Here is a 72,089-nt window from a genome sequence, read left to right as displayed (position 1 = left end):
CAGAAGAAAAAAGGTCTACGCTCTTTTATCGAGGGTTACATGGGGAACTTAAGGATGTTCTAGCCCAAGTGGTCAATCCCCCCGAAGCATGTGCAGAATACATCAACTTTACTGTGCAGCTAGATCACAGATTGCAGAATCGAATAATGGATCGCACAAGAGCTGAAGGGAAGTCGTCTAAATGCGACCCCGGGACAATCAAACCAAAACCCATGAACAAACTGAACCAATGCAGATCGGTGGATTACAAAGCACTATCACCAAGGCTGAAAGGGAGAAAAGGAGGCAACAGAAGCTCTGCTCATACTGCAGGAGGGCAGGACATTTCCTCCGAGAATGCCCGGTGAAACCCCCCAGGAAATTAGTCGGAGCAACGGACAACAGTGATGAGGAAAAGTAACAAGATTCGGGAAACTCCAACGCCCGACAAGCGTAGGGGTCCACTTGTCGAGCGAAAAGAAGGAATCCGTACAGACCTCACATCTAGTCATCCAGGTACTTTTGGTCAACCACAAACAACCGTCGAAGATACATGCCTCGGAGGCATATATTGATAGCGGAGCAGTGGGAAATTACATCGATCAAGTTGTGGCTGCCCGAATGGGCCTTCCTCTCCTATATAAGTTGCAATCCGATAACGTCACTGCAGTGGAATGTTCCCACTTATCATCCATGCCAGTGACGCAGCATACTAAAAAAGTCATGCTTATGTGCCAGGGTGCTCATCGAGAAGACATCTCCTTCATCGGTGCTCCTCAGTTCCAGATGATATTAGGAATGCCTTGGCTGGAAACCCACAACCCTAGGATCGACTGGAGAAAACGAGTTCTGACCTTTCCTCAGGAGTGTGCTAACGCTTGCTACAACAAAGATGTGAACAACCCAAACCCCAAGACAAAAACTATTTTGGGACTCACTGGTTCGTTACCACCTAAATATCTGGATTACCAGGATGTTTTTCAGAAGGAGCAAGCAAACACTCTGCCTCCACACAGGCCTTACGATTGCCAAATTGATCTGGATCTGGTGCCCGGAGCCCAAATTCCATGCAGTCGAATTTACGTCCTAACAGAGCAGAAAAACCAGCATCTAAAAACTTACCTGGATCAGAATCTAGCTAACGGCTTTATCTGCCCGTCTAAGTCCCCTGCCTCTTAGGCTCTCTTTTTCATACCTAAAAAAGAGGGCGATTTAAGAACTTGTATTGACTATAGAGCGCTTAACCAGATCACGGTAAAAAATAGATGCCCACTGCCACTTATTCCGGAGCTTCTGGACCAGGTAAATAAAGCCCAAATTTACACAAAACTGGATCTACGAGGAGCCTATCACCTTGTGAGAGTTAAATCAGGGGATGAGTGGAAAATGGCATTCCGTACCAAGTATGGTCTTTTCAAATACCAGGTTATGCCTTTTGGGTTATGTAATGCCCCGGCGGCATTCCAATTTTGCACTTGTCTTACAGAGATGACATTCTCATTTATTCAGCTTCCAAGGAAGCCACGTCGGCCATGTAAGAGCAGTATTGGAGAAACCTTGACCTCATCGGCTGTTTGCTAAATTAGAAAAGTGTTTCTTCCATGTAGCAGAAGTTGAATTCTTGGGTTTTATGCTCACACCATGAGGCGTACACATGGACACATGCAAGGTGGATGCCATCCTTCAATGGCCATCGCTGACATCCACAAAGGGAGTACAAAGTGTGCTCGGATTCGCCAACTTTTATCGCTGGTTTATTCTTAGATTTTTGCAGATAGTTCACCCAATTACCTCCCTGCTGAGAAAAAACAAGAAGTTTCTTTGGTTTCCAGAAGCAGAGCAAGCCTCACAGGAGCTGAAACTTGCTTTCACCACAGCACCAGTTCTCCAACACCCTCAACCAGATCTGCCATACGTGGTCGAGACAGAGGCCTCCAACGTAGCCATGGGGGCGGTATTATCACAAAGAGACCCCGACACTGGACAAATACATCCCATATCAGTCTGGTCCCGTACGTTTTCTGCACCACAGTTGAACTATGCTATCACGGACAAAGAACTACTAGCGATTAAGGGACAAGACATGGAGACACTACCTACTGGGAGCAAGACATATAGTCACTGTCAACACGGATCACTGCAATCTGCAATACTTAAGGACCGCCAAGGGCCAGTCCTCTCATCAACTTCATTGGGCTCTCTTTTTTGCAGAATATGATTTTATCATCACTTATAGATTCAGAGTACGCAATGGGAAAGCAGACGCTTTGTCATGCTTGAGTGAGGACCAAGAAGCTTTTACCATGTCCGAACCGGTGGCCATCATTCCTGCAGAATGAATCCAGAACAAAATCTATGGCTATCCAGAGAGGACCAATATACCATTGAAAATGACCTGCCATATTTTCAAGGGAGGTTGTACATTCAGGACAAGAAGCTACAAGAACAAATAATAGCTAAATATCATGATTCACTAGTGGAAGGACATCCAGGGATTGCCAAGACTCAGGCTAAAATTCAAAAAGGCTATTGCTAGCCAACTTGGAGAAAAGACATTGCCCAATTGATTGCAACCTGTGGTGTCTGCGCACAACACAAATCTCAGAAGCTAAATCCAGCTGGATTACTGTGCCCATTGATGGTACCACCAGCACCGTGGCATACGTTGTCAATGGACTTTATCACAGATCTTCCTCCCTGCAATGGATATAACACCATCTTAGTTATTGGAGATTTGTTCTCCAAAATGGCCCATTTTATCCCACTAAAAGGACTCCCCACTGCTTCCAACCTCGCCATCGTGTTTTTGGAACAGATTGTCAAATTACATGGATTCCCATCAGTACTAATATCAGATCGTGGAACTGGAGGAGGTGCTGCAAAATAGCCAAAATTGATCTTCGGGTATCCACTAGTCACCATCCACAAACCGATGGCCAAATTGAACGGACCAATCAGACCTTGGAGCAACATCTAAGGTGTATGTTGCAACAAACTGAGGAATCCTGGAAAGACATACTGTGGTTGACCGAATTCGCCTACAACAATTCTATCTACACTAGCACCTGACAGACCCCATTCTACACGGTGCATGGTCGACATCCTCAAACATCCACTTTTGATTCCCTTGGCGAATTGGAAATGCCAGCAGTAAAAACTTTACATAGGACCATCACTCTGATTTTTAAAGAAGCAGCTGAACAGCTGACCAGAGCTAAAGAAAAACAGAAAAGGTTTGCAGACCGACACCGAAGGGAGGCCCCACATTATCAAGTCGGAGACAAGGTTTGGTTAGCATCCAAAAACATTCCCTTGAAAGGACCACAAGCCTTCCTTCCCAGGTACCTGGGCCCCTATTCCATCAAAACCATGATAAACCCAGCTGCCATGAAATTGGAATAGAATCCATCCAGGAAGGGCTGCAACCATGCCCCAACGTCCCCGCAGAGACTAGGTGAGCGTAACATGTCCTCACCTGTTTCATCCCTCCTTTTCTCACATATTATTATAAAGATGTACGCAATTAACCACCTGACATATCTCTCCCTTCTGACCCCTTTAACTCCAATTTGACATGTTTCAAAATATTTACACCTATTTACATGCTATGGTAAGTCTATGTAATATGAAAGCACTTTATGTTTCAGGACACAATCACATGTTTCACTCCCAACGAGTCACAATTAGCTCTAGTCTTTTCACCACATGCTTTGGAAACTGTGAATTTGTGCCAATGAATATGAAAAGTGTATGCTTCTGAGTCATGAAACACTAGCTAACAATCTTTATGAAATGTTTTAATTTTTTTCTTCTTCCTCCTGTATTAATTTTCATAACCACTATTATTATATCATTACACATTTTTTATTTGTGGACTACTGATTTTCTGGGGACCCCCTCATATGATTTACCAACCTATTAATTCAGAAACATGTTTGATGAAGAGTTTGTAACACAAAACACATATAGGTGGAAGTATGTGTTATTAAAAAAAAAAGCATGTTTAACGAAATGATAATGTATTGAAAGAACAGATTTTTTGACAGTATGGTAGAGTGCAGTTTAACTATAATCTAGTACACACGGCATACTATATACATCTCATTAATTCAAGCAAAACTAGGTTGCTCTATCCCAAGACATTCAGTTGGAGTGTTATAGAAATGGGCAAAATAAATCAAATCTCAAATAAATCTGAATAGAAATAAAAATATCCAAACATGTCTGAAACTAAGTTAAACAAACATATCTGTAACTAAACAGATGAAGGAGTTAAAAGGAAAAACCCGGAATGGTAGCTTCTGTGGGGATGATATATTTCAGTATCTTCTTTTGCCACTGCCCTGGATCTCAGAAGAAAGCCATTTCCTGAATCCACCCTGACCACCCTGGTTGACATACAGAAGAAGGCATGCTATCCACCAGAGATGGTTTCCGATAATGTAAACGGCTTGCGGCATAAAACACTAAATCATAAGGTATGGATTAAAGTAAGATTTTAAGGTGAAGAGTCCATGAATCTTCCAGCATAGAGACAGCTTCACACTGACTCGTGGAACAGTTGTCTCTTGTCTACATTCTGTCACTGCCCACTTAAATATTGAATGCTGGCTAATGATAAGAGAGGTGTTATGTATTCAGCATCCATGATGAAACAGATAATAAAAGCAATAGCTCAGCCATGTTGGCATCATAGTAAAGATTCAAGAAAATGATAGACATCTTAGAATATGCAAAACTTCTCATTCTCCATTTATCTGAGCATATCTTAAAGGTGTACACAACTGCCACTTCTTTATTATCTGAAACTCCATCATGCCTGTGTGTGGGATTACAGATAAGGCAGCCCAGAGGTATACTCCAGCTCAAGCTCTGTATGGCCCCTGACACTCTTGGAAGAAGAACTGGTCTGGACATTTATATTGCTTATTGTCCCCAAAAACCTTTTAAATCCTAGTACACTTGATAATGCAGCATGAGCATATGTTTGCAAATGAAGTCAAGCTCTTACTCTTTAGACCTAGCTCAAGCAAGGATATACATCTGCATGTTATGATATGTTTTGTTATTGTGACTTATGCTGTGCAACACTGACATTTTCGAGGGCTTCAGGCGATCTGGCAGATTTGAAAAGGAAGGAGAGGTTGGGAGCGTTAGTTAGTGGGATCAAGAGGGAAAGCACAAGAGAGCTTTGTTGTGATATTGGTAGCTTCCATCCGTGAAACCCGGTTAATGTGTACTGGGTTTGATTTTGATTAGTAATGTTTTGGATGTGTTTTGATGTCTGAGTATGTTAGGTGTGGTCTGTGTGTTTGTGGTTTAGTTTACTTTTCTGTAATATGTTGGGTTTAGTTGGGTGTTGTGGAGTGTGTGCAGTTTGTGGTGGTTTCAGGTTTCCTCTTCAACAGTGTTTCCTGTTTAGCTGTTGAGTGAAAGAGCCATGATTTTAGAACATTTCTGAATTTTAGGTGTTCTGTTGTATATATTTCTCAGGGTGTGAGTTCCAAAGTCGAGATGCAGGACAATGATGATACACCAAATGTTAACTTTGTGAGAGAAAAATACAAAAACTGAACCAAAATTAAATTTTGTGGTACAAAAAGAACAACTTATTATTTAGATCCACAAATAATTAAAATATTATTTCTCAGTCGCTTTTCTGTCAGACATATATGTCAGTATTTCACTGCTCATTCAAAACAATAGGTTACTCTATCTTAAAGCTGCATAGGAGGTGGGAGCGAGAGAGCAGAGGGGGAGGACAAGCAGTGTGAACGATTAACCAGGAAACTTTAACACTTAGACAACTTCATGGCTTCAATATTGTATGCAAAAGAGCAGTTTGTGATTAAAGGCTGATCTATCTAAAATACTGCCTGAGTGACAATACACTGTGTGAGAGCAACAGATCAAAATGTATTAAGAATAATCATTCAATTGCTTTTCATTTAATACTTTGATTGCAGTTTACACAAATCATCAAAACCTTTTAGATAAAATACTAGAGCATCCAATTTAAGTTAACCAAACATAAAATAAATATTTTGTTACAATGCAATGAATTAATTGTGTGGTCAAATCATCAATATGCATCAGAAAGCAGAAATCCTAAGATATGCTTCAAAGAAAAAAGTCACCAAAAATAGAGAAATCAATTAAAAACCATATGTCATGCATTGTTCCTCTTGATTTAGCAAACGGGAGATTGTAAGTAGCATAATTTACTATATTCGCACCACTTGAATCGGACTGGGAATTGCACGAGATAATGTTGAGTTAGTGAAGACCTAAAACACTGTACATATCCAGCAATGTTCTGCAAACACCAATACATCAAACCTACTCCAACCCATATCATACTATATAATAAAAGGACAGAAGTATGTTTGTCCGAAGCCATCATGTGCAATATAGGCTGCCTGAACGCACATAATGTTCATCTAGAGAGAGCTGTTACCTAAGGATATACAGTGGTGCAATGTGCATAGCTTTGCCTGTTGTCACCGGTAGAGGGAGGCTTAGGATCTACAGTGGTCCTACTGTGTTAATGAAAACCTGCACTTTGGCCTGTGTACGTGGGCCTGTACACTAGTCTCAGATATTCCCATTAGAACCTGTCACAACCATTTACCTTGTAAACATATTAACCTGAGCCAATTGACATCCTTTAACATGGTAGATTGTACAGTCCTACTTGCATCCCTAACCACTCAAAACATCACTGACACAACACTCTCCTTCAATCTGATATGTGACTTGTGGTGTTAATCTTGGTGTTCCTCAAGGTATTTTTTTGCCCTTGCATGTGTATGACTTACCATTCTCCTTGTAACCTTCATCAGCTCCAATGCCACATTGCCCACATTTGTGTTTTGGAAATGATAAGGACCCAGTACAGCATCTCTTTCCTCCCGATGAAGACTCTCACACATATACACTGTGACAGCTTCATTTAGAAAGGGGGTCTAAAACCTGTGCCACACCAGATGTTTTGGATTACATTTCCCATCATTCTTCACCATTGACTGTACTGGTTAGGGGTAGTGGTAGTTGATTTTACTAAACATCTGGAGATCCAAAGGTAGCAGACTGCTGAGCATGAAAATCCAGAAGTAAAATATATGCTTGCCTCAACACACCCTGAACAGTGGATATTCTCTGGGTAGCTTTATTTTTCTTTCTGTTCAGCTCATCTGAAGAAGACTACCCATATCAGAAGCATTCCTGCCCTTACTTCAAAGTAGGTTAAGGAACCTGTAATGGTAGGTCACATCCTGTCTGTATGGGTGGAGCCTGATTGACTAGGGGCAATACATTTTGAAACTTCATTATGGGCAGTTCCTACTTTCCAATTTTACAGCTCAGTTTTACTGCTACAAAGGCAACACTGACTCTCTCCTCACTAATGAGAGAGCTCACATCCAAGCCTGCATCTCTGCAGCATCTAACAACTCGGCCAAACTCTTTATAATCTGCAAGGAGCTGGACATTCCAGCTGCGGTCTCTACATCTCCTGTCCCCTACAAGGCCCTCTGTACATTCCAGGCTTCTCATCTCTGAAACCCAGGACATCCTGTCCACCCTCTCATCCTCTCCTGCTTCTCCCTCCACTTTCTCCTCTTCCTCTGACGCCCTGAGGCCACCCACCTCCCTTCTCTGCCTTTCCTCTCTTCACCCCTGACAAGGTTTCTAGACAAGTCCAATCTATAAAAGCCTTGTCAAAACAGGTTCTTCCCTGTTTTTCCAAAACCATCAAGGGCCACATTGATACCCTTGCTCCAACCTTGGCTGACTTCTACAACTACTCCTTCACCACTGGAACCCTCCCTCCCCCCTTGAATCACTCTCTTGTGCACCCTCTACTCAAGAAACCCACAGCTGACCACTCCTGTCCGGCTATCACCTGATATCCATCACTCCTTTCCGGGGCAAACTCCTGGAAAAGCTGGCCATCTCCCAGCTTACTCTCAACACTGAATCTGTTGGTTGTTTCAATGACCATCAGTCTGGCTTCAGAGAAGCCAGAAGCACGGAAACTGCTCTGCTGAACATCTGTGAAGACCTGCTCTCTAACTTTGATGCTAATCTCCCCTCTGTCCTCATCTTAATTGATCTCTCTTCTGCCTGATATGGTCAACCATGCCATCCTGCTCAACCGCCTCCGTGATAGCCTGGGTAACACTGATCAGGCTCTGGGCTGGCTGACTTCTTTCGTCTTGGACCTACCCACCCAGGTCCAACTTGACTCTTTCCTCTCCTCTATCTCTCTCTCTCCACCTGTGGTGTTCCCCAGGGTTCTAACCTTTCTCCCTGGTTGTTCAACCAATACCTGGCATCTCTTGCCTACTGCATTGCTGTTCTCTGCCCCAACTTTCAGTTCTATGCGGATGACACTCAGCTCGCTTTCAGGCTCTCCTCTGCTGCCTCCTCTCCTTCTCTCATCCCTGATTGTCTGTCTGCAATCCAGGAGTGGTGTGCTGTCAATGATCTATGCCTGAATGCCAGTAAAACGGAGATCCTCCTCAGCAGCACACCTGTACCTTCTTTTTTTGCCACTCTCTGGCTGGCCTACCTTGATCCTCTTTCTGTTCCCACTTGTAAGGCTAAGAACATCGGGGGCATGTTTGATTCCACACTCACCTTCTCTCCTCACATCTCTGACGTCTCTAAGAAGTCAAACTACCAACTGCACCTCCTCAGATTTATTCTTCCTTTCCTCTCCTTTCCCCAGAAGCACTCTGTTTCCAGAGCTCAGTTTCTCTCAAGGCTTGACTACTGCAACAGCCTCTTTTTAAAACTGCCTGCTGCTACTCTCCATCCTCTACAACTCATCCAGAACAGGACTGCTAGAATCATCCTTGGTCTGAAACCCAGAGATTGTATCTCTCCAGCCCTGAAATCTATCAATTTTCTCACAGTGGCTGCAAGGACCAAGTTAAAGACCCTTTGCATTGTCCACAAGGCCTTCTGGGGGCTGGGACCGCAATACCTCTAACTCTCTCTTTGGAAATATCTTCCTACTCAAACTCTTCGCTCCTCCACCTCCTACTCCCTGAGGTTCAGGCGCTTCTCAAAGCAATTAATTGGGGTCAGATCTCTTTCTGCGGCTGGCGTCTCGCTCTGGAACAGCCTGTTTGCTTCACTGAAACTTGAGCAGAACCATCTCTGGTTCCAGAAGCAACGCAAGACTTTCCTTTTTGCTTCTGCCTTCTCCCTTCCTCTCCCTGCCTGATCTCCTGTGTGCTAATGCACTGGTCACCTGGCTAACCTCTGAACATCGGGCCGAGGTCCCTGACCGGCCAGTTGCACACCTGAACTGCCACCTGGTAACCCTTTCACTTCGGTCTGTATCAGTGGTCGAAGGGTACGGAACGAAGTAGTGGAACTATGTTCCCTACTGCACAATACAAATCCCAAAACACAGGTGCCTGCTGTTTAAGGGAACGCCCACTGCAGTGCACTGAAAGTGCAAGCTTCAACTGCTTCCTACACTTTTATTTTAAAACGAAACCATTCCGGAACGGTTTCTTTTTAAAATAAAAGTAGAGGAATGGTAAAACTTTATTAAAAGAAGTATAGGAGCTCCGCTCCAGACCTCTCCCGCCCACTTCGACCACTGGTCTGTATCTGCAACCCTACAGTCCCTTTACCTGCACTTATCAGACACTTGTTGTCTGCACTTAACCCTTGCACTGCCACCTGCTGGCCACACTACATGTTGTTTGATCATGTGTCCTGCACTTGCTTCTCCTCCCCTTCCCATGGCACTTTTCTCCTTCCCTCTCCCCTTCACTTGCACAATCTCAATGTCACTAGGCCTAGTAAGATCGTTGTCTTGTCCTCCTTTTGATTCCCCTCCCTTGCCTCGTTGCACCTTAAAAAACGTGTATATAGACGCGTTATAAATGTCATATCATATCATTAATGAAGGGAAATTATGTGTGCCGCAGTACACATAACATCATTACTGCACCAAAGAAGTCAAGAAGGGTTATCAGTGCCTTGAAGTTCTGTACCTCTTCAGTGGGAGAATAAGTGATTTGTGGGAGCATGGTTTATATCAGCGTGGTCTGTTTGGATTCCCGCCTATAAAAGCAACCTTTGTCCTGCGGCTGTGAGGGAGATTGACTGTGGATTTAACAACATTATTACAAAAAATCGGTGAGCGGGGGGACTTCCAGGGCCTTGGGATGCTGTGACTCTTTCGGTGAAGAATCAGTTGTGTTTTGGGGTTTGGCCAATCATGGTGCTGGCCTGATTGGATACCCACTTTTGAGTACTAAGGCATTATCTTGGTGTTATGGGGGAAACTGATCATGTCCCAATATGAACTTTTTATTTTTTTTATTTTTTTTTTTATTAAGTTTTCAAAAACCAAACAACACATTACAACTGTTTCAACACGCAAAAGCATCATTAGACAATCACATTTCCTTTAGAACTCCCCAACTCCCCCCTCCCCCCGTGAACTCGAGCCTATTCTCGTATATATTATGTTGGAGCATTATCGGGTGGCCCAATACTTAAGTGGCCATCATCCGGGTTTTCTGTTTCATTGTTACCCTGGTAGGGATCAGCCATAGAGGTTATCAATTGCCGCCAGGCCAGCAGGGGCCCTACTTCCTTCTCTCCCCCCCTGGTGACTGCTTCAAACCAAGCTACAGATTCAGCTTCCGCCCACTTCAAGAGGTCCGCCCACCATAGTTCCACCCTAGGTCTATGGGCCTCCTTCCAGCCCATTGCGATCCTGCGCTTGGCCAAAACATAAGCCAGGTCCTTCATCTTGCTCATGTGTTTAGACTGCCTGGGTCTGGGGGAGAGCCCTAGCATGCATGACCAGGCCGATTCCACGTCTAGCACCACACCCCCACCAGCCAGCTTTGTTTTAACCTCATCCCAGAACCTGAGCACCTCCGGGCAAGCCCAAAACATATGTAGCAGCCCTGCATCCACCTCCCCACACCTGGGGCATTGCTGCGCGGCTAGACCTCCAAACCTTGCAATCTTCCCGGGAGTCAGATAAGCCCTGTGGGTAACGTACAGCTGAAGCTGCTGGAATCTCGCGTTCCGGGACACCTTTTTATGGTACCTCTGAGCCCATTCCCATTGCCCGTCTGTCATAGGTCCTCCCACCTACTCTTCCCAATCCTGTCTTAGTTGGAGCAACTCCTCCCCCGCCCTCACCCGCAAGAGTTCATATATCCTTGAGATTTCGTGCCCGCCCTCCGACACATCGTACATGGTCTCCAGGGAGGCGTCAGGCTCCCCCGCTAGCGCTGTCTCAGGCCATCTTTCTCTAGTCTTTTTCATTAGCCTAGCGTAAGTTATGTATTGGCCTCCGTGCACCCCCGTCTCCTCCTGCAACCTCTGGAAGTCCAACGCCTCGCCATCCTGCCATATATCTCCGAGGCTGGCCAGGCCTACCTGTTCCCAATATCTCCGGACCGATTCGAGTAGTTGAGGGTCGCTCCCGCACAGGGCCACCAATGGGGCCTGCTGGGAGTACGGCTCCAGATCCCCCATCATCCTCCAAGTCCTCTGCCAAACTTCCCAGCCCAGCCTCAGCAGCCGCCCTCTGCCCACCATTCTATCTCTACGCAACCACACCACTTCCTTCAGAAAGTATGGGGCCGCATCACCGCGCAGGAGGAGCGCCTCTGCCGAGTTTTCCGTTGAGAGCCACCTTGCCACATACAGCAGCTGCCCCGCCAGGTAGTAGAGTTCAAAATTTGGCAAGCCTATGCCCCCCTTGTCATACGGGTTCTGAAGCTTCCACAGGGCCACCCTGTTCCTGGAATTACCCCATAAAAAACCCCTGCACACGCTATGAAGTTTCACAAATAGACTTCTGGGTATCAGAAACGGGACATTCATGAAAAAGTGTAAAAGTCTAGGCAAGACCACCATCTTAAGCAAGGCCGCTCTCCCCATCATGGTCAGGGGCAGCCTGGCCCAAAACACCATGCTGTTCTTAATCCCCTCTATCGCTCGTTCTGTATTGTGTTTGTGTTCCACCTCTATTTTGTGGTATATGTTCACTCCCAAATACCTGAACGTCTCTGTCTGCCATGGAATTGGCAGGATGGGCAGCCTCTGCGGCGGGACATTCTTGTATCTGCCCAGAGGGAACAGACAAGATTTTTTGGGATTCACCGATATACCAGAAAGGGCAGCGTATCTATTCATTACCTCTAACACATACTGCAGATTTTCTTCCGGGTAACGCAAGTAAAGAAGCATGTCATCCGCATATAGAGATATCAGGTGCCTACCACTAACTGTGCTTATGCCCACCTCCCCGTATTGGTGACGCAGGTATATTGCTAGCGGCTCTAAAGCTAGTACATATAGCATGGGCGACCAGGGGCACCCCTGTCTGGTCCCCCTGCTAAGTTGCCAGGTGTCTGAGATTATGGACCCCGTTTTGACTCTCGCCATCGGGGTGCTGTAAAGCAACTGGACCCACCTGAGGTATCCGGGTCCCATTCCAAATCCCTTCAGGACCGCCTTCAACCAGGGCCATCTCACCGAGTCGAAAGCTTTGACTGCGTCCAATGACACTATGGCTAACTCGCCCATATCTCCCTCAGTTTGGTCGATGATGTGGTGCAACCTCCTGTGGTTATCAGTAATGTTCCTGCCCGGAACGTATCCCGTCTGGTCAGGGTGTATCAGCTTCCCAATCACCCTCTTCAACCTGTTAGCCAGCACCGCAGTAAGTATTTTACTGTCCTGGTTGAGCATGGACAGCGGCCTGTAAGACCCGCACTCCGCGGCCGGCTTACCCGGCTTCAGGAGTGGGATGATCACGGCCTCGCGGAGGGACAACGGGAGTTCCCCCTGCTCATAGGCCTCGTTGAACGTGGCAAGCAGTGGCTGGAGCAGCTCCCGCCTATATGTTTTGTAAAACTCACTAGGCAACCCTTCTGAACCGGGTGCCTTGCATGTGGGCAAGTTCTGAATCACCACCTCCAGCTCGTCCAAGGTAACTGGTGCGTCTAATTCTGCGCGTTCTAGATCATCCAGGGTGGGCAACTCTATGTCCTCCAATGTGTCCAGTATCTCCTGACACATATCCTCCCCTGTGTCTTCGTACAAGTATCCATAAAACTTAAAGAACTCCTTATTCACCTCATCCTGGGTGTTGCGCATGCAACCCTCCTCATCCTTAACCTCACTGATCACCGAACGGGGGGTCTCACTCTTACACAGCCAGGCCAGCAACCTGCCCGGCTTGTCACCTCCTGCATGTATCCTCTCCGTATATTTCCTATGATTGAGTCTACACAGCCTATCCCAGAGTGCACTGCAGGTCATCTGTAGCTCTTTTATCTTAGTTCTCTTGTCGTGAGCGGTGTTCTCACGACGCGTGAGATCCTCTAGCTCCCTTTCCGCTGCTCGGAGTTCCTTTTCTAAACCCCCCTGGAGCCCTTTAGCCTTGGAGATGGCTACCCCACGCACCACCACCTTGAACGCTTCCCACAGAGTGCCCACAGAACGTACACTTCCCATGTTTATATCAAAATATTCATCGATGGCATCCCGCAGACCCTCCCGGAACCCCTCGTCCTGCAGCGCCTCAGTCTTAAGCCTCCATGTTGGGATCTGCTGTCTTGGGGGCTGGTGTCTCCACTCTATCACCAAGGGTGAGTGGTCGGATAATACTCGGGCTTTATATTCCGCCCCCACCATGTCTCCCACAATCTCGGCCGTCACAAATATGTAATCTAGCCTAGTATGCAAGTCATATGGTGCTGCGTAGTGTGAATATTGCCTATCCTCAGGGTGCAACCTTCTCCACGCATCCTCAAGGCCTAGGTCTTTCAATAATGTTCCCAGCACTCTAGCTGCCGGCGCCTTTTTTCCTGTCCTGTCCATTGACCTATCCACCCTGGGATTCAGGGTGCAATTAAAGTCTCCCCCCCACACCACCGTGCCCCCTGTCAGGGGGCCAAGTTTATTGTAGAGGGTCCTAAAGTAAGCTGCTGTGTCATTATTGGGGGCGTACACATTTACGATATGGACTTCCCTGTTTTCCAGGAGGCCCGTTACTACCACCATCCTACCCTCCGAGTCTACCGTAGAGCCAAGTACCCGGAACGGCACATGCGGTGCCACCCAGGTGATGACCCCTCTAGCATACGCCGAATACGCAGCACCCACAACAGCGCCCTTCCATTTCTTCTTAATCACCTCCAGCTTCTCCCTCGTGAGGTGGGTCTCTTGCAACAGGGCTATGTCTATGTGCATTCTCTTTAGATACAGCATCACCTTATTCCGTTTCAGGTAGCTGTTGAGGCCCCGTACATTCCAGGTCACAACTCTGAGATTACCCGACGCCATCTGTTCGAACTACTCCCATCCCAACCCTCCCCTCAATGCTCCCGTTGCTTGTTTGTTTACCGGCTCTTTTTCTACAATTTACAAACAAAACCCCCAAACACCACCGCACACAACCCAACCCCTCCCCCCACCCCACTCTCCCCATCCCACTAACTGCCCAGCTCCATCCCTGGATCTCAGGCATCCCCACGTTTGGCTCTCTCTTGGCAACCCCAGTTGAGAGCCCAGCGGGGTGTCACCTCACTAACAGTGACCTAACTAAACTTTAAATGGGGGTAAAAAGATCGGCCCCGGGAGGCTCCTACCTCGCAATCTCCGTGCACACAGCTCGTTCCCCACCAGCCAGAGCGTACCTGCTGTCCGGCTGCATCAATGACTATAATCAAGTCCCACATACCACAGTACCATCAGTTCCTCCACTTTACTTATCATGTCCAGCCCCGTCCTCTTTCTGAACGTTTGGCTCTTCGGGGCAGCTTTGCATGTCTAGCCACCCCATGGCGTCTTCTGGAGTATCAAAGAACAGTGTCTTGCTTTTGTGAAAAACCTTTAGCCTGGCCGGATAGAGCAGCATATATCTGTGACCAGCTTCTCGCAACCTCCTCTTGACCGTTCCAAAGTTCATGCGGCTTCGCTGCACCTGCAGGGTGTAGTCTGGGTAAGCAGTTATACTCGCCGCCCCACGTTGTATTGTTCCCCCTTTACGGAAGTGTTCAAGGATTCTCTCGCGATCCCGGTAATTGAGAATCTTGGCGATCATTGGCCTGGGCGGGTTACCTGGCGGTGGCCTCCTTGTCAGGGCCCTGTGCGCCCTTTCCACAGCAAATCCTTGAGAGAGGGTTCCTCCGGCGATTTCCTGCAGTAGCATGTTTTCCACGTACTCCGTCGGGTTGTGACCCTCAACCCCTTCTGGCAATCCAATGATGCGAATGTTATTCCTCCGAGCGCGCCCTTCCGCCTCCTCTGCTCTGCTTTCCAAATTGCCTACTCGTTGTGTCAGGGCATGTAGCTCCCGTTTGTGTGTAGCACAGTCCGCAACTGTTGGGGCCATCTCTTTCTCCAAGGTCTCTGTGCGTTCCGCCAAAGTTCTAACGTCCTGCCTAAGTAGGTTCACGTCCTCCTGTACTGCCCCAACTTGGAGCTCCATCGCCGTTTTCAGTTCCGTCACCGCCAACTGAAGCTTGGACTCCCAAGCTGCCTTCAAGTCCGCAATCGCCTCGAGGACCTCCCGGTTCGTGCTCACAGCTGCCAATTCTCCTGCTGCGGTCTTGTCTTTGCTCCTGGCGCCCTCGGGGCCAGTCGGCGTTCTGGTATATTCATCCAGCGTGGGTTGCTTAGCCTTCGCTCTCAAGGGCTTGCTGGACATCTCAATGGTCGGTGTCTTCCGTGGAGTCTGGCCCTCCTCAGTCCACACCGCAGTACACTTCCGTGGTCTACTTAGGTCGTGGCCGTCGCTGCCTTCTGTTAACCCACCTGGGGCGAGTATCCCTCAGCACCCACAATGCCAGTCTTCTTTTCTGGTGGGAGCCGGCGTTGCACCGACTGGTCAGCAGGACCTATCCCTCCTGGTGGTGCTATATAGCAGTCTGCACCTCCAAGCCTTTAGTGCACTACTCATCCGCGATCACACAAATGGGTTGTTTAGCTCTAGGAGCTATGCTGGCTCCTGCTGCGCTTAAACCAGTCCGTGCCGCCTGTAGGAATACAGTTAATTGGTGTCTGCAGGCGCCCGGGCGCCACATTCATTGAGCAGCCCTTCCGCTGCACGCAACAATGTGCCAGCCTGTCCTCTTCAACTTCGTTCATCAGCTGTTTATGTCAGGAGCTGGAGCGTCTCACGCAGACCGCACCGAGTGCACCAGTGCCCTGTGGAGCGCCGCGCAACACGAGCACCTCTTCCGATGCGCTCCCCAAGCGTATTGTCCGTGGTGTCGAGCGAACGCTCTCACAGTGATGCGGCGCGCCCCGCGGCGGGTGCGCAGCTTAATGAGCAGCCGCCTCCGCACGCTCCGGTCCGCTTTGTCAGCTCCGGAGCCCTCTGCTCAGATCTGAATGAGAGCCTCCATTCCGCTAGGCGTCGGTCCCTTTGTTAGCCGCCATTTTGGGTCCCGATGGAAATGCAGCCCCAATCCGGAAAGCAAATTATTCCCTCTTGGAGCGCTCCGAGTCCTTTGTAATTTTCAACAAGTACAGGGCTCGCATTCCGACATCCTCGCCTCCATTCGTGAATGCAGTGGGTTGTTTTTCTGCGTGCAGTCGCCAGATCTATGTCCACGCCCTCCAAGTTTGTAGTATTTACTTAGTTCGCCCGTACTGCCTTTTTGTTGAGGGGCCCCCTTCGCAGGTGCGCATACGTCCCAGCTCTCTGCGTGCAGTGGATTGCAGGCTTCGTGATCTCCTGCTAAGTACCGCTAAGTGGTGGGGCGAGCACGGGTGTTGTGGGTGTCTCTATTGTTGCACCAACGGCCGAACGCAACAATGTGTCCTCTCTGCCTTCTTTAGTTTCAGCCGGCTACAGCCGTGTGATCGAGATGTCTCCTAGCCCTCTGCGTCTTCAGAAGTCATTCCGCTTCTGTTGCGTGCAACAGTATCTCCTCGGTGTCAGGGCTAAGGGATTTCGCCTCGTGTCACTCTCTCCACCTCCTGCACCCAGCTCACATCTGTATGCAAGGATTTTGCCGTGCTGGCTTATGGTGCGCACAACAATGCGAGAACGCCACAGTCTGCCTTTCCACTCCAGTCACGCTTCGGGTTTCATGCACTCAGGGTGTTACACCGAATGTTCCTCACTGAATCCTTTGTTCTGTGCCGCCATTTTGGATCGCCGTTCGCCTCGGGGCACTGTAACGTTTGCAATACTCACACCACAGCGTCCATGTGTCCTATGGGCATGTAACTTCGTCCTGGGGCGCGCCAGTTCTTCATAAAATACTTCCTGTTCTTACAGCTGTTATGGGCTCTTGCCAGCGCACGCATTATACGGATCAATTTCGGATCGAAGGAGCTCCTCCGGGAAACGCGTCTCCTCACATGGCCAGTTAGCCACGCCCCCCAATCCCAATATGAACTTAACATCATATTACAAATAAGAGTGGAGCGGGCGGACCTGCCATGGTCTTCGGAACTCTGTAACTCTTCACAGGTAGAATTGGCCGTACCTGCAGGTTGTGGAAGTGACTTGATTGGCTGACCACTTTTCAAAAGCAAACCCTCTTCTTGGTAGTGTGAGAGAGATAGATGTTGTGCCACTCTGGATTTAACATCATTACTATAAGCAAGGGGTGCCAACTAAGGCCTTTGAACCCTGTAACGTTTTAATCAGTGTTGTCTGGGTGCATGGCTTATCACACGAGCAAGCTGATTAGCTGTCTGTGTTTCAAAGGCAAATGATTATCCTAGTGTTGATGGAGACAGGTGCTGCTCCACTGTGAATTTAACATCATTACTATAAGCAATTGGGTCTCTGGAGGGCTGTCAAGAGCTTTGAAACCCTGTCATTCTTCTGGGAGAGAAATTGTGGTGCCTGGGAGTGAGGCCTACCACAGGAGGAGAATGATGAGCGGCCCATTTCTAAATAACATCATTGTTATGGTTTGTGAGGGAAACTGACACTGTGCCACTGTGAAGGTCACACCATTCTTACAACAACACAGTGACCAGGTGATCTGTCAGAGGCCAGGGAACTGCATACTTCTTCATGGGTCGAAATGGGCAGTGGCTGTGGGTGCACCCTATTGAAGCAGCCGAATGATTGACGGCTTTTGAAAAACAAGCACTTGTCCTGGCTCTGCCAGGGAGATGAACACTCTGAATGTAACATCACTACTACAACCAAGTGGTGGCCTAAGTGCCCGTTGGATCTCAACACAAACACAATGCAGAGAGGGATGATGTGGGTGAGTTTATTGCAGAAAAGGACCCCACTGTGAACATTTACCTGACCCACCTCCAGCCCGCACTCATTGGCTCCTAGAGCCTCCAGCTTCCCACATTCTCACAATGCTGATAATTAACACGTGACCCACAATCCAACACACTTCCCCCTTGCACAGCAACCTATAATAATGTCTTGAGGGGCTGGACAAGAATGCCTCTCAGAGCGGGTAGGGTACTAGATGGACAAGGACAACGTACATTGTTCAATAGTAACATTATAAAGCTGTAACCTCTTAAGCATTAACAACTGAATGACATCTTGAAGTCTGCAGGGGGTAGGGAAGTGCACCACGAGGAAGGATAGACGAGGGACTTAAGCAGCTACATTGTTCATTTATACAATCGTAAAACTGCAAACAACTGACTCATAGCTGAATATGTGCCACCGAATGATAGCTTACAATCTGCAGAGTGCAGGGGGTGCAGGGTGAGGTAGGGTAGAAAGGGGACATAGAGGAATATGTTGCTCAGTATTGTAATCATAATATCGTAGCTCATACATGTAAAAACAACTGATTTATAGCTTAATATCTGACATAATTTGGAAACCTGGCAGGTGCCTTCCTGAACCTGGGTCTAGCAGTTTACATCAAATCCTTCCCATTTGACCTTGTCATTTTTCCACGACCTGAAAGTAACATCTACTCCTCTGGTAAATTAACAGTCACTGGAACGAGGCTGCTCGTACACTTACTGTTGTCATCGATTTGATCACCCTCCCCATCATTGTACACTTGGGCCCCTTCATTGCTCATCCGAGAACCTTCGCTTGTACTCTCTGTATTGGGAGAAATGCTCCAGAACTTTCAAACTCCCGCCTCACATAATCCCCGCCCACTGCTAAGAAGGGCAATAGATGTTTTCATCCTCCTTAGTACAGTGCACAGCACAACCGTGTCTGTATTCCAGTTGGCGCCATCTTCAAGTCTTACCACACTTGTGAGTACCTCAATACTTGTTTGGGATCAGGAAACTTTGATTAACCTTTGTTTATTTTTTTCCATTTCTGACTCTGGCTTAACCTCCTGGTGAAAACTCTCAGGTCTTACTTTTCATGGTAAATTTGTCATCGTGAATGCTCTTACATGTGTTCTATACTTGATGTATGCGTTCCCTAATCTTGTGATCGGCAATAGTGATATGTGTGACTTCCACTATGTTATTTAACCATCCTGCATAAAAGGGACCTCATTACGAGGTGGGCGGTAAGGGATTACCGGCACCGGTAAGGGCACCAGTGCCAGTAATCCCTTACTGCCCTACTATGAGTTCCCTTTGCGGGTCCCCCCTTAACGCCTGGTTTTTCCAGGAGTTAAGGACGGGACCCGCAAAGGGACTCTGGAGATAATAACGGTACCGTTCACCCTGGTGAATGGGGAATTACCGGTCCCGCCAACCTTGGAATGGACTGGTAATTGCTCCATTCACCAGGGCGGAGTCGGAACGCGTTTGGAGGCAGCCATGGCGCTAATAGAACCATGGCTACCTCCAACCTCTTAATGAGGCCCAAGGTGATGTCTCTTCTTCAAAACCGCTGATGTTCTATTGGGAGACCTTATCCTTCATATCATGTTTCTTATTGCAAGTCTTACATCCATGTAGTTCCTTAATGCCTGGTCTATGGTGCCAACTGCCACATTGCTAAATCGTTCCACTAATCCATTAGATTCTGGTTTGTAGTTTGGTATGAATTTCCCTTTTATTCCCTTCTTTTTTGAATAATTTTCTATTTGCATACTCCGAAACTGAGGGCCAATTTAGCTTATAATTTCTAAGGGATACCCTTCTCTGGCAAATATTTATCCTAGGAATTGTATAATGTTGTTGCTCATGATACTTATTACGTATTTCATCTATGGTCATTTGGAAAAGTGACCCAAGTTTACGATTATAAGTTTGTTTGCCAGGACCAATGGTGTGATATGGTCCAAGCCTGTCTATTCCCAAACCTCTGCATGCACCTTGGGGGGGTTGTATTGGGCATAATTATTGCTTCTTTGCTTTCAAACCTTTATGAAAATATTGGCATGGCCAACATTCCCTTATCCCTCTCTGTATCCATTCCAGGCGACCAATATCTCTTATGTATTTATTTATTGAATATTTATAAGGCACACTATACAGCAAAAAGGTGTTTCCAGATGCCACAAGACACAAGGTGGTGTGGGGGGACAGACAGGGGAGATACACAACAATAATGGTCCTACTAAGCCTTGTCCTTGTGACATTCGGAACGTGCAAGTGCAGTATCAAGAGATGTTTGACAACTAAGATGATGACGTGTGCAATACACAACAAACATACTCTTTGCATAATATGGTAAGTAATTTCTTAGAATGTAGAATGCATCATGACATATTAGGAGCTGCCTTGCATCATCATAGAGGATACTACCAAAATTATAAAGGATCTCAAACCTTCTCGATGCCATGGTGACTTATGTCCGGCGAACCTAATTAAAGACTGCACTGATAACCTGGTACCCTTCATCACGTCCGTTATAAACAACTCATTTGCTTCCAACAAAGTACCAGACAACCTCAAGGAAGCCTGGGTGATGCTGTTATTGAAAGAACCGACTCTAGACACACATGTACCTACTATTTACCTATCACAAAGGTACCATTCTTGCTAAAAATATTGGACAGGATAGCATATGTCAAGATTCAAAAATACTTAGAAACAGACCTTCTGTTGGGCCTCCAATCAGGCTTCCGCACGGGCCACGGCATGGAAACGGCCTTAGTAGATCTTAAAGCGCAAATGGAGCAGATCAGTGACAAAGGCTATCTATGTCACGACCCATGCCCCTGACCCCCTCAGGTATAACAGCCCCCTGGAAGCAATGGGGCTAAAGCCCTTCACACTGGCTCCAAGGCCCTTAAAACTCCATCAGAAACATACATGGAGTCAGTCCTGGCACCTTTGGCGCCAGGCTCATTATCAGGAATAAAGCAATACCAGTTTTGGACCTTAATCCAACATGGAGGCCTATTACACAGCTCAGTTCTTTAGAACCAAGCCATGCGGTCTACTTTGTTGGGTGTGGCTGGGCCTGGAACTACTTGGCCTGGAACTACTTTACCTGGGCTATTTAAACCACACCCAAACAGCAGAACACGTTTTGAGTTATTCTGCACGCATGCAGCGTAACGCTCACCGTGTCCAGCTCCTGCTCATCTGCTTCTCCGGCGGCCCGATCCTGAAGCCCTAGATCCAGATTCCATTCATAACCTGGAAGAACAAGAACAGCATTAGCAAGCAAGAACACTTACCAGTGAAGTAACCGGCCTTGAATTCAACCTGCGCTTGGCTGACCTCGCCCATCTCCGGAGTTTGCCGCAACCTGCAAAGGGAAAAAAACAAGAACAGCATTAATAACAATTCTTACCTGGGCAAGCAGCGAGTCCTGGCAGCACCCTGCGCTTCGCTTACCTCGCCCATCTCGGGTTTCAGCACAACCTGCAAGGGAGAAGGAACAAGGTCAGCATTAACAAAGCACTTACCTGGGCAAGCACGCTTCAATCGCTCCTCACTCCACCGCAACCTCTACAAAGAATAGAAGAGAACACAGGTTAGCAATTTACACCAGTAAACAGCCCAGCGATCTGCGCATCAATAACTCACCGTGGCTTTCACCATTGGTGCGACAACTCCGAGATCACAACCATCCCTGTGAAAACAAAAAGGAACATTGTTAGGGAACAGCTTAGTGGAGCAAGACACCGAGAAGACAGAGAAAACGGAAGGAAAGAAAGAGACAGAATAAAGACGGAAAAGACATAACTCACCTGGAAGACAGCAAGCAGAGTCACAGTCACATCTGGTCTGGACCCGACATAAGGGCACACGGACCAGTGAAGCAACTAAGTCCATGCAACGCCCGCACCAACCACGTGCCCCTGCACAGAGACGCAGGACGGAGAGTTCAACGCACAAAAACCTAAGGTGAGCAATAACCCCAAGGGAGGGGATTTGGATGAGAGGGAGGTAGGAGTCCACCCATCACATAACCAGTATCTTAACCCTCCATTCTCCTGTTATAGGCGCTACCCAACGTCTGGCACATAACCCAGCAGAGAGGGGTCTCCGTGGATACCAGGTGAGAGTAACAGAACTCGAAGCCTTAATTAAAACATCCACCTGGCCGCCATGGAAACATCAGAGACTGACCAACTAGCCCAGTTACTGGGGGAATTACGGGCCGAGGAGCACTCCGCCCGGCAAGGAACCAAAACCCTTAGGAGGGAGTTCATTGTCACCAAGAACCGCACCGATGAATCAACCAGACAATTGCTCCAAACACAGGCTGGGCAGGCTCCGTTGTCAGGAAGTATTCCGTCGGTTCCAGCCACGTCCGTTAATCCAGTGCAGGTGGTCCTCCCTGGGGAAGTTCCTTTGGCCCCAATGGAACATTTTACGGGGGACCCAATAAAATATGCAGTATTCATGAACCAGTGCCGCCTCCATTTTCTTTGTAGACCCAGAGCCTTTCCTAAGGATCAGTTGCGGGTTGCCTTCATTCTGTCATATCTGAGTGGCAGTGCCGCGGATTGGTCCATACCGTTAGTAAGCCAGGATGACCCACTCCTGCATGATTTCATGGGGTTTCAAAAGGAGATGGAGAAGCTGTTCGACCGACATACCCAGGGCCAAGCTCTGGATAACAAACATCTGTCCCACCACCAAGCAGCCAATATTTGTTAACATATATCGACACTTTTAACAGACTTGTCGTTGAAACTGGGTGGCCTGAGGAGAAACGAACAACGTTATTCCATCAAGGATTACGGGGGAATTGAAAGACGTCCTAGCTCAGTTGGTAAACCCGCCAAAATACTGTGCAGAGTTCATCAACCTAGTGGTGCAGCTAGAGCACAGGCTGCAAGTTAGAAGGACAGATCGAGCCAGTAAGGAGAATCGGACTGTGTATGTACGCTCAAAGGAGAACAGTCCACGTTCATCAGAAAACACTTCGGAACCCATGCAAATTGGAGGGGTACAGAGCCCATCAATCAAGGCCGAAAGAGACAAAAGGAGACAACAGCAATTATGCCTGTACTGCGGGAAATCAGGTCACATCCTCAGATAATGTCCCGTAAAACCCCCTAGGGGAACAGTTGGAGCTACAGAGAAAGAAGGAGGAGAACAAGAGTCAGGAAACTTCCAGGCCCGGCAAACGTAGAGGTCCGTTTGTCGAGCGAAGGAAAAGAGCCACAGACCTCACACCTTGCCCTGCCTGGGATTTTGATCATTCACCAACAACCATCTTGGATGCATGCTGTGGAGGCATACATAGACAGCGGAGCCATTGGTAACTACATAGACCAAGGCCTGGCAACAAGGATGGGGCTTTCCCTCTGTCAGAAAATGACAACTGAGAAGGTCACCACTGTCGACAGCATGGAGATAGCTTCTGGTCCTGTAATTCAACGTACAGCAGAATTGACCCTTCTGTGCCAAGACGGACATCGGGAAGCCATTGCTTTTGACCTTATCAAGGCCCCTCAGTTCCGGGTGATTGTAGGGATGCCGTGGTTGTTGGCTCACAATCCTAACATCGACTGGCGAGCCAAGAAACTAGCCTACTCCAATGAGATTGCTAATGTGTGCTACCAAGTGGAAATGCCATCGTCTGACCCAGAGACACCTTTCCAAGATAAAGAGGGCTTGGTACCAGGTGTAACAAGTACACTACCAAGCGAATACCATGATTTCCAAGATGTTTTCCAGAAAGAACAGGCTAATACCTTACCCCCTCACAGGCCATATGACTGTCAGATCGACCTCGTACCTGGTGCACAAATCCTGTGTAGTCGAATTTATGCACTCACCGAACCTGAAAATCTCCACTTGAAGTCATATCTGGACCAATATCTGGCAAATTGTTTTATCCGCCCGTCCAAATCCCCGGCAGTCTCACCCCTATTCTTCGTACGCAAGAAGGAGGGGGACTTGAGAACGTGCATCGACTACCGCACACTAAACCAGGTAACAGTTAAAAACCATTATCCCTTACCCCTTATCCCAGAACTGCTGGACCAAGTCAGGATGCCCACATTTACACCATATTGGACCTCAGGGGGGCATACGATCTTGTGCGTGTAAAGAAAGGAGGCGAATGGAAGATCGCCTTTCATACTAAGTATGGGCTGTACGAATATCAGGTGATGCCCTTTGGGCTTTGCAACGCTCCCGCTGCACTCCAGTACTTCATGAACGATGTACTACGGGAATTGTTCGACGTATGTGCCCTAGTTTACATCGACGACATCTTGGTGTACTCCTCTTCTAAACAGGACCATGTCAGGCACGTTTGCTCCATGCTTGCAAAACTCTGACAGCACCAGCTATACGCCAAACTTGAAAAATGCTCCTTCCATGTCACCGAAGTCGAGTTCCTTGGTTTTGTCCTCACTCCCAGAGGCGTCCAGATAGATATGCACAAAGTAGATGCCATCCTTAGCTGGCCATCACTGTCTTCCGTCAAAGGTGTCCACAGTATGCTCGGCTTTGCAAACTTTTATCGCCGATTCATCCCGGGTTTCTCCCAGATTGTGCACCTGATCACTTCTTTATTATGAAAAAACAACATACTGTTCCAATGGACAGAAGAGGTGGAGAAGGCATTCCAGGAACTCAAGAAAATATTCACCTCAGCCCCGGTGCTACGACACCCCCGCCCAGATCTCCCATATGTAGTGGAAACAGATGCCTCCAGCATGGCAATGGGGGCTGTTCTTTCCCAAAGGGATCCCGAAACAGGCCAGTTACATCCGTGGCCTTTCGGTCGCGAATATTTACTACACCTGAAATTAACTATGAAATAACAGACAAGGAACTCCTAGCGATCAAGGCAGCCTTTAAGGCTTGGCGGCATTACCTCCTAGGCACCAGACATACCATCACAGTAATCAAACGACCATTGCAGCCTACAATACCTCAAGACGGCAAAGGCTCAATCATCCCGTCAACTATGATGGGCTTTATTCTTCGCAGAATATGATTACATAATCACGTACCGACCTGGAGTCCAGAACGGAAAAGCCAATGCCATATCCCGCATGGGTATTGATGAGAACGCATATTCAACCCCAGACCCGGTGGCCATTATTCCAGGTGACAAACTACTAGGACTTACAAAAAAAGTATCACTGGACGAACTACAAAAGGAAATCCGGCTCCTAATGAACACCGAGGCTCTACAAGACTGGACCACTCAAGGTGAACATTACACAACAAAGAACCAACTCCGGTACTTCAGAGGGCGTTTATATCTACTGAATAAGGCACTACAAGAAAAAGTCATTTCTGGTTATCACAACCCCCTGATATAAGGACATCCAGGAATTGCCAAAACAAGACCCTAGCCAAGGTGAAAAGAAATTATTGGTGGCCGACCTGCCGTAAGGACATTACGCAGTTTATTCTGTCATGTGGCATTTGTGCACAGAATAAGTCCCGGAAACAAAGACCTGCGGGCCTTCTTCAACCCCTGGAAATTCCACCTGCACCTTGACACACACTCTCCCTTGATTTCATCATAGATCTGCCTCCCTGTCAAGGATTCAACACTATCCTAGTGGTTGTTGACCTATTCTCTGAAATGGCCCACTTCATTCCGCATAAGGGTCTACCAAACGCATCCAGTCTGGCAAAGGTGTTTTTAGAGCAAATCGTACGTTTACAGGGAGTCAGTTCGTGTCTAACTTCTGAAGGAACAGTTGTGCAATTGCCCAAATCGATATTCGTCTGTCCACTAGTCACCATCTTCAAACTGATGGCCAAATGGAGCGGGCAAATCAGACACTAGAGCAATACCTACGGTGCATGTTACATCAAGTGGAAGAAAGCTGGAAGGATGTGCTGTCGATAGCCGAATATGCGTACAACAACTCGCTACACACCAGTACTGGACAAAGTCCATTCTATACCGTATATGGAAGGCGCCCACGTACTTCCGAATTAGATACCCCCATGGCCTTGGAAATGCCTGCGGTGAAGACTGTACGTACAACTATCACTCAAGCCTTCAAAAAGGCAGCAGAACACTTGATCCAAGCCAAAGAAAGACAGAAAAGATTCTCTGATCAACAATGAAGAAAAGCCCCAGACTACCAAGTCGGAGCGGAAATCTGTTTGGCGTCTCGGCACAAGCCCATAAGAGGAACAGGGATATCTTGGGCCCTATACCATCAAGGCTATTATAAATCCTGTGGCAGTAAAACTGGCTTCACCACCAAATATGCAGATCCATCCCATATTCCACATGTCACTCTTAAAACCTGTTCAGCCTGGAACTCGGGTCATAACACCACCAAATCCGGTACTGGTTAACGGAGAACCCAAATTTGAAGTCAAGGACATCCTAGATTCTAAACTCACCAGGTCCAAGGTATATTACTTAGTGGACTGGAAGGGATACGGCCCTCAGGACAGGACGTGGGAGCCTAGCGAGCACGTCAATGCGCCACGCCAGGAAAGACGATTTTATCGGAACCATCCGACCAAACCAGGGTCAGACGGAGGAAATACCTTAAGCAGTGCCTTAGGGTGGAGTGCTGTCACGATCCATGCCCCTGACCCCCTCAGGTAAAACAGCCCCCTGGCAGCTATGGAGCTAAAGCCCTTCACACTGGCCCCAAGGGCCTTAAAACTCCATCAGATACATACATGAAGTCAGTCCTGGTGCCTTTGGTGCCAGGCTCATTATCAGGAATAAAGCAATACCAGTTTTGGACATTAATCCAACATGGAGGCCTATTACACAGCTCAGTTCTTTAGAACCAAGCCATGCGGTCTACTGTTTTGGGTGTGGCTGGGCCTGGAACTACTTTGTCTGGAACTACTTTACCTGGGCTATTTAAACCACACCCAAACAGCAGAACACGCTTTGAGTTATTCTGCACTCGTGCAGAGTAATGCTCACCGTGTCCAACTCCTGCTTATTTGCTTCTCCGGCGGCCCGATCCTGAAGCCCTAGATCCAGATTCCATTAATAACCTGGAAGAACAAGAACAGCATTATCAATCAAGAACACTTACCTATGAAGTAACCGGCCTTGAATCCATCTGCGCTTCGCTTACCTCGCCCATCTCCGGAGTTTGCCGCAACCTGCAAAGGGAAAGAAACAAGGACAGCATTAATAACAATTCTTACCTAGGGCAAGCAGCGAGTCCTGGCAGCACCCTGTGCTTTTCTTTCCTCGCCCATTTCTGGGTTTCACCACAACCTGCATGGGAGAAAGAACAAGGTCAGCATTAACAAAGCACTTACCTGGGCAATCAGCGCTTCGATCGCTCATCACTCCGGAATATCACTGCAACCTGTACAAAGAAGAGAAGAGAACACAGGTTAGCAATTAACACCAATAAACAGAGCAACACTCAGCGCATCAATATCTCACTGCGGTTTTCGCCATCTGCGCGGCAACTCCGAGATCGCAACCATCCCTGTGAAAACAAAAAGGGACATTGTTAGGGAACAGCATAGTGGAGCAAGACGAAGAAAAGGCAGAGAAAACAGAGGGAAAGAAAGAGACAAAATAAAGAAGGAAAAGACATTATAACTCACCTGGAAGACAGCAAGCAGAGTCAGAGTCACAGCTTGTCTGGACCCGACATAAGGGCACACGGACCAGTGAAGCAACTAGGTCCGCAGAACTCCCGCACCAACCACGCGCCCCTGAACAGAGACACAGGGCAGAGAGTTCAATGCACAAAAACCTAAGGCGCTACCCAATGTCTGGCACATAACCAAGCAGAGAGGGGTCCCGGATAGTGCTTAGACCTCCATCCAGTATCGTGTGGTGCCCCCGTGGATACCAGGTGAGTGTAACAATCTAGCCATCCTCCTCCTCTTGGATCTTTCGGCGGCATTTCATCTTGTTAATCACCTATATCCTATGATCGTGTGTTAAGGCCATGAGCTCCCCCTGTTACCAAAGCCGCAACCCAGGGTGCTTAAATAAAACATTTTCATTTGTTTGACGGGATGTCACGCATGTCTTGTTGAATGAAGGAAAATCCTTTCCCAAGATGGCCACCATGGAAATGGAAGGGCGGGGCTCCATACGGAGCGCCTCTCCCATTTCCATGGGAGCCAACTGGTGCGCTCAGGATTGCAGAGACCAGTTGCAGGCGGTGGCCAGTGCCGCCGCTGCCAAAAGGTAAGTGGAGGTAGGGGGGTTTGTGATAAATTATTTTTGGGAAAATGGCGGCCCACGGCGGGGAGGCAGCCTGCGGGTTCCATAGAATGCGGGCTGAGATCAGAGATTTTTAGCCCACGTTCTGCCGAATCTGATTGGCCGTGTCCCCCATCACCAGGTGCTGTTACGCTCACCTGGTTCCCACAGGGGCGTCGACCGGAACTGGGCCGCTGTTATTTCCACTAGAGTGACGTGTAGCGCCGAGATGACTGACTGGACTGGCCCGCTCAGCCTAGTTTGTCTGGCTTGCAGGAATATTCTTCTGCAAACGAGAAGAGGAATTAACCACCTGTGGAATTGAGTGTCAACCCACCTTCCCCACTCCCGTTGTCTTCCCACAGATCACTCTTGATGTCCCCTCCTTAGTCTCACCTGATGGTTTGGAAGGATGAGCTCTCCATCCTGCGTCGACCGCAGGGGCGCGTTGATGACCAGTTACTTCACTGGCGTAGAGGAATTGGTGAGTTCCAGAATTGACTCTAAAGTCCAATTGTTCATAAGAGTTCAAATGTCTGCTCTTCACTCTGTCCGATTCCTTGCAGGTTGCCAATTAATCCACTCGAAGATTTCCAAATGGCACTCGGTAAGATTCAGGTAAGTCTATTGTGGTTTTCCCCTTAGGTGCCGGGGTACGGCGATGAAACAGAGTTGACTGTGCCGACCCGAGATGAGGTGTGACCCAGGTGGTAAATCAGGTAAGTTTTGTGGAGGGTAACTGGTATTGTCTTTGCTTTCTCCCCTTAGGGGCCGGGGTACGGCGATGAAGCAGAGTTGGCTGCGCCGACCCGAGATGAGGTGAGTATCTCCCGTGGTAAATCAGGTAAGTCCTTGGGGTAGCTTGTATAGCCTTAGAGAGTCCCCTTGCTCACCTTGCTGTCTTTGTCTCCTTAGGTGTCGGAGGGCGGCCGCGAGATGGAGAGAGCGTGATGGAATGCTGAAGTACCGCCAAGCAGGTGAGTTCAGCGCGGCACCGTAGGAATGCAAAGCAATAATTCAAAGACTTCTGTCTTTCAGTTCCGTGGCGAGATGGATCATGATTCAGGTAAGGATTAAAGTTAAAACTCCTGTTCTAACCTTTATCCTTCTTGTCTTCTTGTTTCAGGAGTCCCAGGACTGATGCGGGTGTGGCTGAAGACTGGAGCTGCTGAAAACACGGTGAGCGTTACGCTGCAGCAAGCAGAATAACGCAAAGCATGTGTGGCTGTCCGGGCGTGGTTTAAATAGCCTTGGAAGAAGATCCAGGTAAGTATTCTTCAACAGCCCCACCCAAGTAACAAAATACTCAGGTGAGTATGCAGCATGGTCTGCTTCAGGTAAGTTATCAATAAAGAGCCTGACGCCCATGGCGCCAGGACTGACTCTATCTTTATGAGCCTGGCGCCATAGGCGCCAGGACTGCACCCAAACAGTCCCTAACTGGGGCTTTTGGGCATGCTCCAAGTGGCATGATGCCTGCCTACGGGACTGCTGGGCCTGGTCTGGTCTTCCGGGGGCAGGCATCATGACAGGTGCGAATGGTTGTTTGATTCTTTGGTGAACTGCAGTATATCATCACAATTTAAAATGTGTATACTGTTATCCATTCAGTGGTCATCTGTTGGTTGTATGGTGAACTGCAGCCTAACAGCACTATTTTACCTATAACACCTGGCTCAATGTCATCCAATGAGAGAGCATATGTTGGCTTTTCGGTAAGCTGCAGTCTACCATCACAATTTCATCAGTATTCCTTGAATGAGTGTTCTCCATTTTGAGGACATTTGTTGATTGTTTGGTGAACTGCAGCCTTCAATATCTCATTGTGCAAGCATCTTCACCTTCTCTGTACAAGTCAGCCAGCTGAAAAGAAAGGCACGTGTGAATATTTCAAAATGTAGCCGATGAAATATACTCTTTCAATTGTGAGGAAATCTGTTGGTTTTGGTGAACTGAAATCTACATCAGGATTTTAACTTGATGTCTTTGCTCTATGTTATCTATTGTGGTCCCATATGATGCTGTTGAGTGAGCTTCAACACAAGTTTGTATCTCCACACCAGCATTACCTGTTTTTCCTGGAATAGTAAAACACGTTTAGTGCTCTCCAGTTCACCTTTAAATCTCTACAATTCGTCGAGTGCAAACTCTTCTGCCAGAACTATTTTCTCTGTGCTGACTGCTGGGCCAAATTAGCCACCCCACCAGATGTAACTGGCGGCCATTGTCAAAATCACCACTTCCCCTACATCCATCGGGATGCTCCTGAGTACAAAAACACAAATCCAGACATAATCTCTTTTCCTCTGATACAGGATGCAACTTCTTGAAATCCCTTGAAGCAGGATAACGAAACTGCAAAATATTCTTCACCATCGACTTCAAAAGGAATTGCATCCAGGGAACTGGCAAGATGCATGCTACCATAAGCCACTGGATCTTGAGGACATTTTGGGATGAGTCCTTGTGACAAGCCAGTAGCTGGGATAACTTGAGCATCAACACACCCACTGTCTACTCTGGATCGAACACCATCCCCAAATCTGAAGCTATGGCGGATGAAATTAATTCCCACCTCTGAACCACATCCAAATGGGGCTTGTGCCAATTGATCAAAACCCCCAGCTGGGATATCAACTGGCACACATTGCAGGTTTGTGCCCTGGACTATTTGAGTGAGCATCCCACAATCAGCCAGACAAGGAATGGGTTAATCCTTATGTGCTCGTGTTACAAATGACCAATGATTAGGGCCACTAACTTCAGGAGCAAACAATTTGGTGAACATCTTATGAACTGTTTTCAGGCCAAAGGGGAAGACCGCATATTGGGAAGGCATCTCCCACACAGTGAAACATAAATAATTGGGATGACAAGGTACCGTTGGTACATGATGGTAAGTACCCCGAACAGCAAGTGCAGAGAGAAACTGACCTTGCTTTAGAAGGGGAAGACACATTTGGAACATCTCCATCATCAAGTAGAGATCCAAAATCCAATGACTGGAAGCTTTCAAATTTAGGACCAAAAGAAACCCTCCTGAACGCTTTGGAATCAGAACAAGATATGAGAATCCCTTTCCTGTCCTAGGTATTCCACTGGCACAGATAATTATTGTACAAGATTCCGAATCATCCCCTGCTTCGCTCTGTCCCTCAGAATCTGAATCTGGATTGTTATCATATGAGGCGGAAGTTTCCAAAATTCTAATGTGCATTCCCTTTACACAATCTGCCTTACCCATGGGTCAGGAATACATGTCCTTCAGGTTTCTTGAATGCCTTTAGCTTCCCCCTACTGGCAGTGTGGTCTGTCCTTCTGACCACTCATAGTCATGAATCCTGCTATCTAGATGTACTCCCTCAAGTGCATGGTTGAACTTTTTCCTTTGAAGGGGGGACTATCTTCTCCGGATCTATTCCATATAGTCTTGAATATAGGTACCTTGTGGATGCCCATAATAACATTGCAACTGAGAAATACCACCCTCATCCACCAGCAGGTGAGTGGACATTCTCAGCGATATACTTGTCCAAGGAACAACACCATTCAAGAAATATACGTGTCCTGTAAACATATCTAATGTGGCACATTGATGATTCTTTTGTAAAACTAAAAGAAACATGTTTTGTCTGCCTGTTGGCCAACCTTTTTTTGGATACCTCTTTTTTGTGTGAAAAATGACATAATGTACACACTGGATTCTTCCAGAAATAACAATGGGGAACTAAGGTGGGATCCCCTTTAAAGCAGGCGTTAGAGGGGTGCTTGAACATGATTGGGTTTTAAATGAGCAGCAACAGGAAAGGCAGGCATGCCAGTGCCCCTTTGGGTGGTAAATGGTTTGTAACAACCTGCGATCTTAAGTCAAACAATCGGAAATATCAGCATCTGGGAATCTAAATAGGTTCACAGTGAAAGCAAGAAAGTAGTAGAGTATCCAAAAATGGGTTACTGTGTGCTTACTGGTAGCAGAATCAGGATCAAGCATCAGATGAATGTATTCACCAAATCAAAACTCTCAGCCATGAAGCGCGTGTTCCTGCGAGAGCCGGGCGGTTTCCCCCTGTCGCACACATTGCCCAGTCATTAAGTAGTTGGGTTCGTTATTTGCTCTAGTAGATGCCTCAAACAAGATGTGTTGGTCAATAATTAGCATAACTCTTCAAAGAACCCATCGGAGATGTACAGCACAGCTGACGATCCCTAGCTCTCCAGTGGCACATTTGGACAGTCCAGTTAACATGTATTTATAGTCAAGAAATGTTTTCTGCTGAGACCTTACTTCACGAGAATGGAAGGATCATGCTGGTCCATCGGAGGACTCTCGCTACAACATGTGAAGTCTGAAAATGAACCCCCTCATCCTTTTCAGCATCTGCCGTTCGACCTCTCTCCTCCTATTGAATTCCAATATCCGTGCTTAGATTAGTAACGGGTCCCAGCATCTTTCAACTAAAAGGGGCACGGTAAAGCCCAAACTTACAAATAAACAAAAGGATGTTCACATGGTATGAATTTCTAAAAAAACAAACAAAAGTGACTAAGTATCAGGCTTCGCAAAGTCCAAAAAACACCTGCGCCCACCTTCCCTTCAGGGCTGTCACTGTAGATGTAGTTGTCTCTTTACTGTTACAGAATCAACAGCACACTTACCAGACATACAGTACCATCCACTTAGGTGAATTAAGGGAACTACCAGACGACGATTCCAGATTCATCTTGCTTGGCCAATCAGGAATGGAATAGGGGTAGTGCCACCATACTTAGCTTTCACACTGCCATTACAACCCCCATCTTGAAATGGGACATGAGAAGAACAATCTCTTCCTCTTAGCCACAATACTCTTTTTTCTGACTATTGTTTTTTTAATCAAATTTAAGCATGATATCTCTGGCCGACTTAAAAAATAAAACATCTTTACAGTTCAAACTTATTGAATCATCACAGGAAGTGAAAAGGGCAATAATTATGAGAATTCTCAGCAGAAATATGCCTAGATAGACTGTTTTAGTTGCAGCGTTTTCAGAATGTGTATCTATGGTTGCCGCCTAGCTAGTGTCAACTGGTGTCCGATTTCATATGATTTTCATTCAACCGCAGTGCAGCACACATGCAGGTATCAGAACATAGAATATGTTAAATTGTGATCAGGGGTTCTGCTCTGACAGTGAGATTGACGAGAGCTTAAGGATCATGTTCGGAGGGATGCAAACCTCTTTCTTTGCTTCATTTTCAGTTTTTTAATTTTTTTTTTATCAAAAATGCTGCCGGTGATCAAAGCCCAAAAGAAATCTGAAAGCAGGTGTAATTAATCTCAGCCTGAAGGAAAAAAGCATGAAGGCCTTTTGAATCTACCAAAAGGAAGGACTTGCTTTTACTGCATGACAATGCAATTCTATGCATGGCTGACAACTCCGGGTATAGGCCACGTGTCTTCTCAAACTATCCATGAGAATGATTTACTCTGAATCTTTGAATAGTGAGGTAGCTATAGAATCTCCACTTCATTAAATAAATATGAAAACATAATATGGTGACTTAACAAAACTTCAGGCAGAGGCTCAACTAACTATACACCCACCTACATTCAACCAGGTGCATGTTGCTGCCTAGAAATCCCCGAGCCCTGACACACTCTTCCAAATGCTTCTCTTTAGAAAGAAGCACGACCTGCAGCACTGTGTCATTCCTTCAATCCCTTCGTCATCACAGGTTTTTGTATTTAAAAATGTGAGTCAGCACTTGAAGACAATTTGCCTCACCATGACTTCCTCACCGCTTCAAAACTGTACATAGCCAGCAAGAAAAGAATACCTACATGAACAGCTTACATTCAAGAGTTGTATGCACACAATACATAGACCTATACCTAGACACAATTGCTGCTTCAACAGAAATTAATCCTTCGGACATTCAAGCTCTTAACTCCAGCCTCAGCACCAAGAGATGAAACCAAGTGAAGGGTGTTCCGGGCGCAATGTTGAGACATGTTGGACATTTCAATGTGGCTGGAATTTCCTCCGCAGCGTAGGACGGAAGCTCTGCCCCTGCTGATGAGTGTCTGGGCCTAAAATGACCATTGCCTCCCTTAAATGTCAATGAGTAGGGGTTACAGCAACATCACTAAATGCTGACAGAAGGAACAACTTTGTCAAGTGAGTTATGTTCAACAGAATGTGAATCACTGGTGTAAACATTTTATTCTTGTTGACTTATTTTAACAATTCTTCCACTTAGAGGCCACCGGAATGTGTTACCAACACTGATACTAGAGCCTACTTGTCCATTGAGCAAAGTACCATAAAAAAATGTATTGTCCCTGACACCAAACCACATATCCCGCGTTTTGGGCACAGGATTTCCACATCCCTTGGCATTTATCTCTTTTATTGAAAATCAAGGTTTTCCCATGCAGGGCTCAATCAGACCAGGCGAGCTTCTTTCTTTCGAATTATAAAAGCCCTTTGCATCTGCATTCTCTTGTTGTGGATCCCTCTCCAAAGGCCCTTTCTTACATCAAGCACATCACAGCCTCAAGCTCTTTTTTTATATCAGGGAACCCTGGAGAAGGAGTTCTCTACCACTTGTCCCCTCTGCTCTTCCCATGAGACTGACTGCCCCTAGTTTCTAGGCGAGGAGCCTCTGCTCGTAATGCAGCAGAAATGTGGCCTGCATGACTTTTCAGAAAGTCTCTCCCTAAGGAAGGGGAACGAGACAGAGTCTCCCCATTTAAGATTTGCATTCCCCAATGGGACACAACACCTTCGCTGTGATCGTTCTTTTGAGCACTAGGGTATATAGGTGGAAATCCCCTGACCCATTGAATATCCTTAACATACCCTTTCCTCCGGATACAATCAGTCTCAGGCTGCCCCTGCATGCTTTTAGGCTAGTGCGTCAGGCCACTCCTCGCCATACCCCTACTCAGACCAATCCTGCTCAGCATTCTACTATGGCTGCGGACTACAAATGGCATTGCCCGACCCTGAGCGCATTTCTTCTAAAACAAAGGGGGGTTGTGGCTCTTCAGTATGCCAGCTCCCCAAATGCCAGCTTGCCTTTTGCCTCTGTTGAAGAAGAAGAGAACAGGAAGAGGGTAAGCTCATCCCCTGGTTATAGACATAGGAAGAAGAGGGTCTAAGCGAGGGGGCCTCGTTTCGTGAAGGTGCTGAGAGAGGCAAGCTGAGATGAATGCTGATTGTTGATATGAGGAATGGTGGACTGAACTTCTCATGGCAATTCGTACTCCACTGATATTAGCCTTGGTGAAACTGCTGGGTTTGATATTTCAGAAGATTGAAGAAATAGCAAAGATCTGCAAAACGTGGTCTGATTTTGTAACAATGGCAAAATGTTAACTGGTTAAACCAAATGATGCCAACAAAAAAATAAAAATAAAACAATGCTGATTTACTTTAATTGTTTTGAATTGGGACTCTAGCAATGTTAACATTACATCGCATTCTGATGCAGCATACGAGTGAAATTGACAGAGAAGCAGCATGGAAACAAACAATTCTTTTAAAAGTGTCATTCAACACACCTTTCTCTGACATAAACTGTTCAACTTTAGGAATACAAGCGATGATAACACAATGTACACGTAGCACAATTCAGTTCCTGTGGGGTCTGCTGCAGAACCTTCTTCTTCTTCATTGTAAAGACATCTGTTGGCTGTAGTAGAGCATCACCTTTTCTATTGTTGGCTTAGGCAATCAACTCTGAGGACATTTGCTGATTGTTTAGTGAATTGGAGGCTACGTCACACAGGGTCGTAGATATCCAATGTGAGGATGTCTGGTGGTGAACTGCAGTCTTGCCTAAGCAAAGTTTAAATGTATTCCTGAGCTGTATGTTATCCACATGTTGGATGCTTGTGAACTGCAGCCTTCGACGTCCATTTTGTCATGCAAGCAGAATCGCCTCTACACAAGCCAGATAGCTGATAAGTAAGCACGTTTGGCATGTGTGAGCGTATTTAAATTGATCGCATGAAAATATTGCTTCAATTGTGAGGACAATGTTTGGTGAAATGCATTACATTTCACAATTGTAACTGTGTACCTTGGCTCTATGTTACTTGTTGAGAGGCCCTCTCTTGGCTGTTGAAGAGCTGCATGATTCATATCAATTTTAAAACATGTGCAGAACTTCACCTTTTCTACATGAATCAGCTACCAAAAATTAAGCTTTCAGTCATATGAAATCGTTCTAAAATGAAGCTCATGAACAATACTGATTTAATTAAAAGCTACGGACTAGGAGCATAGTGATTTTATCATGTCACCACATTAGAATGCAACACACAAGTGAAAAATATGGAGGCAAATATATGCCCTCTCTTTTTTTATTTCTCCAAAGTAAAAGAAAACATTATGAAAATGAATATGACAAAGGACCTTATCTTTACTACAAGCCCCATAAACCCTTCACTAATCTTGTAGTCTCTAGTCCTTCATCAGTGCCATCTGTACCCATCCAGTCCTATTTTAATGACTGCCAGCCAAGATCTCCAATGAAAGTTCCCCCTCAGCAGAACCCATAGGCCAGCAACCACCATCCAAACCCATACGCACCACCAAGTGGCACCACGATAAATCATCAGTAGGATATGTGTCCCTTATGGAAGCATTCTGTAGCTAAAAAACAAACAATTACAAATGAGTGTGGGAAACATAGGAGTGATACTGGTCATTAACATAATTCTGACTCTACTGCAACAACATAAATGACACTCTATGGCATATCACAGAGGATTTGAACTATGCACGTTCACAGCCTCCAAAAACTCACTCTGGAGGAGTGCACAATGTGTGAAATAGGGCAGTATTGGACCAATCAGCCAATCTCAGAATGTCCTCCAGCTGGGCCCGGGGCATAAAAGGCCTTAGATGCCATAGCATTCCTATCAGAAGGAGCCCCGAAAAGCACATTATCCACCCCAGCCGGGGCACAACCCAGCCAACCCAATTAGCTAAAGCAGGGGAGGAGACAGGAAGAAAGGATTTCCTGAAATAGTTTAATAGTAGTATGAGAACGCTCAAAGATTGGACTGTTGTGTCTCATAAACTCTCAGCAGTGCACATTAAAAAGTATCCGAAAATCCATAAACCAATGGAAATTAATAGTTCTAGATGCTGTCTTAGTCCTGAGCAACCAGTGACCTGTAACCCCCTGAGAGAAAAATCTTTGCCTGTGTCCTGGCATCTGACACGCTTTGAAATAACATGAAGCATATATTTGGCACACATGGACTGAAGAACACATCTTTGCTGCCACACCAATCTCTAAATAAAAAGAGTAAACAACCTACTTGAATGAGGTGGGTATGGCATTTAAATCCAATTAAGAAATTATTAAACCAAAGGGTGCTCCCAATTGAAAGTCAAGTGACTGGGGCAAGTCTATATGAAATAGCAGATATGTATGTCTTAACCATCCAGTAAGACAAAGGAACTGCAAGAGACAGCAACACATATTATCACCTGAATATCTTCGATTTGAACAGGATCCAGGTTTCTCTCTACTCACATGCAACCCACACCCATGTGTGAAGATTCACCTTTTCTACGGGAGTCAGATGTTGGAGATACAACTTGTAGGCATACGCGACAGTGCCAAAATGGAGCCCATGAAAAATACTAAAGCGCTGCTTTCACTGGATGCTATGGATTGGACTACTTTATAATACGGCATGCGTGGAAAAACATTATACATGTACAAGTAGCTTGGAAACAAAACACATGCTCTAAAAAAACCTTATTCAACAAAGCCCATCCCAATATAAACTGCTTCACTCATAGTATAAAAGGGAATGTACAGGGATCAGGGAAACAAATCAGGCTATTTAAAGCACCATTAACCTTCTTTGGGCTCTACTGTGGAATATTCTGCTTGCCCACTACGAGTACATCTGTTGGATCTTTGAGGAACTGCAGTAGAACATCATCATGTTAAGTGTATTCATTGGTTGTATGTTATCATGTGTGGGGACATCTGCTGGTTGTGTGTGAGCTGAGTTTGCATGTCAGCTTTAACCGTATCCCATTAGTTAATGTTATTCAATGTGAGGACTTAGTTCTCTGTTTGGTGAAGTGCAGAAAATATCACAATTTGAACTGCATTACTTGGCTTTATGTCATCCATGCTGAGAACATGTGTTGGTTGTTTCATAAACTGCAGCTTTTAATGTCCATGTATCATGCAGGCAACGTGCCCTTATAGGAACAAGTCAGACAGATGACAAGTGAGCCTATTGTAATCCTTTTCAAATGATGCCAAGGAAAATACTGCTTCAATCGTGAGTGAGGGTGGGTTCGGTTATTTAGTGTACTTTAGTATACTTCACAATTTGAATTGTATCCCTTCACTCTGTGTTATTGAAGGGTGTCTTAATATTTAATCATTAAACCATGTAATGCAGCATAAAAGTGAACATCATTTATGTAAAAGGACCATTTAAACAAATCATGCTCTTGAAATCATCATTCATCAAATCTCTCCCCATGAAAAAGCTTTCCAATTACAGCATAAAAAACATAACATATCATTGTACAAGCAGAAGGTAAACAAAACAAGCTCTTTAAAGTGACATTCATTTCCATATAGTCTGCAGAATAAAATTCTGCTTTGTGAGGATATGCATTGCTTCTTTGGCGAACTGCAGTCTGTCAGCACAAATTTAAGGTTATATGTGATTTTACTGATCACAATTACAGAGTGGTAAATTTAATTGCAGACACAATTCAGAATTTCTATTTTATGTGCGCGGTCCCCCCCAAGCCAATGTTTTTTTACCCCTATGACGCCAACCCAAACCCATCCCGACCCATTTTAATCCCTTTACCCCTCTACCCTTTATTTATTTAATTAATGTTTGCAGTGGTTTTCGGTATTATGGACCACTCTGAAATTTAACACTCTGTAATGTTTTCGATATATTTACTGGATACACAATTTAACTGTATTCCCTAGATGTATGTTATCCGTTTTGAGCACCTATGTTAGTTGTTTAGCCAAATGAGGTCTACATAACAATTGTAACTGTATCCCATTGTTCTGTGTTATCCATTGTGATGACGAATTTTGGCTGTTTGGTGAACTGCAACCTGTAATATGCTTTATATAAATATTTTATATAAAATATGATGAAGAGGTTAGAATGGAAAAATGTGTCTTAGGCACAAAATAAGATGTATTAAAAACTGAATTTCTTATGATTCCGTCTTAATCTCATACCGACGAGAGAGATACTACATATAAGACATAAGGGTAGCTACCCAAATAACATCTGCCCTTGGTGTAATTTACATGAAGTTCAAAATATGAATTCCAGCAGTGTGTGAAACCATCCACGAATTTCAATCCGTTTACCTTCAAACCATTTAGGCTTCCCTATGTCCGACTTGTGTAAATGTGCTGTTAATCCTTGTTATTGTAACTGTCAATTTCTTTGTCACTTATTATTGTTTATGATTACCAGCTATATCCACCATTTCTACCTTATAGTCGTCAATCTGAACCATCAACTTTGACATTGAAGGTCTGTGGTTGCAGTAACATTCCTCACCATCATCACTGGTTGGTCATATGAGTTACCTTCTTCTTGTATGTATAGCACTTTCTTTTTGTGATGGCATACCTCTGCAAAATGTCACCCGATCCCACAATTCGAGAATTGTTGATTCAGTGCTGGAAAAAAACCTCAAATTCTCATAATAGCCTGTTATACCAAACAGGTACACCGATTCTAGTCTATTTTGCATGTTACCCAGCTTTTCTTCCATTTCTTGTCTGATTCCAGATTGTACAACCTTTCCTTTTCCAATTTCATTGAATTCTGCTTCTTCTTTGCTATGTTAACTTGCACACTTATGAGCACATCTGAGTATGCTTGATGTTCTTTGCTATGGCCATTGTCTCCACAAAGCATGGATCTCAACACATCCATAGGTGTTCCTCCATGAAAGGATTGTTAGTATGTATTATTATCTGGTCTCTATTGGGCTTGTCCATATTTATCCTTGTGCCAAACCTACATGACAAGTACAATGTCTTTAGAGTGGATACAGATTCCTCTATGGTCTTCTTTGTATTAATAGCTGCATTCATCTTTGGTGCATTAGGCAAATTCAGTTGTTTCAATATTTTTTTGTATGTGGCCATGTCACTCGTTGCTGTGTCAGATGCTGCTAGGGGTGGAAACACCTGGTTTTTGTGTTATCCTTCTGAACCCAGTTCATGCAATAATAATCATTTATTTCAATCTGATATGTAATCACGTTCCACTTCCTCTTAATTGTTCTTCCAGTATTCTGTACACCCTGATCATGGAATTGTCAGTTCTCCACTTTCTGTTGCTTGCATCTTTACATGTTAATGTTGTAGTTCCCCCTGCAATTTATTACTGGGGTTTTGTATGGAATTTCCCATATTATGCTCTTTATTTTAACTTAAAGTTGTTATGTGAGCTTCCTTCAGCTGCTAACTTACTCTATATTATGTTCTGTTGATTTACACCACACACCGCTGCCATTTGACTCGTCTCCAGAGACTGATGCGGCTCTATAATAAAAGTGGGTTGCGTTGGTCAGTGAGGGATTGAATAGGGGTTGTGCTCATCTGTTGGTGCATGCAAAACCAGGATAACTGGCATCTGTGCATGTGAGCATTTTCGGTGTGCTTTGTTATGTGCACTGGCTTTGTTGTGTCAGTAAGGGTGACATCCAGTGTCTGAGTTGTTTGTTGTCTGCGGGTATTGGTTTTGTAGTAGGATTAGAGAGGGCTGTGCTGTTTGCATGTTTTGGTGAGTTGTTTCACTAGCCCTCTGGTCGTGTGTAGTACTGAGGCTGTGAAGCTGTGGAAAAGAGAAGGGAGGTGGTTAGTTGGTTTTGAGTGATCTCTCGGTGTTGAGTAGTGTTATTGTCGGTTCTTCATTCTGTGTTGTTTTGTGTTTGCTATGGTCCAGGTGTATGGTTTTTAGAGGCACATGTCTATACAAAATCCAAATAGCTAACTCAGTACATTTCTAGTGTGGCTAAATTCAGAAGGAGCGGACGCCAAATCAGTATAGTACTAGTGTGGCTAAATTCAACAGCAGTATTAATAGTGGGAACCCGCAGAGTGCGTCCCGTTGAATACTACTTCCTTAGGTAGCAGATTTATTTTAATTGTGGACTATGCCACTTGGCATTATGAGGCATTGCCAATGAACTGTCACTGACAGAGCAGTGACCAGGGCTCTCTGGGTATTTTTTACCATGGTGGGATTCCCCAAAGAGGTTGTCTGACTGGGAATTCAACTTCAGGTCCAAGTGCATTCAAGCAATGTGGCTTTAAATGTCAGGTTCTACACATCTTCAGACCAATGGTTTAAAATTCAATAAATCTTTAAAGTATGATGGGTTCTCTAGAAGAGGCCAAGAAGCGGAAGGGGGATTGCTTCTTAGTATGCCTTTTCTTTGCTTACAGAGAAGTACCTCATTAGGGAGTTGGTTTGATTTTCTCTTGGAGCACCCTGTGAGAAGTCTCTCTGCCTTAATCAAAGAAGGCAATGATGGATCCTCCTCTAGCCAAGGCTAAGGCTTAAATGTTGTAGATTACATCATAGGCTGCAGCAGAATAATGGCAAGAATGATGGGTGCAGCAAAGCAAGACACGAAAGCAAGACAGGCTCTGCTGAACCATGATTGTGTCAGGTGTCTCCCGTTTGTCAAAAAGAAGGACAAGAGGTTCTTGTCATGGGACCTACGAAGCCTAGGGTGCTGTAGGGCCAGTTAGCTAGCCCATATAAAGTTGTTGCATAACTTGGGGAAGTCCACTAACTGATTGCTTTTGGGATTCACACCTAGGCTCCCAGAGTCCTCCACAGCAACAGGATAAAACCAGTCTGTAGAAAAGACATGGCTGTCTTGTTTTTAGCATCAGACCAAGATGTCTTAATTGTTTATTCTTATATAACTTATGGTTTTCTGTGTTTCAATGTTAATTGCAGTTGCCCAGGTGAAAAGGCTCCATTGCATCACAATCCGTTTGTTTACTGTGGTCTGTACATGAGTGCTTGGTCAATTTTATGCTATGTTAGAGCACAATGTACGATCCTTTTCACATGTCTTCCAATGGTGTGGACATTCTCACTAGGGATGCACTAGTTTTACAAATGTTAAATTAATGTGCAATGATTGCGCCCAATCACTCGACTCACCCTTTCAATCAGAGTAGAGCATGTCAGTGCTTTGAGTTACATTTCCAGCTTGGTACTTCAAAGCCCCTTCTCTGGCACTTCCTACCAGCTTGACTGGGTTTCATCATTTGCATGGATAAATATTGCAGGTGTACCTTCCCCATTGGTCACCAAAAGAAACAATCTTTATTCCTTCTTAGTTATTTTAATGTATTAGAAAACACCTATGGAGAGACCACTAGGGAAGCATGCAAAATGGACGCCTGAGCGCTGTGCTCCTCCGTATTGTCCCAAAAAACCTGTGTATTGAGCTGTAAAGGTTCAGAGATAATTGTATAGCAAGTACACCCCCAGACAGCCCATGAACCCAGGAACATAGCCTGCGGATTTTTGTTCCGTGATGGTGGCATGAGAGATGGAGGCGTGAGTGTACACCCGAGAGGAAGGCCCCACAGATGAGCAAGGCATGGTATAGCGTTTCGCTGTAGATACCGAACAAGAAACAGTCAAGGGAGGGGCCCACGAGCATGATGCCTGTTTGGAGTCCCCCTTGAGCAATAGGTGATGGACAAGCCTTCATCTCGGCCTCAACCCGCTTGGGGAAGTAAGGCAGAAGAACCATGCCCACAAGAGGCAGAAGCAGTGAGGGCAAAGCGCAGAGTCTCCAGTAAGAATGTCGCTGCCAAGTAGACCTTGCAGGTGTAGGACGGTCCAGGTGCTCACTTTATGGAGGCTTCAGTGTACTGAACGTCATTTGTGAAGTGGATGCCGGGGTGATAGTTGCCCTCCTCCCCAGCGGGTGGTGCAGGGGATGCATGCTGTGCTCACAGGGCACAGTTGTCTAGTGAGAGAGACCTTCTCTGATTTCCCAAGGAGCATTTGTAAACACTCTTGTGAAGACAAAGCCCAGGCTATCCAATAGGTAAGGTATTGGCATGCCACATTACATGTGAACATTTACTTGACCAGACCTAGGGTGAGCACTGAAATCATGTTGCCATGCTGCTTGGGGAGGCTGAGGAATGGGTTTCTCTGAAGCCCTGACACAGTGCTGACTGAATCAACATCAGATTACTCAGAGGCAATCACTGATCAGTCTTCAAAGATTTAGAAGGGAGACAATGGGCCTCATTACACGGACGGCGGTGGACCAAGGTGCAATTAGCATCTAGGTCCATGCCGGTAAAATACTGGCACCGCCTTGGAGGAAAGGGGAATTACCGCCCTATTCCAAGGTTGGTGGGGCGGTAATTCCCCCTTCCCCCATTGCCCTTCCCCATTCCCATTTTTGCCCCATAGGGCATAATGGGAATGGGGAAGGTGCTAATTACGGCACCGCAAATTGCGGTACCGTAATTAGCTCCTTGGTCCCTTTGCGGGTTGGTTTTTAACGCCTGCAAAAAGCAGGCGTTAAAGTCTCCAACCCGCAAAGGGACCTCGTAATCAGGCGGTAAGGGTTAGCGGTCATCGGTACCATTAACGGTGACCGTTAACCCTTACCGCCGTCCGTGTAATGAGGCCCAATGAAGGGAAGAGATATGGATACTGAAACTGGATGACACAACAGCAAATCCCTAAAGAGGCGATACCGACCAGAGTGGACATTAATCTGATCCTTGAGGAAATCAGAACCATGAGAGGGGACATCAATGCTTCCGTGAAAGAGTTGAAAGACTGAGTGGATAAAAAGGAAGAGAAAATGGAGGTTTTGGAAAATAACCAAATGGCAGCGGATGTTTTGGAAATGATATTGGGTGCGTAGATAAAAGACCTGGAAGTCAGAGAATATGAGATCTCTAAAGATAGATGACCTAGAAAATAAAGAGAGAATGGCTAACATCCGCATATTGGGACTACGCAAAGGAGAATGTTAAAGCCCTCAGGGTTTAGACCAGAAAGTTGGGTTAATACTGAAGACTCTAGGAGAGTAGGACTTTACTTATGACAGTATCCATCGAGCTGGAGGCCCACTTAGGGGCCCACGAGCAATCCTTGAGAAATTGCACTACTATAGAGACAGAACGGATATAGTGGCCAAGGCCAGCAAACACACTGACTTGAATTTCAAAGGTTCACAGGTCAACATGATAAAACAGAGCCAATACAGAGCCTTGACAACATGGTTAAGGGAGCGGGGAGTGACATACAGACGGGGATACCTGCTTGCTCTGAGCTTTGAAGTTGGGAATGAGGACTACCACATCACTACAAAAGAGGAGACCTCAACTTACCTTTCTGACACCTCTTTTTTGGAATGTGTATTGTTGTTTTAATTTGTTGCTTTTTGGCTAACAGCTTAATCAAGCTTAATGACTGGCTGACTGTATTGTCCTTTAAGGTATGCAATAGTCTACCAAGCTAAACTCGGCCTTGCCCTTCTGAGCATGGCTCTCTTGTTTCAGTTACAGACAGTTTTATCAGCGAGCGAGCCGCTAATGTAACACATGTCGTCTTCAGGCACTGACCCATGAACCAGTGAGTGCATTACATATTCCGCTAGTGCTCGTCAAGGAGTGTCATATACTATAGGTGCTGTAATAGTATCCCCCACAGCTGGCCGGGAATGTGGTACAGAACAGGTGCACTTTTAATGTCTTTCTCATCAGAGATATCATATATCCTATGCATGTCATTTATGCAAATGATACTTTTAAAATCATATTCTAGTAGTGTGATAGAAAGGACCAGTGTAGATGTTCCCTAGTACAGCAGGTAAATGGGCCCACTGTGGCATCATGCAGGTGAGTGAGTCAACCTCCTTTGTGCTCCCCAAGAGAAAGGACCCAGTACTGCACCAAGACTTCTTTCAGGCAGAACAAATCTGAACTCTCATGACAGGAGACTGGCCTCTGGGGCATGCCACTGCTCTAGATGGGATGCTTTTAAAATCATTACGATGGAGGGTGGTGAACCATGGGTTTTTGAGGCATCTGTAGTTTACATGGGTGGTGAATGCAGGCTGAAGCACTACCTACCTTGCGATGGTCACTGCACTTGAGTCCAGGGACGGTACCAGGTCATTTGAACCTTTTCAAATGAAAGGGGTCTCAAGCCTCAGGGTGCCCTCCACCCACAACTGTCCCCAGGTTGCCAGTCAGCAGTCTTGTAATATATTCATTTCTCTATTTGCATCCTGAGGCTAAAAATGTGCACTCTGCAGCGCTTGCACTACAGCTGCGTTTTCTCTTCCCACAGGATATAGAGAAGTATTATCACCTAATTGCTGTCTAACACTGGTTCCTCCACATCAGCCATTTGCTGACAAAGAAGGGTTTAGCGATCATCAGTAGACATTTTGTGTTTAAGTTCCCTGGCAGCTGGCCGTCTCATGATAAACGGCAGCTATTAACGTTATGTTTGTCACCATTGTAATGTATGCACCCCATGGGTGCTTCTGACTATTTTCACTCTAAGCAGGGGGCCCTCAACCATCATGTTGCAATGGGCCCCCACGCATCTTCAGCCAGGCATGCTTGTGTAGAGTGATCACCAATCTAAGGTTTGGGTGCCTCTATTCTATAGTGAGGTGACTTCACCTTGAACGAGAAAAGGGTATTCGATGGATAAGTTTTGAAAATACAGTAATGATAATGATATGTTGTCTATAGACAGCTTTCACCAAAACACTTTGCATAGAACATATACAGTATCACCCAAATGAAGATAATACTCTAAATAGCTGAAATATACATGAAACAAAACACCAAGAATGGGCCTTTTTTTTTAATAGCGTACATCATTCAGGTCAACATATCTACTTAATTCAAAAGATGATAGGGCAGTCCTGGTTTAACTTTGCATTCTAGGACTTGTTGTCCTCCCGATTTGTTGACTTGGGACTTGTTGATTTCCAGATTAAAAATTCAGGACTACAGGTCCTAGAATGCATAGTTAAAATCAGGACTGGGCAAGCATCTCCCTAATACAATGGATGATGTTGATTTGTATGGTAAGTACGAAATGAATAAACTCTAGGCTTTCCAAATTTTAGCAGATAAATCACAATGAATTAACATCAGGTGTCCAGGATCACACACTTTGTGCTGAAGCTGGAATTTGAGACCAGTCTGTAACTTAGGCACTTAAGCACATACGTTCTGATGTCTAATTGTTGGAAATGGGTGCTTATGCTTGGCATTTGAATGGGCAAAGTCAAGAAAAGATACTTTTTGAACACATATTACAGGTAACATTCTAAGACTGCCACCCAGTATCTAATGCATGCATTTTGTATTTCATTTAAATCTAGTTCTTTTTTGAGTGCCCTATTTACAACATTTGTAAAATAACATGTTTGTTGTTGACATTTTGGGGTTGGGGGCACTAACAATGCTTCCCACCTGGGGTGCAATCTGGTCTAAGATCGGCCCTGATTGGGAGCCTATTTTATTATTAAACATCATTATAAAGCAGTACAAAAGTGAAAACCAAATCAATATGGACGTAGAATGGTACCTAGACAAGCTATTTAAAGCACTAGTGTGCTTCAGCAAGGTCCGATGAAGAACATTCTGCTGTCCAATGGGCAGACATCTTTTGATGGTTTGGTGAACTGCAGTATAGCAGTATTACTTGGCTGTATGTTCCATAGTGATGCCATCTGTTGGTTCTTTGGTGAACTGCAGCCTTCAATGCCCATCACAATGTGTTTGCAGGTTAAGTTGTGTGCACAAATCAGCTATATGACATGTAAGGCATATGTGGTGATAGAAAAGGGAGCCCATGATGACTGCAACTTCAATTGTGAGGAAATGTGTTGGTTGTTGGATGAACAACAATATGCATCACACTTTTAACATTATCACCTGGTGCTATATCATTCATTGTTAGGACACTGTTGGCTGTTGAGTGAGCTGCAGCTGCTTTTAATGACCATGGAATCCATGTACACAGCTCCAACTTGTCGACAGCACAGAGATACAACTGCTACCATTTTGGAGGCTGCATATTTTACTTTATTATCAGATCCCTTCATAATGCAGCATACAAGTGAAACACACCAATAACACACAAGCACCGTGGAAACACATGTTGCTACTATCAAAATCATTTAACACATCTCTTCTCTATTGCACTTGCAGCAGATGTTGAAACACATTCAATGACCAAGTAACAGGATACAAAAACAACCTCTTTGAAGCACCATTTAGCTGACGTGTTGATCATAAGTCATTGCTTGACAAAATGTTATTGATTTGTAAATGCACTAAATTTGGCTTCTTCTAAGAACGTCAATTTAGTGATTTTCCAGCTCAAACCTTTTACTGACTTTCCAAAGTTTCATGGCAACAGGTAGTCTGGCTTGCATTGTGTGTAATGATAGCAGCAGGTAGTCTGGCTTGCATTGTGTGTAATGATAGCAGCAGGTAGTCTGGCTTGCATTGTGTGTAATGATAGCAGCAGGTAGTCTGGCTTGCATTGTGTGTAATGATAGCAGCAGGTAGTCTGGCTTGCATTGTGTGTAATGATAGCAGCAGGTAGTCTGGCTTGCATTGTGTGTAATGATAGCAGCAGGTAGTCTGGCTTGCATTGTGTGTAATGATAGCAGCAGGTAGTCTGGCTTGCATTGTGTGTAATGATAGCAACAGGTAGCCTGGCTTGCATTGTGTGTAATGATAGCAGCAGGTAGTCTGGCTTGCATTGTGTGTATTTTGCGAGAATGCAAGTTACCATTCTCAATAAAATAAGCCATTGCAGCGGCTGTTGGAACCATTACACTTTTGAACGGTCCTGAAATAAAAAAGCGTTTATGAATCTTGTTTTGGGGGGGGCTGCTAAATTTCCATGGACAAGGATCACCCAAATAAGTCACTTACATGAACTAGCTTGGAATCTCATTTGACCGTAGAGTCATTTTTAGCGAAGTCATGATATGAGTACCACTTATCTCTGTAATTTCCACATGTGGTAAATGAGATAAGCTCTAAACGGTATTGCCATCTATTTGCTTGCTGACTTACCCTATCCATCCACCATCCGGTGTATGCAGTATGTACTTATAGATTGTTTAACTATATCTGACTTATCCTAGGTAAAACATGTCTAGCCAAGATGCTGTTGTGACTGAGGAATGAGCAGATGACTCAAGACCCAGAAGGAATAGTTCAAAGTGCTTAATATTTGCGCAGTAAATGTACAAGGGGTGTATGGCAGACTGAAAATAAGGATGTGGGACATTTCAAGAAACCAATGATAGGTAATCCAGACATGGCCTCCCGCTCTTCCTTTTTGCTAGGCTGTCTAGCAGTCCAGTAAAAGACACTCACAATATTTAGGTTATTGAAACACTTGTGTATAGGCGCGTTATAAATCTCATATCAGATCATATCATATTTTTAGGTGGCTCTGCGCTTCTTCCTTGTATTGACTGAGTGGATGCCACACACTTGCTTTTGTTGGGACATTTTATTTCTTGACAGAATATTTTCACCAGTTGGGGATCAGGGGCTCCCTGTATTGTACACCAATGTTCCAAGCATATAGAAAACTGTGCCAGACCTCTCCAGACCGAGGTGGTGTAGCACATGCACAACTACCAGGGGGCTTAGAGTATCCTGACCCTCTCAAAATATTCAAAAAGCACTTTGGTCCCCCCAAATACTTCACCCACCTTTTTTCATGAGTGGGCATTCCACATACAAGCTGTGAAAGCACAGTCACAGCCCAAGATTCAACCTGACAGCCAATGTTGTCCAAACATGTATATATGTCTTGTTTTTTTCAGACATGCTACTTTTTATTCTATTTATTTATTTATTGTGCATTTGTAAGAAGCGTATACAACAAGTAAATTGTTTTTCAAAGCACCCACAGGGCAACAGGGATGGAACATGGGAGTAATTAGATATAAACACTGTAAGATAGAGGCAGACCTACTAGGCCTTGTGAGCATTCAGAATGTGCAAGTGCAGAGCGAGAGAAGGGGTGAGGGAGTAGGGGGTAAGTGCTAGGTGTATCAAGTGGGAAGTGTAAGGGAGTGAGCAGCTGTACGTGCCTAGGTGGAGTGGACAACCTGGAATAAATAGGTAAGTGCAGGCCTGTGGTGGCACAGGCTAGTGCATGCCAAGGCAAAGTGCTGGAAGGGGCGGAGGCTGTAGGTGATTGGGTGTGGGAGCTCAAAGCCCAGTGTGTGTTAAGTGCTCAAAAGGGGTTCAGCTTAAATCACTATCACAGACATATTTGATTTGTTAACTTTATTCGGCCATAGGGCCATCAAAGTACATGAAAAAACATATTACCATAAACAAAAGCATTAAAGAAATATTAACAAATGTCTTGCAGAGTAAATTGCGATCAGTACAACCACCCACAGAGGGGAAATTGCAATTGTGTTTTAACCCAATGTCCTCGTACCCAGGCATAAGCCCGGTAGCGGCCAATTTCTGGCTGTCTGTTGCTATTTTTAAGCCCCTGTCCCCTGTTCATTATGGCCTGTCTCCCAATGGCCGCACATTTGCCCCAGATAGCACAGGAATATTGGGCCTAGCTGCAGTCAGATTGTCTGTTTTGGTGTCAGGGTGTGGGCTGCATCGAATTGAGCTATTGGACATTGGAGCGCTTTTCATATTAATGCCCAGGATACCACATGCTACACTTTGATCCCAGAATTCTACCCAAAGAAGGCATCTGCATTCCCCCCGTACCCCCCCCCCCCGATATTGCATGCAGTCTGGTACAATTTGAAATGCCCTCATGAGTCGCAAATAAACTGCTGTGTACAGTGTGAAGCCAGTGCAGGCTTTTCTATACTATGCCTCCCTGGGTTCTTGCTGATTTCTGGATAGTTTAGGGACTTGGTGTAGGTACACCATGCCTCTCCTTGGTCCCTGGCCAAAATATTTTCTGCGGGCCCTGGGATAGGTCAAATGTTAGGGATCACTTTGTGCCAGAAATTCAACCCCAAGCAGCCAATTAGTCAGTGTTTTGGATCCAGCTGCCTGGGCTATTCCCATGGGTTTAGACTTTTCAGACCTTTGTGCCACATGGCTCGATGATGGTAAGGCCAACTCAGGACACTCAGCCTTGTGTGAGGCCAGGAGTGCCTGGGTGATCATAGTCCACTCAGGGCCAGTACGTTCTCCACTTATACAGTCTGCTCCCATGCCCATTCTACTCAAGTTCATGGTACTTCTAGAAATGTCCGGGCTTGTGAGAATTAGCACCCCTTTTCAGTAGTTGGCCCCCATACCACCCTCCTTTCCCATTTGATGCCCCCCCAGGACAGTCCCTCCTACCTGTGCCTGGATGAGGACCAGGACTAACCTCTTTACTTCCAAAGTTCTGACAGGAAATCTAGGCAACGCAGCTGCAGGGTTTACATGCTCCCTAGTCAGCTGGGCCATCAATGGGCTTGGTGGGTTAATAAGGAGGTGTCAGGGTACATGGGTAACTGAGGACCTGTGGCAGGGCATTCTCAAGGGTGGTTACTGCTTTCACCAAAGCCTACTGGTTACGGACACTGTTATTTGCGCTGCGCTGTTTTACTGCCACGGCTTCAATGACAAGAGGCCTAATCAGTTTAGACAGGTTAGGCTGCAAATCTGAGTCGACAAGTCCATCAAATTCATGTTCTGGATAATTCCCCGCATAGAAGGAGTCATGAGGTCTTTGGCCTTTTGGGTCATCAGATCTTTTGAGTCATTCATCTGGGTTTTCCCATCGACACCCTCTCCCCCAAAGTTGGATTCGATTCACAAATGGTGATGCAGTTCTGATCCAGGGTCCCCGAATCTATGGCAAAATCTGGTTCAGGCATGGACGCTAAATTAATCATGGCTTAGATTGCTTGTGTTGGTGTTGCCAAGTATAGTTGTGTCACCCATATTGGAGTAAGGTTCTAAGTGTATTTGTGTCCAGATTGCACTGTCTGCAACATGTGGGGGATGACTGTAACACCGTACCAGTAAGATTAAGCCAATATATAAGAACATTTAGCTCACCACAGTTGTGCACTCAGTGCCTAGTATTATCTAAAAGTTACACCTATGATTGTGTGTTGTCAACATTACCAGGTAACGCTGAATACCGCAGGACATGAAAGATACACCACACAAAACAAGCAGCTTTAATGAAGGACCCAAGGACTTGCGTAGTGAAATGTACAGAAGGCTCTGTCACCCACAACGACACTCTCATTTAAGAGGCCATTTTTGGCGCATTTTTTGAAACTTGGTAGCAAATCTACATGATGTTCAAATGATCAACAAAGATCCTATACCTGCTATCCACCCCATTGGAGGGGGGCAAGAGACAAATACTTGACTTGTCTCATGGCCAGCTACATAGGGGCTCACCATCCCCAACAGATGGAATCATTTCGAATGTATTTTCATGTATGCTAACTCACCATGAATGCTTGAAACAAGTATGATGAATATGTTGTACTTCCAAAGAATGGTTCAAGCACAGAGTAGAAGACAATCTGGGTCAAACATGGCAACGTTCTAAAACAGATATTGCTAGAAAACTGGAACATAAGCATAGAGGAAGCCATTGGATTGGTGAACCATAAATGCATGTGCACCAAAGGTTATTGTTGGCTCTTGCACACTAACTGTATGTCATTTACAAAGTGACAAGCAGTAATGTTGTGTTCTTTGTCTATTGGAGCAAAGTAATACTCAGGTTAAAAGTTAACCCAGCATTAAAGTCCAATATATCTGGCATAGTGGGATGGGAGACCTGCCTTTGCCAAATCACGCTCAGCTGTGTAATTGTTCTGGCTCAGCTTGGTGAGCAGATCTTCAAATGTGAATTTGCCTGTACAGCTTTTTTCACTTGCTGTCTACGGTTGTGCATTCGATCATATGCAGAACCCTCCTATGGGCTTTCTTACATCTTGCCTGACAAAACCCCTTCATTGTTGCCACCGTCATCTCTTGGTGATTCGGCAACATGATTTTCCTTCATCTTCATGACAACCTGTTCTCCAGGTCAACAAGGGTAAATTGTATGTGTGCCATCACCTGATAAATACTCCTTTCAAATTATTTGTGAATGTCCTGGTTTTCAACACTGCGGGGAACAGCACTTACTAACTTTCCTTGTAGTACCGATTATTAACACTTGCATTCAAAGTCTTTTTTGTTGGTCAGTGTTTCATTGCCATCAGTTTTGGCGGAAATCACTGGTCCTCAATGTTGGGTTATTGTCTATAAGTCACAGTTACCCTGAATGTCTATTGTTTTTCCATGTGTCTTTTCAAGGTTCCACCTGCTCGGGATCTCTTTACCCCAACTACAGCTCTGACATGGACATTTTCTACACTGGATCAACAATCTCTGTGGTTGAGCAACTTAGATAGGCACATACGCTCAAGTGACAGTTTTTCTAGGTTAGGGGGCACCTTTGTCCTACACACAAAGTTACAGGAGTGAGAGCTTGTCCTCTTTGGAATACAGTAATTCGAGCACCTGAGTGGCTATCTATCTTAGAGATTCCATCTTCTAGGCCAGAATTGTCTTCTTTTAACCCTTTCATACAGTCCCCCTCTGTTAAAGCTCAGGGACCTCCAGACTGATCCCAGCTATCATCTATTCTGGAGTCACCCTTCTCTTTATGAACCTGTCCTGCCCTGTTTCTAGGGTTTTGTGCCAGCTTAATTTCCTTACAGCGAATCATGTTCTGGTGAGCCTTGAGGGGGTCTTCGCCTACCACCCGGTGGTCCTTCATCATGGAGCATGCGGTGGCTCAATCCTCTGTGATCATCCCAGGCCCCTCATCCATCCTAAAACATGGGAGTTTGTGACAGTGCTTGTTGAACGCATAATCACTGAATCAATTCCCACAATTAATTAGACCATTTTTTCAATTTGTCAACGTTTTGACTTGTAATTCTCCCATTTATGTCTTTACATTAATATTGTTTATGGTGGTGAATTACTTCAAAGCACCATTAGGGAGTCGTGGGCAAGGGAGCAGGTGCACAGATATGTGAAGGTGTTGGTAAAAAAACAATTCACTGCAAGAATTAACTTTTCTGGTTGGGTTAGAGAAGTGCAACGAAGAGTTTTTCAATAGTTAGTACACAATTAGTACACAATTCACTAACATTGGAATTTGATGGGTTTTGAATCCTCTGGAACAGTTGCAAATTGCACAATCAGACAGTGCAAATATATATATTATGTGTGCAGTAGGACATGCGTTTCCTGGGATATAGTGAGATCAAGTTATTTATAAAAAATGTCATCAGCAAGTTTCTTTGGCCTGTTTGAATAAACATGTTTTCTGGGGTTTTCCCGAATCACGTGTAACTGGCTTCCCATTTGATTTCTTCTTGCAGATTTCTCCATAACTTTGCTCTGGCCACTGGCAGTGTTCTGCCTCCAGTTCTGGCGCAGACTGTTGAGGTCGGTAAAATCAAACAGATGTTACATGATAATCTCAAGTTACTTTTTGAGATGTCTTTGCTGAGGTGTGTGGTTAGGTCAGATGAGCCAATATTCCACATGCCTTTCTGGGTATGTGCAGTGCCGTGAACTTGATTCTTTGTTATATAGGAAACCAGCGCTTTACGTATACGTTCTATAGGTAATTCCTCATGAAGAATTAACACTTGTATTTCTATCAAATGGTAACGGCTCTATAAGGTGAACTTGTATGACTATTTAGGGGGTAACATTTCAGGATAATCCCAAATGGTCTTCCCAACTGGCTAAGCTTGACCTCACCCTTAAAAGTCGATTTGGGGAGATTCACTCATTAAAGGCACACACTGGGCACCAACCTTCGCTGGTCATACTGGACGTCTATTCGGCTCAAGCATGAACTGTCACCTCACATGGCAGCAGACTCTGGGGGATTCCTTGCTAATGTCTATAACAGAATATGCATGTATAATGAAAATCCTTGATCTCCCTTCCAGTATCCCCACAATTCCCCTGTTAGTGGAAATTTGTGGCAGAGCCCTTAATTTTCTCTCCTCAACTATATCCCTCTTCTTCTGGCTACGCCTGAATACATGTAATGATTTAAGCACCTATGATGAGATTCTAAAAGACTGTCACTGAGACCACAAATGGAAAACTGTTGTAGTGGTATAGGCACTTATATAATTTAACTCATAGAAAAGGGACGTTACACCTTCGTACTGGAAGTGTAGCGATGGAAGAAACTGCGAGGCTAAACAAGTCTAAACTTGACACCCTTTATTTAGAAACTTTGATGTTCGATTCTTACACGCTATCAAGTGTCCCATGATATCTGCATTGACCAACCAACATTGACGCCAAACCCTACCTTAATTACATCTTACCTAGCTTCAACAGAGCATATACATTGAATGTCTTTCCTGTAGGAAGGCTGACCTGCACATGGTCTTGTACATCTTCAAAATGTTGCCCGTTCTGCACTACAGAAGACAATTGTAATATGCATTTCTTGTTGCTCTGCTCAGTATATGCCACCCTGAGGAAAAAATGGCTCTATCCCATCTTCTTCAAATACCAGGCACGTTCTACAATTGATGCATACCTTTTATGTAAAATGACTGTCCATATGGATGCCATAATCACAGTTTTTAGCTTCTTGAATAAGGCATGGTGAGTCCTGAGGAAAGTATTGAGTTGAATCAATGTTCATCACTCTTTTTTTTATAATGATCACTCCTGTTAGTTAAGAGCAACATTCATGAAAGACGTAATGACATGTAACCTATGGTCTCACAACCTGCTCTCCTGTTGGTCATTGTACTGCACTTTTATGTGTTCATGCCCAAAATAAAGTTTATATTGATTGAATGATTGATTGATGGACCAACTACAGGTGTTGAGGTTTGGGATTCTAAGGTTACACAGTTTAAGGGCTGGAATGAGCCTTCCTGCTATGCTGTGGGGCAGCTGGAGTTGATGAATGACAATGTTGCTAAGCCACGGTTTTAAGCGATTACAATAGTCTTCACACTGCTATGGCTCCGATCACTTACTTCCATGTCTTGGGGCATTTTGAGATTAAGACTAATTTTCTTTTGCCGCCTGTAGAAGTGAGTTTTTGAGAAATTAGATCAATTTTGCAGCAACAAAGATGGGGGGGGGCAGAGATGCATACATTTGAAGGGCAGGGATTTAGCAGCAAGGAATCCAGGGAGGAGAATTAGTTTATAGTTGATTTGAATCAGTGTTTATTTTCAGGTGAGCGTGTTAAATGTCTTCATTTTGGTATTGATGGAGTCTGGAACAACGCTGCACCTCTGCAATGTTTAGTATAAATATGATTTGGGTTGCTTAGTTGCAAGTACATGTTTTATGTCATTGTCACTGATACCTTTGTGAGAGAAAAAGAAATGCTTTTTGATGCTCTTTCTGCCTCTAGAGGTTTATTCCCCAAGGGGTTCATTATATCATTTTTGATAGCACAGTTGGTCGCTCGGTTTATTCTGTAATTCTCAAGTTGTCTGTCTGTGTGCCTTTTGTTTACGGATAATAGCAAATATATTTGAAGCGTGCAAGCATCTTCGTGTTCTTAAAAGTCTGACATTGCCTTTGAAGACATATCAGAGTGATGCGTCATCATGGTATAACAGAGAGCAAGACTTTGTGTTTTCTTCAAAAATTCATTCAATGAAGAGCCTTTTCTAGGCTGGCAAGCTGCTCATATGTTTGCTTTCATTCAAAGCATGCATTTCATCTTCGCCCATTGTATTAGGTTGTGCCTTGATAATGAAGACATCTTCTAGCACTGACCAGGAGGTCTTTTTAATGCATTTTGTGTTGAAAAAAGGAAATTGGTTAAAAGCCTGTCCTTCACTGCCGCTAACAATGCAGGAAACATAGTGAATAACAGTGCTCGTTAGATCAAGCACAGAATGCAAACTCGGGCTTTAGGGAAAGTCTGAAGGGATGGCCTATATGCCTAATGCAGTGGTGTCCAACATAGGGCCTGGCCCATTGGCTGGATCAGCCCCCTGAAATCCCTTCTACAGGCCCCCATTAGGTTATGTTTTCACCTTGCAGTGCAACGTGCCCTGAATGAAGAGGACAAAGATATGGCTCATGGGCTGTGGTGGCTTCTAATTCAGTAAAACTAGGCAATGGCGCTGTCACTTGCGGCGGAATGTCAGGAAATCATCTGGCAGCACGCTGGACTAAAACCTAAACAGCATGAAAGAATTAACCTTAAAGCAACGCTGTAATGGAAATGTAACCAAATAAAAAAGACAAACACATGCACAGTCATATTCCGTTAACCAACAGTGGGCCTCATTACAACCATGGCGGTCCGGGTACTATGGTACCGGTATGCATGCCGGTACCATAGTTCCCGGACTCCAATACTACGTGCTCTGCTCGCGGATGCCGTTTCACACGCCAGGTTTTTCCTGGTGGGTGTAACAGCACCCGCGAGCAGAGCACATCAGATGCAACGGCAGAACTCTGAATGTGCCGGTGCATCCGACGTCCCCATCCCCATTCAGCCCTATGGGGCAGAATGGGGATCGGGACGCCCTTGATTCTGGCACCCGCAAATGGCGTTACCGGGTCCGCCGATCTTGGCATGACCCGGTTCTTGCCCATTCACTGGTGCTGGAAAAAATGCAACTCCGGCAGAGGCCGTGCCGTTTTTAACGGCACGGCTACCGCCAGAGTTGTGATGAGGCCCAGTGTCTTATCTGTGGGAGTGGGCAGAGCCTATAATGATTTCCTATCGGACTTCGGGACAAACATAATCACCCTGAGCACTTAAATTTAAGCTGAATTTCATTTGTTTAGGCAGCCACCCCAAAGGAACAAAATGGGACAAATGTATAATGCAAGAAGGCAATTAATCTGAGCTCAACAAGCTACGTGAAAATGGCCTTTATGTTATGTTAGTGTGATTTATACTGCGCACCACTAGCATTTTCATGGTCACTAGGCGCTCTGGTGGATCTGAAAAGAAAAAGGGGTTGGGAGGGTTTAGTTAGTGGGATTTAGAGGGAAATGCGCAAGAGGGCATTGATGTGCTCTTGGTAGTTTCAGTTCAGAACAATCGGTCACTGTGGGCTGGTTTTTGTTTAGCTTGTCGATGCTGTGTAGTGTTTGGTGCATGAGTGTGTATGCAGGGATTTGTGTGCGATTGGTTTAGTTTCATGTTATTTGTTGAGTGTCAGCAGTTTGCAGTTGGTATTTTTGTTGTTTTGCATCAGAGGTATGTGTCTGATCCGTTTAGTGTTTGAGGATGAGTATTTAGAGAGTTTTTAGCAGGGTGAGTCTTTTTCTGCAGGTTATGTTGATCCGACGAGTTGGCATTGTTCTGTGGTGGTTTGCCGATAGAATGCTTTATTTCTTTAGTGGCCCTGTTTCGGGCATTCAGGTTTCCATTGTCTTCAGTATTTCTGCTGTGCTGTGTCAGTGGTTTCGTTCTATGAAGTGTCCTATTTGGCCTGGTGAGTTGAAAAAAAAACATGTTTTAACAGTTTTCTGAAGGTTATCTTCTGTTGTTCATATTTCCTTTGGGAGAGAGTTCCGGAGTCTCGCAGCTATGCAGGAGAATGCCGATCCCCAAAATTTACACTTAAAGTATTGTTTAGGTTTGAGATGAATGTCGTTGCTGGATGTTAATGTTTGTTTTGATTTATAGATGGAGATGTTTTCCGCTGTGAATTCTGCTCCTCAGTCATGAATTATTCTGTGTGTTTGTTATGCAGAGTGTTTTGAAGAAAATATGTTTTATGACAGGAAGCCAATGTAGTGTTCTCAGTGCTGATGCGATTTGTTCTCTCTTAGTGAGTCTGAGGAGTAGTCTTGCTGCTGTGTGTTGATTTCATTGTAGTTTTTTTTCATATGGTAGTCTGGCATTCCAAGATAGATGCTGTTGGCGTAGTCTGTTCTTGATATGACGAGAGGTATGACATCATGGCATACCATTACAATGATGCTAGACATAAAACCTGACCATTATTGGAAATAAAGATACATCTACAATCATTATTTAACTGTCAGCGTATGTTCCATCAGGAGTATACCACAATATTACTAGTATTGCATGTGTTTGTGCTGAAAAAGTGCCTAACTTTACCTTGACTGAAGTGCTCGAATCATACTCATCCACCATGGAATAAAACGAAATCTCCAGTGTGAGATACAAACACCAGTACTTCAAACTGGTTTAAAATACACTGACATTTTTGATAGTGTGGACGTGGCAACTGTTAGGCAGAATCCATTGCAGTTCCCTTGGGGAGCACTACAGCAGATTAAGACTACAGCTATATGCAATAAATTCCCTTTGGTGTCAGTCTGTTCCACACAAATGTAGTTGGTAGCTGTGGCTACGCAGTCAGACTTATCTCAAGAGGAAGATGAGCAGTATTCAGGGTTTACACAGTACTATGGTACAAGGAAACACTGACCAAAGCTTTGGATTAAAAATAATATATATATATATTTATTTTATACACTTCTAATTCAACACATAAATCACAGTTATCATAGTAAGTTAAAACAGTCAAGAAAAGTATACACAACTCCCTATTTAAATTATAGACAAGTTTGAGCAAGAGTGAAAACTGAGCAAAATGGCACAGGGTCAACCAAGAAAAAATGGCACTCTAGTAATTTCTCAAAAGGGAAGGAAAGGACAAGTTATACAGATTTAACCTCTTAAACACACAAACAATACTTCCCAAGTGTATTGTGAACAAGTTAGGTAAGGTAGCACTTTAGCAATAGTGATACATAGGTGAAAACCGAGCAAAACTGCACTTCAGCAATACTTAAGAGGGAAGGAAGAGTGGTTATAAGAGTTTCTGGTGCACTAACACAGTTGAGGGTGAAAAGCAATCTAGTGAAGGCAGTTGTAACAGCTTTAGCAAAAGGCAATTGGCCTGTGCCAGAGTTAGTGGTACAGGGCAATGTGCCCAGGATCAAACTGTTCTAGTCGCTGCAGTCAAGTCTTTGGTTTAACGATTCAAAAGGAGGGTGCAGAAGCTAAAACATAGGTCGGCCAACCCAGGAGGTAGGTAAAGGATTTCAAACATCTTTAGCAGTACCCCTCGAAACAGGAGGCCTGGCGAAACAATGTACCTGAAAAAGTGGAAGCTGTCAGGAATCAAGGAAGGTCGATTCTGTCTCCATATTTTCAGAGACAGTGTGGATGTTCCAGGGTACGAAGTACACACACACGCTCACAGACACCAACACATAAAACCCCTTTTAGGGAGAAAGGAACATTTTGCAGACCCTGGCCAATACGAAAGTACACCTCTTTCTCTTCCTGGTGGCGGTTGCCATGGAAATTGAGTGCGAGACGCTGATGCATCCGACGTCAGACGCACGTTACGATCATGTGATCGTAACTTCATAAAACTCCTCCTCTCCCGACACTCATTGCTTCTGATTAGTTGCGAACTATGTTTTGTTCTTGCTGTCAAGTTGGCTACTTTGTGAATATTGCTGGTGTGAAAGTCTAGTAAGAGACTTATTCCTTGCCTTCTCCGTACCCACCATTTTTCCCTTCCCCTTCTGTGCCTTGTTCCCACTACCTGTGTGTCTATTCCCGCTTCAGACCTACCTCTTCGTCGCCCTCCCTTATCCCTGTTCTCACCTGGAGTGATTAGTGGATTGCCTTCGCCTCCCGATTTCAACGGTGTTTGCTTCCTGCATGTTGCCGACCCGGACTGCTTAATGGATTGCCTTTCCGTCCTGATTTCCATGCTGTTTGCTTCTTGCGCGTTGCCGACCCAGTCTGTTTAACGGATTGCCTTTTGCCTCCCGATTGTCCTTCTCTCGTACTGTGATCTAGAAACTTCCAGACCACTAAACCACCACGGACCCATATCAACGCAAGTGCTCTCCTGCATAAGACTGTGGGTACCCCCTCCTCGCCTTTCTTCAGTACGGACTAGAGACTGCCATTTGTACCCTGGGAAGAAGGGGGAAGCGTCCTCGTTTCGTCGGGTGTACTTGTGAGACATCCTCTCCCTAGGCGTTTGCGTACCGTCGGGAATAGTCCCAGGCCTGTTGTACCTTACAGTCTTATTTTGGAGTACTTGTCCCGCCTCTATTTGTTCTCCTGACCCACCTATGGTAAGAAGTGTCTGTCCTGTTTTGCTTTTCCTTCATGCTTTGGTCACTTGTGAGTATTTAGAAGTTTTTCCATTGTGTTTCCTCTTGTGCTTAGAATCAGAGGTCCAGGGCTCCCATTCTGTGATACTGCTTTCAAGCTTCTTCCCTTGGGGTCTTTGAGTATCTACATTGAGGTATTAGATTTATTTAGTTGTTACATTTTTTGCTTAGGAAAGAAGTAAGATTGTTGTTAACCAATCTTTTCCTTTCTGGTTTAGGGAGTCTTCTGCCACACGTTTGGGTCCATGCTTCCAAACAATCGATCCCTGGTGTTGTTTCATTGTAATCACACACAGGGTTATATTGTAGGGTAGAATTCATCGGCTACACTACTAGGGCAAGCCCGCACAGGCGACCCTGACAGAAGCGGCTCCTGCGGTGGTGGTCGTTCCTGGCAGTTCCTGCAGTTCGTGTTATCCAGCAGAGGAATAGAGGCTCTCGTCACGGAGGAAGGTTCGAGTTACTGCACTGCCCAGGGAAGAAGCCAGCCGCGGTGATGCCGAAATGGATTAAAAGGTACGCTCCTTTAAATCGCGGTCGTGGTGGACAGGTGCCTGGCTACCCAGTCTCTGAGTGCAGGGCACTGCCGATTCGACCAAGGCAGGTCATGGAAGGCGATTGACAAACTGGTTGGCCCCACCAGCTCAAGGGAAGAAGACTCTTGCAGCTGTAGATCTTCTCAAGTCCTTGGGGAAAAATGGTGAGGATCTGCAGCAGGGCTTCACCGGTGGTTCAGTCATTGCAGGTGTCTTCAGCTTCTCTCCTCTTCGGTTTCTTAGTTCCAGTGGCGACGTCTTGTCCTCCAGTCCTCAGGACCCTGCTTTTATGCAGCAAGACCCACATTCATACAGCCTAGCTGTCACTCACACAGTGGGGTGGCTCTCCTGGCGGGAGAAGCACCCAGCCTATCATGGTAGAGTGTGACTTGGGTTGCGTAGGCAACCCTGTCCAGGGTGCCTATTCCCTCTCCCACACATCCTGTCTACCCAGAATCAGTGAAGCCGAGAAGAGGGCTTCTGTGCAGAAGCCCGCCAAAAGGATGAACAAAGGATCCCCGACCTGGATTAGGATTATAGATAAAAACACGAGAAAGAAATTAAATCAAAGTTCTGGCAATAAAAACCTACCGGAGTAAAGTTAGTATTAAAATAAACTGGCAGTATGTTAGAGGCTGTCAGTAAAAGTGGTAGCCTCGAACAATGGGAAAATCCCATAGGAAAATATTTGCGGTCGAATATTTATGGTAGCAACCACTGCCACCAGCCAGAAACATTTGAGAGAGGGACGTTACGGTACCCCCTCGAAAATGAACACCAAGGAAAAACTATTAACCCTTTCTAGTGGTTCCATATTAAGATGGGTTGTACTGGTTTTGTTCATAAGGGTTGCCAGTGAAAAGCCAGTGGGGACTTTACATGCCCTGGGAGACAATAGTCAGTCCCACGGGTATGGAGTCTATGTTTGGGAGTCACTACGACACCCGTGTGGTACGGCACGGAGGGTGCTGTGTACCACACATGTAAAAAGATTAATCATATGATATTGCGAAAAACCCCATAGGACAAAAGGACACAAGATAGCCTAAAACACACAGTAGCAATCTGTCTAAGAGTGGGAAAAAAGGGTCTCACTCTTAGCAGGAGAAAAAAATAAACCCTTCAAATCCAGCAAAGCTGCTGGGGGACTCTATAGGTAAGGGACATTAGCGCTAGAATGATAATTCTCCCTAACAGCAACAGCGACACCAGACATGTGTTTCGGCCTAGTCGGGCCTCATAAATTAGGTGGAGCTGTGCCTCTCTAAGAACAGTGAGCAAGGGGTCCACGTCTGGTTTGTTGGTGAAGATTGTTCTATAAGGGTTTATTTTGCCATAATGGTGTCTCCTACCATTTCATACCGTCTGCCATTACTGTCTATGGCAATTGATTTCTGCAGGTGAATGCTCCTCTGCACTGTCAGTAGTAGCCTGTGATCTACAGTATTACAATATGTCATGTGTTTCACTACAGATATGTTTTTTATCCAATTTCTCCTGAAATACATGTTGTAAAATTAGCCATATCGATTTACTATTTAGAAAAAGTCCCTATTGCTTTCCGAAGCCAGGTTCACATTCAATAAATAACTCAAATAAAGACATATTTGAATAACATAAAGTCTGGTGGTTCTGTGCCACTCTTTGGAACAGCCTTTCGGCTCCTCTCAAACTTGAGCTGGACTTCCTTAAGTTCCAGAAACTTCTCAAAACCCTGCGTTTCTCTTCCTATTTCCCTCAATCCCTTCCCTGTTAGTTCATACCACTGAAACTGAGGCTGGTGGCCTGGTCCCTCATGAACCTCACAGGTTCCAGGCCCCACATCTAGTCGACACCAGTACAACCCCCCCCTTCAGCACTGCCTTTGGGGGTCTACCACCTGGCGGCTGTCTACCCCACCCTTGGGACTCCTCTTCCCCAGCAGTTAACCAGTGACCTCCCAAGTTTGCATCGCTTGCCACTTTACTTCTGGGCTCCTATCAGCACTTGGCCATCCCTACTCCCCCTTCCATTCATGCACTTCTCTTTCTGCACAAAGCAAATGTGCACTTATAGCAGCATTGTGTACAATTGTGTTGTATAAGTAATGGAAAAGCTTATGCAACATATTTCTAGAAGATTGTTAAGTGGCAGTTGGTGTGTGGAAGGTTAATATTTTGATAGGGTTATATGAAGAGTTTTTGGAAGTGATTGGTGGATGGATCTGTGACTGTTCAAAAGCAGGCAATGAACCATTGTTACAAATGTGAACCCTTTTGAGGCCCTTAAATTCAGTAACACATCATACAGGAATGGGGATGCAGAATAGCTCTTACACCAAATAATAAGACCGACTCAGGAAGTTGTCAAAATGTCTCATCTGACTGTTTTATTTTCAATGGTCTAAAACAGGGAGTTACAACGGACATCAATGGACATCGCACAGCATATTTCTCAATGCATTTTACAAACAAATTACACTTTCATATTAAAAACTCATCATGTGTGATGTCATACTACGTGGAAAACTAAGTAAGAAAACGTATGGAGTATTGTGTTGGGTTCAAGGGGAACATCTAAGTATACTTTCTATAAGGGTTGGGTTGTGATTGTATCTCTACAGTCAGGTGGATAACTTATGCCCTCCCCTAGTGCAAGTCATCCTCATCATTTATTAGATACACAGTATATGATTGTCTCTCAAACTATAAGACCCTTCGTTATATGACCTTCTACAATTGGTTGGCAAGCTCGTGCCCTTCTTGAACATTCTGCTCACCAGCAGCACATAAGCTGGCCCCCCAGGTGTCAGTGGGTGGACTTGACCACATCTCCCCACCCAATTATCCAACAGCCATCATCCCTCATGCCTTCTGCCATTCAGATTGTCTTTGTACTTGGCCTTGCAAAATATCTTTGCTCCTGAGAATACATGGGAGTGTGAGCTTGTTCTTGCCTTCAGTCTGGTTATGCATGCCCTGTTTCCATTTCTATCTAACCCATATGACAAGAGATCATGCTTTAGCGCCTTTTCTCTTATGTAATAGTATTACATGAATAAAACTTGACACTTATGGTGTCTCCTTCTTGTACCGTAATAAGGGGTTGCTCGGCTTCTCACGTTCACTGTTCTTCAAGGATAGGTATGAAAACAGCAGATGTCCACAAATTTGTGGACCTCTCCCGTCCCCTGCACACCCAATGGTCATTGTATACACAATCCATTTTTCACTGTTCTATTATGTTCAATAAAGATATTTTACACAATATCTATAAAAAAGTATTTTTTTACTTCTGTTATCAGTATTCACAGAAAACTTCCTTTGTTTATCACTGGAATCATAAATTCTCATCTTCCTGGTCCTCTTGATCCTCATCTGCATCATTGTGCCTTTTCCCTTGTCCAGGCCCTCCAGCTGGTGATGGTGGTGGTAGTGCTGCTCTTTGAGAGGAGGGATGGCCATGGCTGATGACGTTGTTGAAGTTAAATAACAGTTGTGCCAATAACCTTCTAAGCAGGTGTTATTTTGCAGAATGAAAATGAGTAATGAGTAAGAATGGGTCTAGGAGCTGTGGAAGGGTAAACTTTTAGCATGAAACTTCCTAAATTGGCTTTCAAGTTTTGAAATGTTCACAATGCATACGGTCACGTGACGCTGTTCAGGGAGTCTGCGGTGACGTCAGGCTTTTGCGAACTTCAGCGAACAAAAAATGGAGTAAAATGTTATATTGGGGTGAGTATGATATTAGGAATTTGTAGCAAATTCAGATGGGTGTGTTAAAAACCAATGCAATTCAGTGAGCAAACTTTGTTAAATGGACGTTATGGTTTCTAGTATAACCGAAAACCCCAAGAAATGTGCCACTTACGGTGAGCTAAGCAACCATAATTCACACCACCACTGTGCACTGCTAAGACTAAAATTCAGGACATCAAAGATGACATCACAAATGTCAATGATGACATCACTGATGACATTACATACTTGTTTGTGTTCACTGACATATCTAGGCAAGGTGCTTTTGTTAAATGACAGTCAGAATATGTCAATTGAAAAGGTCCTATAAATGTAGACGTTAACCTTCTTCTATGTTCTTAAAGTACATTCCTTAGGGTTTGCTCTGAACTCATGGTGCACATACATGGGGCAATAAGCAGGCGTAAAACAGACAAGTCATTTGTGTACATGATAATTAACTTTAATGTTGTTGACATTTTCTAGTGATGTTGTTTCTTTCTTCCTTACTTTAGTTTCTCTGTATGTGCCTCTGATTTGTATGCATAGCGGGTCTTCATATGTATTGTTTGTACTTACACAAGTATGTAGATAGTCTTCAATTATTAGCCATTTATTGAATGTTTTCCACTACTCAAATCAAAACTCTGATAAGGTAGCATTCATTATTTTACTATCCAAAATTACCAGATTAAAAATAGTGTACTTCTATGGTGAATACTGCAGCCATTCCCTATGTGTATGTATGATCGGGGCACTGTATTAACAACAACACTCCAATATAATATTTTGTTTAGATGAGTACATTCTTTAATACATTAAGTACTGTGTGATTGGTCTCCTGATCACACCTGACATCTTGTTACCAACATTGTAAACACAACCACTTGTAAGAAAAACATTGATGTGTTGTGTGATTGTCATCAGTGATGTCATTGGTGATATGTGTGATGTCATCTTTGATGTCCTGGGTGTTAGTCTTAGCAGGGAACGGTGGTGGCATCAGTTATGGTTGCTTAGCTAACCACAACTGGTGAATATCTGGGGATTTTCAGTTTTAGTTGTAAAGTTTTTTCACAGAATTTCATAGGTTTTTAGTGCAACTTAACCATAACGTCCCTTAACAACGTTTTTTCACTGGATACTTTTTATGTAGTTGTATTTTTTTGGATAGACATCTTACTGCTTCTTTTCATTTAAAGCTATGTCAACCAATACTTTATCATGGTCAGTTGAGTTTTTGTTTATTCTTCCACAATTTTGCAGGATATAAAACAGGAGGTGAATACCAGTGACTCTGTATATTGTAGATAACTAAAACCTGAACTGCAAGTCGGGCATGATGGTGGTAGTCATAGGGAACTCCATAGCCTGCAGTAAATTGTGCATTTAGCCACCACCCACTTTGATACTTCCTAGGCTGTGTGTCCAACAAAGTGTGGCAATATGATCTCTCCATTCATACAAATTGATCCCCTCTAAACAACACTTGTCCTTTTTGTTTGAGTTTGTGCAGCTCTGCCTCTCCACTAATAATATACAATAATAACGTTTGTGGATGTGCCAAGCCTTTTTAATGGGTTCTGTAGAGGAATTCTGCCTTGAGAGACTGGCCTTCTCAATGGACCCCTGTCCACCATTGCTGTTGAGGAACAGGCGACAGAATAAGCTTCAGAAAATGACTGGTCGCCTTAAGTTCACCCACACAAATAGTTAGCACCAGAATGACTACCATGAGCCACAGTATTCAGGTGATCTGGAGAACTCCGTGCTGCTTTGCACAACAAGTGGGCAGCAATGCATTTTCTGCAGAGTGTTATGTGAGGCCCTTTCAACAGCCCCGCCTATTGCATGGCTACCAGTACTGTTCACAAAGGAAAAATGAATTTCCATGATATAACCTTTGCTCAAGACAAACGTCCTTGCAGTGCGTAACCCTGAGGAAGAGATTACAAGTGCCATCATTACTGCTGGTTCAAGCATGGACACAGTATTTGACAAGGCCTGATAATTTAACAGCATAGTTGTAGACCAACCAGTTCTCCAATAAACACACCGTGCACAGCTCACGTTTGTCTATAGACCAATATGTGCACCTGAGTGCCTGCAATACAAACGAAAATACTGCACAAGGAGGTTGAGACCTTTCCTACAAAGAACAAGAAAACCCCAGTGCTTTCGAAGAAGTAAACAATCCTCTTCAAATCAGTGGGAATGTTACTGTGCTGTAAGGTTTGTCACTTTGTATATTTCTTCCCTTAATATACATAAGTATATTTTACATTGGCATTGAAAGCATTTGATTTAGTGGTGCACTTCTTTGAGTTGTGTTTTTCCCATTGCAGTTTCATTATGCACGTTAGTCCTGGGTTTTGCAATTTCAATTGAAATTGAATTGATTCTTTTTTTTCATAGTGAATGAATGTGATTAATTGTAGGCTGAAATAAATTGTTTGTAGATACTTTCTTGACGCAATTCTGACCCAATTGTCCACACATTTTATACTGTATAATGCCCTATTTTAACCCACCACTGTAACCATTTTCTTAGTGGAAAACCGTACCCCAAAAACACCACTTTTTGGATCGGGCTCCATCACAACATTTACCCCCCTCCATTAAATGAATTTTCCAGCCGACATTGTGAATTGCTCCTGATGTTGTCTGTATTATGAAAATGCTGCTAGGAGAATATTCTTGCACGGTGATACCCTCTGGCTCTTTGATTCTATGCATTGATCATTTATCTTCCAGTGGTGCAGGAGTAAGCAAGATATATTCTGATGCATTATCGTTATCCCATGAAGCATGTCGGTGTTGGTGATGCTGCACTTCTACACCTGGTTGGGAGGCAGATTGTTGAGATGTGGCGTAGTGACTAGCACTGTGGAGCTCTATCAGGTCCTAAGTCCTTTCAGTATGATAGGAAATCTTCCAGAGTGGGCGACAACGCCAGTTCACATGCTTTGGTTCACCCCTGGACTGTGGTCGGTCTTCCCACTGTACCAGGGAATTGTCATGAGTAAGTGTTTATTCACCTCTCTGTAGTCTAGTGTGATTTTTATTTCCCTGGTCCCCTGTGTTTATCTCAGGCTGTCAGTCTCGCGGTGTTGCTCACCTTGTGCACTGGTATTGTGGTCTGGGGGGTGGGGTCCAAACTGCTACAGCCCCAGGTCTACCACAGGAGGCGCTGTCTAACCACCTCGGATATGACTTGTTTTCTGCTACGGATGGTTGCCGACAAGGAGGAAAGGGACTGGCGCACTCCATTAGGGCTGTGTTGATGTGGGCCCTTGTTAACAGTAATTCCTGTACGGGCCCGCTCTGAGTGTCACCACTGCCAATGTGGGGAAGGCGCTACTCCGCCCCCCCTTGTGTTGGGGCGAGGGAGGTGCACCTTCTCCTTCTTGTCTTGTTGCTCTAGCGCTGGGGAGTATACCATCTACCTCGTCATTCAGGCTATTACCAGGTAATTGTCAGCATCCGGCGAATGCCTGGCACATGAGGCTGCATTCTGTGTGGCTGCGCATGTAATCCTCCTCCCTGCTCTCGCACACTGCAGTCACTTTGCCATGTCACCTCCAGCTGCGGGGCTGTTCATGCCATGGGTTGGATCACGGCACGCTCCCCTCATCTGCGTTATTATTGAATGCCCTGTGTACGGGTTGGGCTCGTCCCTTCCACCTTCCCAGCCCTTCAGTGGACTTGAGCTGGCTGCTCACGTTGTGTTTTCTGTGTCACGTGCGCCACCGCCTTGTTCAGGGTGGTTGTGTAATACGTTTGATGGCCTCCGCTGTCCTCTACCCCTAGTGCCAGTTCCTTCTCAGGCGGCATTGGTTGGGTGTTGCGATCTCCTTGGGTCTTGCCCGGGATTGCGGAGTGGTGTGGGGGTCCTTGGCTGCTACTGGCACCCCTCTCCTGCCACCTTGGACATTTAGTATATCAGGATCTTTAGGAGCTCTACCCGGAGCGCACAGAAGAGCCGGAATTACTGTTGGGCTCTCTAACACCCTGATTTTCCTCTTATTTTCATATTCATTTGGGGATCTCTCCGAAGAGATTGTCAGTACTCTGAGGAAACATCAGATGGGGTGTTCTGAGTGGATATCTTGTCTTGAAGAATCTCCTTGGAATATTTACAGTCACTGGTTTTGTGAATGTCGCAACTTCTGGTTCCAAATATGTAGGTAGCATGGGGACAGAACTTCCTGTAGAGGCATTCAGCTCCTCCGCTACAAATGTATGCTAGTACTTGCCAAGAATCCTATTACTGTTACTTTACCTTCATCTTAGTCATACTCTGATAAAGACATACATTCAGCCTAGTCCTTGTGTTAGTGCTTCATCCTAGTTGTTCTTTTTCTTCCTAGACCTTCCCATTTTACCTAGTCGTTCTTTCTTCACCATAGTCGTTCTCATTTGTCCTTGACCTTGTCCTTCATCCTATTACTTCTACCTTGCCTTCATCATAGACCTTCTCTTCCATCTTAATTCTTCCCCTTCATCCCAGTCCTTCCCCTTTTCTGTAGTCTTTCATCCATCAAAGCAGTCCTTCTACTTTGTTTTTTCATCCATGTCTTTTTTTCCTTTGACCTATTATTTTATCCTTCATTCTAGTCCTCTTTTATTCTTGACCTTTGCGCCAGTATTTTTCCACATCCCGTCCTCTGCATCCTAGTCCCTCCTTCATTAGAATTGTTTCTGTCCGTCATCATAATCCTTCATACTAGTCCTTCTTCTGCATCATCGTTGTTCACTGTAGTCCTTTTCTTTCTTCATATAATTTTGGCATAGTCCTTATATTACTTCAAAGCCCTTTGCAATAGTCTTTTTCATAATGGTACTTGTTTATCATAATCCGTATGACAAATTGACTTCTGCCCTTCAGGAATACAAAGGTGAGTAGAGGCTGAAAGACCCACTCAGCCCTCACACTTCTACAAGATTTGAGCCTAGATAAGCATAAAGGTAAAATGGGCACAGTTAAGCGTTATACCTCCTTCGCCTTTTGTGGTAACAAGCACCAAGGTAAGTCTATACTCTCAAGAGGGGTGTGAATGTTGTTCAGTAGCAACCCAAACAGTGAAGTATAACAGTCCAAAATAAAGAAATGTCCAATCAAGGTTCTATAAAAATGTATACTTTAACCAAACACACCATGTACAATAAAAACTAACTAGAAACAATTGTAAAAACCCACCACTGTAGAAAGGATACAGATTATGCAAAGAATGAATAGATGTAGCATTATGTGTAATTAGACAGGGGGTTCAAAGGCAATTAAGACCACAATAGTCAAAGGATATGTTCTCTAGAGACCAAAGATGGATCTGGGGGACTAGTACTAGTCAATAAAACCTTAGCAATGGTCTCGGTGTTTCAACAGAGCCAGACCAGGTTTCTCAGCATCGACCGCAGTGTTGGCTCGGGACATGTACGCAACAGTTGAGATGGTTCAGCAGCAAGCAGGCGTGGAGACGAGGTTGAATGGAAGGAACCTGTGGTTTTGAAGCATCTACTCGAGGTGTGCAGATCAAGTGGTTACCATGTTCAATCAGCGGTCGAGGATCAACTGTGATTGAGCTGGTCAGTAGATGCACAGGTGAGTCAGTTCAATGCAGAGACTCAGAGTTCACCAGTAGGGAATACAATGGTCTGTTAGATAGACTAACAGACCAGCAATGAAGAAGATGATTGTTGGATGGTGGCTCAAGCAATGCAAGGCAGTATTACTTCGTGGGTCAAGCTGAGGCAACAACGCACTTCAGCTGGTGCCGTGCAGCAGAGAACGGTGTTGAACAGTGGACGGTGGATGGTTGCCAAAAGGGCAGCATTGAAGGGTTGAAGAGCCCTGCTAGATTTCTTGGCACTGAGTGTGCTCGAATCAGGGCTGAGAACGGGTAGTCGCTGAAAAAATGGGCCTTGGCTAGTCTGTCTTCCAGGTGTTTTGCAAGACCCACTCCAGGGTCTTAAGGGCCAATGTCAGTCCTCTTCTCAGGCTACCATATACAGGGGAGGCTGGTACACACCATTAGGTAACCTGGAGCACAGTGAAGTACTAGGAAATATTGTGTCTGGCAGAGAGGCAGGTTTATGGTCCAGCTGCAGAGCTCAACCCCAAAGATCCTTAGGGATGGTTAGGGGACAGAACTCACCTCTGCCTTGGAGCACCTGCCTTCAGCTCACAACTGGAGGACTTTAGAAAGACTGTTCTCCCAGCAGGGTTCAACACAATCTTCTTCAGGATGGAAGTCCCAAGGATGGTTTAAAGGAGTGTTGGAAGAATTATAGGCAACATTCTCAAGGTGATTGGACCAAAGCTAGGCTCCAATCCCTGCCCTTGAAATGTGTGGACTTTGCCCTTCTGATTTCACACCCAAATGGATTCGCTCAATAGGAAATGGAAGTGACAGGTAAGAGAAAGAGGGGCACAAACATTCAAGATTATGGAAGTCTCCTTCCCTTGATCTGAGGTCCCCCGACTACTCTAAACCTCCTCCCTTTCATTCTCTCTAAGAAAAAAGCTCTTTAGAAATACAGCACCCGGGTGTGAGGCCTGGCTCTCTGTGAATAGGTTTATGTTGCCATGCCAGCTTCCTGTTGAGTGGCTATCCTGGGGAAAAGGGTGTGACCTGCCCTTACAAAGGAAAAAAGAGAAGCAATCCCCCAAGGCTGGGTGGGCCTTATCTGGGAGGAATAAACATAATCCTTCCACAGCTCAACTGGGCCCACAGAGCTGATACATGTGTGATATAAGTTTAATGTGCCTAGGATAACCCTGAGAGATACTGGCCACCATACACTAACTCTGGTATATCTTATTTTTACAGTTTACTGTGCCGCCAAGACAGGATCTTCAGAGTTATGCAGTTTTTGCAACAGGTGTGCATATTTTAAATGTAGCCCCAGCACTGCAGAGACTTGGATGTCACTGCCGATGTCAAGAGGGCACATGTGTCCTCGGAACCTCCTCTGTGCCACTGGTTTTGAAGGTGCTGCGAATCATGATACTGATGCAGCAGGGCACAATTACACACTAGACTAGACTTTTGGTATGGCACCTATGAAAGGGAAATCTGAATAGCTGATTTCCCTCCCAGTGATGGAATTACCTGCATCATTTTATTATTTAATATACATTTCAAAAATCCAGGGCTTCTACACCC

This window comes from Ambystoma mexicanum, chromosome 7p (genome assembly GCF_040938575.1).
Source record: "Ambystoma mexicanum isolate Mex_15411 chromosome 7p, UKY_AmexF1_1, whole genome shotgun sequence".
Lineage (NCBI taxonomy): Eukaryota > Metazoa > Chordata > Amphibia > Caudata > Ambystomatidae > Ambystoma > Ambystoma mexicanum.
This window is presented reverse-complemented; position numbering follows the sequence as displayed.